The sequence below is a fragment of the Microchirus variegatus genome (assembly GCF_963457635.1).
Source record: "Microchirus variegatus genome assembly, chromosome: 17".
Classification (NCBI taxonomy): Eukaryota; Metazoa; Chordata; class Actinopteri; order Pleuronectiformes; family Soleidae; genus Microchirus; species Microchirus variegatus.
The window spans coordinates 14,162,572-14,232,646 of NC_139818.1; the positions used below are offsets into that span (position 1 = coordinate 14,162,572).

At 39.0% G+C, this 70,075-nt stretch overlaps 5 protein-coding genes across 5 annotated transcripts; 1 reads left to right on the forward strand and 4 right to left on the reverse strand.

Annotated features, from left to right (window-relative positions):
• Positions 1–14,354: 14,354 nt before the first annotated feature.
• LOC310939010 (cerebellar degeneration-related protein 2-like) lies at positions 14,355–22,261 on the forward strand (the record flags this gene model as incomplete). Its single annotated transcript, XM_083903677.1, has 7 exons — positions 14,355–14,439; positions 15,418–15,530; positions 17,734–17,882; positions 17,975–18,136; positions 20,428–20,647; positions 21,389–21,981; positions 22,078–22,261. The coding sequence occupies 7 exons, from the start codon at positions 14,355–14,357 to the stop codon at positions 22,259–22,261; spliced, it is 1,506 nt and encodes a 501-aa protein (XP_083759803.1).
• Positions 22,262–24,893: 2,632 nt separating this feature from the next.
• Positions 24,894–35,588, reverse strand: polr3e (polymerase (RNA) III (DNA directed) polypeptide E). Its single transcript, XM_083903538.1, has 21 exons — positions 35,470–35,588; positions 34,621–34,735; positions 33,716–33,766; positions 33,148–33,225; positions 32,945–33,060; positions 32,510–32,592; positions 32,239–32,346; positions 32,094–32,143; positions 31,878–31,997; positions 31,252–31,337; positions 31,060–31,104; positions 30,861–30,952; positions 30,601–30,721; positions 30,278–30,359; positions 30,097–30,156; positions 29,537–29,694; positions 29,311–29,372; positions 28,776–29,218; positions 27,207–27,284; positions 26,416–26,538; positions 24,894–25,891 (listed from the first exon to the last, which is right to left on the reverse strand). The coding sequence occupies exons 2-21, from the start codon at positions 34,657–34,659 to the stop codon at positions 25,835–25,837; spliced, it is 2,052 nt and encodes a 683-aa protein (XP_083759664.1). The 5' UTR covers positions 34,660–34,735; positions 35,470–35,588; the 3' UTR covers positions 24,894–25,834.
• Positions 35,589–38,248: 2,660 nt separating this feature from the next.
• Positions 38,249–50,510, reverse strand: eef2k (eukaryotic elongation factor 2 kinase). Its single transcript, XM_083904279.1, has 20 exons — positions 50,284–50,510; positions 49,489–49,759; positions 49,027–49,086; positions 47,558–47,658; positions 45,677–45,737; positions 45,551–45,588; positions 44,821–44,992; positions 44,113–44,262; positions 43,894–44,026; positions 43,630–43,757; positions 43,075–43,291; positions 42,919–42,983; positions 42,529–42,606; positions 42,145–42,201; positions 41,558–41,623; positions 40,973–41,104; positions 40,333–40,521; positions 40,120–40,244; positions 39,833–40,011; positions 38,249–39,090 (listed from the first exon to the last, which is right to left on the reverse strand). The coding sequence occupies exons 2-20, from the start codon at positions 49,741–49,743 to the stop codon at positions 38,978–38,980; spliced, it is 2,319 nt and encodes a 772-aa protein (XP_083760405.1). The 5' UTR covers positions 49,744–49,759; positions 50,284–50,510; the 3' UTR covers positions 38,249–38,977.
• Positions 50,511–51,959: 1,449 nt separating this feature from the next.
• Positions 51,960–56,751, reverse strand: LOC310939011 (uncharacterized protein; the record flags this gene model as incomplete). The annotated part of the gene is made up of 7 exons (XM_083903678.1): positions 51,960–52,337; positions 52,582–52,774; positions 52,871–53,008; positions 54,835–55,020; positions 55,103–55,191; positions 55,271–55,354; positions 56,454–56,751. 7 exons carry the CDS (start codon positions 56,749–56,751, stop codon positions 52,030–52,032), a joined length of 1,296 nt encoding a protein of 431 aa, XP_083759804.1. The 3' UTR covers positions 51,960–52,029.
• Positions 56,752–60,268: 3,517 nt separating this feature from the next.
• LOC310939012 (uncharacterized protein) lies at positions 60,269–63,474 on the reverse strand (the record flags this gene model as incomplete). Its single annotated transcript, XM_083903679.1, has 7 exons — positions 60,269–60,573; positions 60,658–60,850; positions 60,975–61,112; positions 61,917–62,099; positions 62,194–62,282; positions 62,362–62,445; positions 63,279–63,474. The coding sequence occupies 7 exons, from the start codon at positions 63,472–63,474 to the stop codon at positions 60,269–60,271; spliced, it is 1,188 nt and encodes a 395-aa protein (XP_083759805.1).
• Between the last annotated feature and the right edge of the window lie 6,601 nt (positions 63,475–70,075).

Below are 70,075 nucleotides of genomic sequence, written 5' to 3' on the forward strand. Positions count from 1 at the left end.
GACCAAAAAAACTTTTTCAAAAAAATTGTCAGATCTTGGACGACATAGTATAGTATGTCGTTTTTGTCCAATTTTGGACCAAATTTTTTTTCTCCAAAAATGGTCACATATTGGAGATATAGTATAGTATGACGTACTACATAGTATAGTATGACGTTTTTGTCAAGTTTTGGACCAAAAAAACGTTTTTCAAAAAAATTGTCAGATCTTGGACAACATAGTATAGTATGTTGTTTTTGTCCAATTTTGGACCAAATTTTTTTTCTCCAAAAATGGTCACATTTTGGAGATATAGTATAGTATGACGTACTACATAGTATAGTATGACGTTTTTGTCAAGTTTTGGACCAAAAAAACGTTTTTCAAAAAAATTGTCAGATCTTGGACGACATAGTATAGTATGTCGTTTTTGTCCAATTTTGGACCAAATCTTTTTTTCTCCAAAAATGGTCACATTTTGGAGATATAGTATAGTATGACATACTACATAGTATAGTATGACGTTTTTGTCAAGTTTTGGACCAAAAAAACGTTTTTCAAAAAAATTGTCAGATCTTGGACGACATAGTATAGTATGTCTTTTTGTCCAATTTTGGACCAAATCTTTTTTTCTCCAAAAATGGTCACATTTTGGAGATATAGTATAGTATGACATACTACATAGTATAGTATGACGTTTTTGTCAAGTTTTGGACCAAAAACACGTTTTTCAAAAAAATTGTCAGATCTTGGACGACATAGTATAGTATGTCGTTTTTGTCCAATTTTGGACCAAATTTTTTTTCTCCAAAAATGGTCACATATTGGAGATATAGTATAGTATGACGTACTACATAGTATAGTATGACGTTTTTGTCAAGTTTTGGACCAAAAAAACATTTTTCAAAAAAATTGTCAGATCTTGGATGACATAGTATAGTATGTCGTTTTTGTCCAATTTTGGACCAAATTTTTTTTTTTTCTCCAAAAATGGTCACATTTTGGAGATATAGTATAGTATGACGAACTACATAGTATAGTATGACGTTTTTGTCAAGTTTTGGACCAAAAAAACGTTTTTCAAAAAAATTGTCAGATCTTGGACGACATAGTATAGTATGTCTTTTTGTCCAATTTGGACCAAATCTTTTTTTCTCCAAAAATGGTCACATTTTGGAGATATAGTATAGTATGACATACTACATAGTATAGTATGACGTTTTTGTCAAGTTTTGGACCAAAAACACGTTTTCAAAAAAATTGTCAGATCTTGGACGACATAGTATAGTATGTCGTTTTTGTCCAATTTTGGACCAAATTTTTTTTCTCCAAAAATGGTCACATATTGGAGATATAGTATAGTATGACGTACTACATAGTATAGTATGACGTTTTTGTCAAGTTTTGGACCAAAAAAAACATTTTTCAAAAAATTGTCAGATCTTGGATGACATAGTATAGTATGTCGTTTTTGTCCAATTTTGGACCAAATTTTTTTCTCCAAAAATGGTCACATTTTGGAGATATAGTATAGTATGACGAACTACATAGTATAGTATGACGTTTTTGTCAAGTTTTGGACCAAAAAAACGTTTTTCAAAAAAATTGTCAGATCTTGGACGACATAGTATAGTATGTCGTTTTTGTCCAATTTTGGACCAAATTGTTTTTCTCCAAAAATGGTCACATTTTGAAGATATAGTATAGTATGACGTACTACATAGTATAGTATGACGTTTGTGTCAAGTTTTGGACCAAAAAGACGTTTTTCAAAAAAATTGTCAGATCTTGGACGACATAGTATAGTATGTCGTTTTTGTCAAATTTTGGATCAAAACTTTTTTTTTTCTCCAAAAATGGTCACATTTTGAAGATATAGTATAGTATGACGTACTACATAGTATAGTATGTCGTTTTTGTCAAATTTTAGACCAAATTTTTTTCTCCAAAAATTGTCACATTTTGGTGACATAGTATAGTATGACGAACTACATGGTATAGTATGACGTTTTTGTCAAGTTTTGGACCAAAAAAACGTTTTTCAAAAAAATTGTCTGATTTTGGACGACATAGTATAGTATGTCGTTTTTGTCAAATTTTGGACAAAAATGTTTTTCTCCAAAAATGGTCACATTTTGGAGACATAGTATAGTATGACGTTATACATTGTATAGTATAACGTTTTTGTCAAGTTTTGGACCAAAAAAACGTTTTTCAAAAAAATTGTCAGATCTTGGACGACATAGTATAGTATGTCGTTTTTGTCAAATTTTGGACCAAATTTTCTTTCTCCAAAAATGGTCACATTTTGGAGATATAGTATAGTATGACGTACTACATAGTATAGTATGACGTTTTTGTCAAGTTTTGGACCAGAAAAACGTTTTTCAAAAAAATTGTCAGATCTTGGACGACATAGTATAGTATGTCGTTTTTGTCCAATTTTGGACCAAAGTTTTTTTTCTCCAAAAATGGTCATATTTTGGAGATATAGTATAGTATGACGTACTACATAGTATAGTATGACGTTTTTGTCAAGTTTTGGACCAAAAAAACGTTTTTCAAAAAATTGTCAGATCTTGGACGACATAGTATAGTATGTCGTTTTTGTCCAATTTTGGACCAAATCTTTTTTTCTCCAAAAATGGTCACATTTTGGAGATATAGTATAGTATGACATACTACATAGTATAGTATGACGTTTTTGTCAAGTTTTGGACCAAAAAAACGTTTTTCAAAAAAATTGTCAGATCTTGGACGACATAGTATAGTATGTCGTTTTTGTCAAATTTTGGACCAAATTTTTTTTCTCCAAAAATGGTCACATTTTGGAGATATAGTATAGTATGACGTACTACATAGTATAGTATGACGTTTTTGTCAAGTTTTGGACCAAAAAAACGTTTTCAAAAAAATTGTCAGATCTTGGACGACATAGTATAGTATGTCGTTTTTGTCCAATTTTGGACCAAATCTTTTTTTCTCCAAAAATGGTCACATTTTGGAGATATAGTATAGTATGACATATTACATAGTATAGTATGACGTTTTTGTCAAGTTTTGGACCAAAAAAACGTTTTTCAAAAAATTGTCAGATCTTGGACGACATAGTATAGTATGTCGTTTTTGTCAAATTTTGGACCAAATTTTCTTTCTCCAAAAATGGTCACATTTTGGAGATATAGTATAGTATGACGTACTACATAGTATAGTATGACGTTTTTGTCAAGTTTTGGACCAAAAAACGTTTTTCAAAAAAATTGTCAGATCTTGGACAACATAGTATATATAGTATGTTGTTTTTGTCCAATTTTGGACCAAATCTTTTTTTCTGCAAAAATGGTCACATTTTGGAGATATAGTATAGTATGACGTACTACATAGTATAGTATGACGTTTTTGTCAAGTTTTGGACCAAAAAAACTTTTTCAAAAAAATTGTCAGATCTTGGACGACATAGTATAGTATGTCGTTTTTGTCAAATTTTGGACCAAATCTTTTATCTCCAAAAATTGTCACATTTTGAAGATATAGTATAGTATGACGTACTACATAGTATAGTATGACGTTTTTGTCAAGTTTTGGAGCAAAAAAACATTTTTCAAAAAAATTGTCAGATCTTGGATGACATAGTATAGTATGTCGTTTTTGTCCAATTTTGGACCAAATTTTTTTTCTCCAAAAATGGTCACATTTTGGAGATATAGTATAGTATGACGAACTACATAGTATAGTATGACGTTTTTGTCAAGTTTTGGACCAAAAAAACGTTTTTCAAAAAAATTGTCAGATCTTGGACGACATAGTATAGTATGTCGTTTTTGTCCAATTTTGGACCAAATTGTTTTTCTCCAAAAATGGTCACATTTTGAAGATATAGTATAGTATGACGTACTACATAGTATAGTATGACGTTTGTGTCAAGTTTTGGACCAAAAAAACGTTTTTCAAAAAAATTGTCAGATCTTGGACGACATAGTATAGTATGTCGTTTTTGTCAAATTTTGGATCAAAACTTTTTTTTTTCTCCAAAAATGGTCACATTTTGAAGATATAGTATAGTATGACGTACTACATAGTATAGTATGACGTTTTTGTCAAGTTTTGGACCAAAAAAACGTTTTTCAAAAAAATTGTCAGATTTTGGACGACATAGTATATAGTATGTCGTTTTTGTCCAATTTTGGACCAAAAGTTTTTCTCCAAAAATGGTCACATTTTGGTGACATAGTATAGTATGACGTACTACATAGTATAGTATAACGTTTTTGTCAAGTTTTGGACCAAAAAACGTTTTTCCAAAAAATTGTCAGATTTTGGACGACATAGTATAGTATGTCGTTTTTGTCAAATTTTAGACCAAATTTTTTTCTCCAAAAATTGTCACATTTTGGTGACATAGTATAGTATGACGAACTACATAGTATAGTATGACGTTTTTGTCAAGTTTTGGACCAAAAAAACGTTTTTCAAAAAAATTGTCAGATTTTGGACGACATAGTATATAGTATGTCGTTTTTGTCCAATTTTGGACCAAAAGTTTTTCTCCAAAAATGGTCACATTTTGGTGACATAGTATAGTATGACGTACTACATAGTATAGTATAACGTTTTTGTCAAGTTTTGGACCAAAAAACGTTTTTCCAAAAAATTGTCAGATTTTGGACGACATAGTATAGTATGTCGTTTTTGTCAAATTTTAGACCAAATTTTTTTCTCCAAAAATTGTCACATTTTGGTGACATAGTATAGTATGACGAACTACATAGTATAGTATGACGTTTTTGTCAAGTTTTGGACCAAAAAAACGTTTTTCAAAAAAATTGTCTGATTTTGGACGACATAGTATAGTATGTCGTTTTTGTCAAATTTTGGACAAAAATGTTTTTCTCCAAAAATGGTCACATTTTGGAGACATAGTATAGTATGACGTTATACATTGTATAGTATAACGTTTTTGTCAAGTTTTGGACCAAAAAAACGTTTTTCCAAAAAATTGTCTAATTTCGGACGACATAGTATAGTATGTCGTTTTGTCAAATTTTGGATCAAATTTTTTCTCAAAATATAGTCACATTTTGGTGACATAGTATACTATGACGTACTACATAGTATAGACTAACGTTTTTGTCCAGTTTTGGACCAAAAAAAACGTTTTTCCATAAAAATTTCAGATTTTGGACGACATAGTATAGTATGTGTTTTTGTCAAATTTTGGACCAAATCTTTTTTTCTCCAAAAATGGTCACATTTTGGAGATATAGTATAGTATGACATACTACATAGTATAGTATGACGTTTTTTGTCAAGTTTTGGACCAAAAAAACGTTTTTCAAAAAATTGTCAGATCTTGGTATAGTATGTATAGTATAGTATGTCGTTTTTGTCAAATTTTGGACCAAATTTTCTTTCTCCAAAAATGGTCACATTTTGGAGATATAGTATAGTATGACGTACTACATAGTATAGTATGACGTTTTTGTCAAGTTTTGGACCAGAAAAACGTTTTTCAAAAAAATTGTCAGATCTTGGACGACATAGTATAGTATGTCGTTTTTGTCCAATTTTGGACCAAATTTTTTTTCTCCAAAAATGGTCACATATTGGAGATATAGTATAGTATGACGTACTACATAGTATAGTATGACGTTTTTGTCAAGTTTTGGACCAAAAAAACGTTTTTCAAAAAAATTGTCAGATCTTGGACAACATAGTATAGTATGTTGTTTTTGTCCAATTTTGGACCAAATTTTTTTCTCCAAAAATGGTCACATTTTGGAGATATAGTATAGTATGACGTACTACATAGTATAGTATGACGTTTTTGTCAAGTTTTGGACCAAAAAAACGTTTTTCAAAAAAATTGTCAGATCTTGGACGACATAGTATAGTATGTCGTTTTTGTCCAATTTTGGACCAAATCTTTTTTTCTGCAAAAATGGTCACATTTTGGAGATATAGTATAGTATGACGTACTACATAGTATCGTATGACGTTTTTGTCAAGTTTTGGACCAAAAAAACTTTTTCAAAAAAATTGTCAGATCTTGGACGACATAGTATAGTATGTCGTTTTTGTCAAATTTTGGACCAAATTTTTTTTCTCCAAAAATTGTCACATTTTGAAGATATAGTATAGTATGACGTACTACATAGTATAGTATGACGTTTTTGTCAAGTTTTGGACCAAAAAAACATTTTTCAAAAAAATTGTCAGATCTTGGATGACATAGTATAGTATGTCGTTTTTGTCCAATTTTGGACCAAATTTTTTTTCTCCAAAAATGGTCACATTTTGGAGATATAGTATAGTATGACGAACTACATAGTATAGTATGACGTTTTTGTCAAGTTTTGGACCAAAAAAACGTTTTTCAAAAAAATTGTCAGATCTTGGACGACATAGTATAGTATGTCGTTTTTGTCCAATTTTGGACCAAATTGTTTTTCTCCAAAAATGGTCACATTTTGAAGATATAGTATAGTATGACGTACTACATAGTATAGTATGACGTTTTTGTCAAGTTTTGGACCAGAAAAACGTTTTTCAAAAAAATTGTCAGATCTTGGACGACATAGTATAGTATGTCGTTTTTGTCCAATTTTGGACCAAATTTTTTTTCTCCAAAAATGGTCACATATTGGAGATATAGTATAGTATGACGTACTACATAGTATAGTATGACGTTTTTGTCAAGTTTTGGACCAAAAAAACGTTTTTCAAAAAAATTGTCAGATCTTGGACAACATAGTATAGTATGTTGTTTTTGTCCAATTTTGGACCAAATTTTTTTCTCCAAAAATGGTCACATTTTGGAGATATAGTATAGTATGACGTACTACATAGTATAGTATGACGTTTTTGTCAAGTTTTGGACCAAAAAAACGTTTTTCAAAAAAATTGTCAGATCTTGGACGACATAGTATAGTATGTCGTTTTTGTCCAATTTTGGACCAAATCTTTTTTTCTGCAAAAATGGTCACATTTTGGAGATATAGTATAGTATGACGTACTACATAGTATCGTATGACGTTTTTGTCAAGTTTTGGACCAAAAAAACTTTTTCAAAAAAATTGTCAGATCTTGGACGACATAGTATAGTATGTCGTTTTTGTCAAATTTTGGACCAAATTTTTTTTCTCCAAAAATTGTCACATTTTGAAGATATAGTATAGTATGACGTACTACATAGTATAGTATGACGTTTTTGTCAAGTTTTGGACCAAAAAAACATTTTTCAAAAAAATTGTCAGATCTTGGATGACATAGTATAGTATGTCGTTTTTGTCCAATTTTGGACCAAATTTTTTTTCTCCAAAAATGGTCACATTTTGGAGATATAGTATAGTATGACGAACTACATAGTATAGTATGACGTTTTTGTCAAGTTTTGGACCAAAAAAACGTTTTTCAAAAAAATTGTCAGATCTTGGACGACATAGTATAGTATGTCGTTTTTGTCCAATTTTGGACCAAATTGTTTTTCTCCAAAAATGGTCACATTTTGAAGATATAGTATAGTATGACGTACTACATAGTATAGTATGACGTTTGTGTCAAGTTTTGGACCAAAAAAACGTTTTTCAAAAAAATTGTCGGATCTTGGACGACATAGTATAGTATGTCGTTTTTGTCAAATTTTGGATCAAAACTTTTTTTTTTCTCCAAAAATGGTCACATTTTGAAGATATAGTATAGTATGACGTACTACATAGTATAGTATGACGTTTTTGTCAAGTTTTGGACCAAAAAAACGTTTTTCAAAAAAATTGTCAGATTTTGGACGACATAGTATATAGTATGTCGTTTTTGTCCAATTTTGGACCAAAAGTTTTTCTCCAAAAATGGTCACATTTTGGTGACATAGTATAGTATGACGTACTACATAGTATAGTATAACGTTTTTGTCAAGTTTTGGACCAAAAAACGTTTTTCCAAAAAATTGTCAGATTTTGGACGACATAGTATAGTATGTCGTTTTTGTCAAATTTTAGACCAAATTTTTTTCTCCAAAAATTGTCACATTTTGGTGACATAGTATAGTATGACGAACTACATAGTATAGTATGACGTTTTTGTCAAGTTTTGGACCAAAAAAACGTTTTTCAAAAAATTGTCTGATTTTGGACGACATAGTATAGTATGTCGTTTTTGTCAAATTTTGGAGCAAAAAAACATTTTTCAAAAAAATTGTCAGATCTTGGATGACATAGTATAGTATGTCGTTTTTGTCCAATTTTGGACCAAATTTTTTTTCTCCAAAAATGGTCACATTTTGGAGATATAGTATAGTATGACGAACTACATAGTATAGTATGACGTTTTTGTCAAGTTTTGGACCAAAAAAACGTTTTTCAAAAAAATTGTCAGATCTTGGACGACATAGTATAGTATGTCGTTTTTGTCCAATTTTGGACCAAATTGTTTTTCTCCAAAAATGGTCACATTTTGAAGATATAGTATAGTATGACGTACTACATAGTATAGTATGACGTTTGTGTCAAGTTTTGGACCAAAAAAACGTTTTTCAAAAAAATTGTCAGATCTTGGACGACATAGTATAGTATGTCGTTTTTGTCAAATTTTGGATCAAAACTTTTTTTTTTTCTCCAAAAATGGTCACATTTTGAAGATATAGTATAGTATGACGTACTACATAGTATAGTATGACGTTTTTGTCAAGTTTTGGACCAAAAAAACGTTTTTCAAAAAAATTGTCAGATTTTGGACGACATAGTATATAGTATGTCGTTTTTGTCCAATTTTGGACCAAAAGTTTTTCTCCAAAAATGGTCACATTTTGGTGACATAGTATAGTATGACGTACTACATAGTATAGTATAACGTTTTTGTCAAGTTTTGGACCAAAAAACGTTTTTCCAAAAAATTGTCAGATTTTGGACGACATAGTATAGTATGTCGTTTTTGTCAAATTTTAGACCAAATTTTTTTCTCCAAAAATTGTCACATTTTGGTGACATAGTATAGTATGACGAACTACATAGTATAGTATGACGTTTTTGTCAAGTTTTGGACCAAAAAAACGTTTTTCAAAAAAATTGTCAGATTTTGGACGACATAGTATATAGTATGTGGTTTTTGTCCAATTTTGGACCAAAAGTTTTTCTCCAAAAATTGTCACATTTTGGTGACATAGTATAGTATGACGTACTACATAGTATAGTATAACGTTTTTGTCAAGTTTTGGACCAAAAAACGTTTTTCCAAAAAATTGTCAGATTTTGGACGACATAGTATAGTATGTCGTTTTTGTCAAATTTTAGACCAAATTTTTTTCTCCAAAAATTGTCACATTTTGGTGACATAGTATAGTATGACGAACTACATAGTATAGTATGACGTTTTTGTCAAGTTTTGGACCAAAAAAAACGTTTTTCAAAAAAATTGTCTGATTTTGGACGACATAGTATAGTATGTCGTTTTTGTCAAATTTTGGACAAAAATGTTTTTCTCCAAAAATGGTCACATTTTGGAGACATAGTATAGTATGACGTTATACATTGTATAGTATAACGTTTTTGTCAAGTTTTGGACCAAAAAAACGTTTTTCCAAAAAATTGTCTAATTTCGGACGACATAGTATAGTATGTCGTTTTTGTCAAATTTTGGATCAAATTTTTTCTCAAAATATAGTCACATTTTGGTGACATAGTATACTATGACGTACTACATAGTATAGACTAACGTTTTTGTCAAGTTTTGGACCAAAAAAACGTTTTTCCATAAAAATTTCAGATTTTGGACGACATAGTATAGTATGTGTTTTTGTCAAATTTTGGACCAAATCTTTTTTTCTCCAAAAATGGTCACATTTTGGAGATATAGTATAGTATGACATACTACATAGTATAGTATGACGTTTTTTGTCAAGTTTTGGACCAAAAAAACGTTTTTCAAAAAAATTGTCAGATCTTGGTATAGTATGTATAGTATAGTATGTCGTTTTTGTCAAATTTTGGACCAAATTTTCTTTCTCCAAAAATGGTCACATTTTGGAGATATAGTATAGTATGACGTACTACATAGTATAGTATGACGTTTTTGTCAAGTTTTGGACCAGAAAAACGTTTTTCAAAAAAATTGTCAGATCTTGGACGACATAGTATAGTATGTCGTTTTTGTCCAATTTTGGACCAAATTTTTTTTCTCCAAAAATGGTCACATATTGGAGATATAGTATAGTATGACGTACTACATAGTATAGTATGACGTTTTTGTCAAGTTTTGGACCAAAAAAAACGTTTTTCAAAAAAATTGTCAGATCTTGGACAACATAGTATAGTATGTTGTTTTTGTCCAATTTTGGACCAAATTTTTTTCTCCAAAAATGGTCACATTTTGGAGATATAGTATAGTATGACGTACTACATAGTATAGTATGACGTTTTTGTCAAGTTTTGGACCAAAAAAACGTTTTTCAAAAAAATTGTCAGATCTTGGACGACATAGTATAGTATGTCGTTTTTGTCCAATTTTGGACCAAATCTTTTTTTCTGCAAAAATGGTCACATTTTGGAGATATAGTATAGTATGACGTACTACATAGTATCGTATGACGTTTTTGTCAAGTTTTGGACCAAAAAAACTTTTTCAAAAAAATTGTCAGATCTTGGACGACATAGTATAGTATGTCGTTTTTGTCAAATTTTGGACCAAATTTTTTTTCTCCAAAAATTGTCACATTTTGAAGATATAGTATAGTATGACGTACTACATAGTATAGTATGACGTTTTTGTCAAGTTTTGGACCAAAAAAACATTTTTCAAAAAAATTGTCAGATCTTGGATGACATAGTATAGTATGTCGTTTTTGTCCAATTTTGGACCAAATTTTTTTTCTCCAAAAATGGTCACATTTTGGAGATATAGTATAGTATGACGAACTACATAGTATAGTATGACGTTTTTGTCAAGTTTTGGACCAAAAAAACGTTTTTCAAAAAAATTGTCAGATCTTGGACGACATAGTATAGTATGTCGTTTTTGTCCAATTTTGGACCAAATTGTTTTTCTCCAAAAATGGTCACATTTTGAAGATATAGTATAGTATGACGTACTACATAGTATAGTATGACGTTTGTGTCAAGTTTTGGACCAAAAAAACGTTTTTCAAAAAAATTGTCGGATCTTGGACGACATAGTATAGTATGTCGTTTTTGTCAAATTTTGGATCAAAACTTTTTTTTTTCTCCAAAAATGGTCACATTTTGAAGATATAGTATAGTATGACGTACTACATAGTATAGTATGACGTTTTTGTCAAGTTTTGGACCAAAAAAACGTTTTTCAAAAAAATTGTCAGATTTTGGACGACATAGTATATAGTATGTCGTTTTTGTCCAATTTTGGACCAAAAGTTTTTCTCCAAAAATGGTCACATTTTGGTGACATAGTATAGTATGACGTACTACATAGTATAGTATAACGTTTTTGTCAAGTTTTGGACCAAAAAACGTTTTTCCAAAAAATTGTCAGATTTTGGACGACATAGTATAGTATGTCGTTTTTGTCAAATTTTAGACCAAATTTTTTTCTCCAAAAATTGTCACATTTTGGTGACATAGTATAGTATGACGAACTACATAGTATAGTATGACGTTTTTGTCAAGTTTTGGACCAAAAAAACGTTTTTCAAAAAAATTGTCTGATTTTGGACGACATAGTATAGTATGTCGTTTTTGTCAAATTTTGGACAAAAATGTTTTTCTCCAAAAATGGTCACATTTTGGAGACATAGTATAGTATGACGTTATACATTGTATAGTATAACGTTTTTGTCAAGTTTTGGACCAAAAAAACGTTTTTCCAAAAAATTGTCTAATTTCGGACGACATAGTATAGTATGTCGTTTTTGTCAAATTTTGGACCAAATTTTTTCTCAAAATATAGTCACATTTTGGTGACATAGTATAGTATGACGTACTACATAGTATAGACCAGGGGTCACCAACCTTTTTGAGACAGAGAGCTACCTTAAGGGTAAAAAATAATATGGAGGGCTACCATATAATATTTTTTTGTTTGTTTACCATTTAAATGATTAATATTATGCATTCAACTGCATACACATTCATTCCAGTGCTTACTCCTAACGATTATCAGTTTGTATAAACAATATCAAAGATATTTGACTGAGCCATCATACGGATACATGCAAGTGAGGTGAAGTGAAGTGAGCCCGCGGGCACCGTATTGGCTGCCTGAGGGCTACCAGGTGCCCGCGGGCACCACGTTGGTGACCCCTGGTATAGACTAACGTTTTTGTCAAGTTTTGGACCAAAAAAACGTTTTTCCAAAAAAATTTCAGATTTTGGACGACATAGTATAGTATGTGTTTTTGTCAAATTTTGGACCAAATTTTTTTTCTCCAAAAACGGTCACATTTTGGAGACATAGTATAGTATGACGTACTACATAGTATAGTATGACGTTTTTGTCAAGTTTTGGACCAAAAAAACGTTTTTCCAAAAAATTGTCTGATTTCGGACGACATAGTATAGTATGTGGTTTTTGTCAAATTTTGGACCAAATTTTTTTTCTCAAAATATAGTCACATTTTGGTGACATAGTATAGTATGACGTACTACATGGTATAGACTAACGTTTTTGTCAAGTTTTGGACCAAAAAAACGTTTTTCCAAAAAATTGTCTGATTTCGGACGACATAGTATATATAGTATGTCGTTTTTGTCAAATTTTGGACCAAACTTTTTTTTCTCCAGAAATGGTCACATTTTGGAGACATGGTATAGTATGACGTATTACATAGTATAGTATAACGTTTTTGTCAAGTTTTGGACCAAAAAAACGTTTTTCCAAAAAAATTTCAGATTTTGGACGACATAGTATAGTATGTGTTTTTGTCAAATTTTGGACCAAATTTTTTTTCTCCAAAAACGGTCACATTTTGGAGACATAGTATAGTATGACGTACTACATAGTATAGTATGACGTTTTTGTCAAGTTTTGGACCAAAAAAACGTTTTTCCAAAAAATTGTCTGATTTCGGACGACATAGTATAGTATGTGGTTTTTGTCAAATTTTGGACCAAATTTTTTTTCTCAAAATATAGTCACATTTTGGTGACATAGTATAGTATGACGTACTACATGGTATAGACTAACGTTTTTGTCAAGTTTTGGACCAAAAAAACGTTTTTCCAAAAAATTGTCTGATTTCGGACGACATAGTATAGTATGTCGTTTTTGTCAAATTTTGGACCAAATTTTTTTTCTCCAGAAATGGTCACATTTTGGAGACATGGTATAGTATGACGTATTACATAGTATAGTATAACGTTTTTGTCAAGTTTTGGACCAAAAAAACGTTTTTCCAAAAAAATTTCAGATTTTGGACGACATAGTTTCGTATGTCGTTTTTGTCAAATTTTGGACCAAATTTTTTTCTCCAAAAATGGTCACATTTTGGTGACATAGTATAGTATGACGTACTACATGTCCAAAACTGGTCAAAATTGTTCAAAAATGTCATAGTATAGTCCAGTGTTTTTCAACCAGTGTGCCGTGGCACACTAGTGTGCCGTGGGAAATTATCCAATTTCACCTAATTGGTCTAAAAAGATTTTTTAAAACAAATAATTAATTATCTGCAAATAATATGGATATAAATATTCAAGACACTTTGATAAGAATGACTAAATTGTTAATATAGGCTACAGAGTAAATTTTTTTTTTAAATTTTGTTTGGTGGTGTGCCTCGTGATTTTTTCAATGAAAAAAGCCTGTATAGTATGTCGTTCCAAAAATGGTCAAAATTGGTCAAAAAGTCATAGTATGTCGTCCAAAAATGGTCAAAAACGTCATTGTATAGTAGGTCGTCCAAAAATGATCAAAATTGGTCAAAAATATCATCCTATTGTATGTCGTCCAAAATTTGACTAAAAAGTCATAGTATAGTATGTCGTCCAAAATTTGAATAATTTTTTTTGGACGCCATACTATACTACGGCTTTTTTTTTTTTGGCACATTTTGGATGACATATATATATATATATGTATGTACACACACGTATATATATGGTGCACCGAATCCCAATCTCACCTTGCGCACAAAAACGTATCGTATGGCCCCTGCGGAACCTCATGTCCCAGTAATCCACGATGACACAGGTCACAGACGCTGCTTTTATTTTGAAATCCACAGCCGGAAACGTCCCCCCCTGGTGGCAGCAGAGGATTGATCAGCAGTGATCTTTCTCTGACGATCACACACCGGTGCCGGGCTGCGGGCGTTCTCTCACTCAGAGGACGAGTCCGTGTCCGTGTGTGTCTGTGTCATGTTGAAACGCGCGTGAAAAGTGTGTGTTTGTGAGCGACGTGAGTGGCGCGCGAGGATGCTGACCGACATGATGATTGTGGAGGAGGAATTTGAGATCAAGGAGGAGGAACCGTGGTACGACAAGCAGGACCTGGAACACGGTACAGTAGTTCCTCTCAGTCTTTGTCTTCGAACAGGTCAACGTCAAGAACCGCGTTCGTTTTGTGTTCTCACAGTCTGACATAAAATAACACAACGTGCACAGGATTACTGTGTGAACACAGAGACACACGTTTAACACGTGACACAGTCGGCGCGATCTCACTGCTGCAGGTGCACAGAGGATAGTCAGTGTGATAATATGAAAAATAAATGGCTTATTATTATTATTATTATTTGTATAGTCAGGGTTGGTTTTCCACAGGCTGATGTGGCGCAAATGAAGGACCTTGACTCTGCAGAAAAGCACACACACATGTCAGCAGCAGCAGGGCGCTCACATATGCGGCAAAGTGAAGGGAGACAAAACCGCAAATCTCTGAATTAAATACCTTTACATTAAAGCTGATAAACAGAAATGTTCATTGTTTCCATGTTTTAGTCGAAGTACTAGTGCTTTCTGTTTTCCATTTCTTATAAACAGGTGTTTAGATGTGGACAAAATAAAGGTCAAATTAATAGGTACACTGTGTAATGTGTAAAATAAATAGATTAGAATCTAACACTTTCACCCAGGGAATTCACTCACTGACTGTGCATCATGCTTCACTGAGTATAATTATCATCATTATCATGTCAGTAATTTGATATAATTCCACAGTGCATCCTCAATTCATCCATATTTCTGCACATGGAACATTTACATGAATTCAAACATTTCCTTATTAATGAAATAAGAATGTTTTCCCTCCACTAAAACCAATGTGCTGACACTGCATTGTGATATATCTATCTATCTATCTATCTTGGAGCGATTATTTTCAGCTCCTCTACCTATGGCTCTGGGATCGTTTAAATATCCATGCCTTTCAGTTTATAAAGGTGGATCGACTCTGTGCCACAAAAGAATCTGCACGACAGCAAAGACTTCAGAAAAGCTTTTTGTACCACAAGGTCCCCATTTGTGTCTGTCCCTGCAGACCTGCAGCTGGCAGCCGAGCTCGGGAAGACTCTTCTGGAGAGGAACAGGGAGCTGGAGCAGGGGCTGCAGCACATGCACTCCACCAACCAGGAGCAGCTGCAGGAGATCGAGGTAACAGAGCCGTTGAGAACTCTTTTAGAAGAAATCTGTTTGAACACAGTCAGAAAATATGGGGGGAAAATGATCGTTGTTTCCCAAACCTCAACATTATGATCAAAGAAACCAGAAAATATCCACATTTAAGAAGTTGAAAAACAAACCTTGTTTTCATTATTTAAAAAAAATAATACTATACCTATTTTGTACACAAGACATTCATTTCTCATTCTATTCAGCATTAACCAGCAAAAGCTTTTATTGCATCAGATCGGCCTCGGTTTAAGACAAAAGAAAACTGCAGCATGCTGCTACACAACTGCATACTTTGCACCTTTAAAAAAAAAATCCACTATTTGTCACCAGAACTGCTGCAGTTCCATTTCCTGTCTGATCAGTGTTTTTATGAATCTCGAGCAGCAGTTACTGCAGAAATAAAATAATATTTGATGCATTCAATATGTTCAAAGTCGCTTTCATGAAGCCAGGTAGCTTTTAATAAGCAGTATATCATGTAGAAAATGGTTGAATATTATTAAAGTTTCATAGAAATGTAGGGAATACAGCTACACAAGGGACGATACCACGTTTTTGTCCATTGTGGCCACATCTATGCATTTTTAAAACACTCGCTCACGGTAAAACTATGTTTTGTCACAATAAAATACTCATCAGACCTTGAAGTTATGAGCTTGTACACGATGTCTGTACAACAAACACATATTTTTTTGACACTGTTTGCAGATGCATTGTTTTAAAAGTAGCCTAGGAGGGGACTGTGCTTACTATGAAAGACAATCCTGACGGCGTCCCCCTGACTGGTGTAGCGTGATAAATCAGCGAAAATCAAAATTACTCCAAAACAGGAGGATGAAAATCAAGGATGCACACCATCGGGCCATGCTCAACCCATATCCAAAATCTTAGGTGGATCTGACTAACGGCCCGTCAAAGTCATAATTCTCCAACTGTGTCACAAATATTGTTCTCTCAGCTTATCCAACCCCCAAACCATCACATCACAGCTAAATCCCTGACGATAACTCCTGTAATAACCTGAAACTTATCGTCCTCTGCAAGTCTTTTAACCTAAAAGTGAGAACCAGTCTCGCAAAGTGGCCACAACAATGGATTTGATCCAAAAATAAAACTGCAAAAGGACAAGCACAAACGGCAATGAAATGGCAGACGTTTTATTTACGCTTTAACAGATTCGTCGCATCCTGAGGGTTTCCGTTTTTCATTCCCTTGAGTAGGGTCAGTCTGTCGGTTGTGTGGCAGTAAATCTCGTTCTACATGTCGCCGCGGACACACGCGGTTAATCTCTTTAAACTTTAGACGTCACTGATTTGATTCAAGCTCCTCATGACCCGAGTGTAGCAGTAAGTGATCGTCTTCCCGTTACACACACACACACACACACACACACACACACACACACACACATACATGTGTCTGACTGTGTTGTGTTGGTCCTTTCGTTTTCAGAGAGCAGATTATATAAATCACTAAAGGTTCATGGTGTTCTGGCTGCAGCAGCTGATAAGATAACGCAACGAAGGATAGTTAAGTAATAAAACGATTTGGAAAAATGTATGATTGAATGACATAATGATAATAATCACAAGAAAGAGGATAACGATGTACGTTGGTTTTGTTTGCAATGAAAATCAACATTTTCTCCGCGCCACTACCTCATTGCTAGTGTTGAAAAAGAAAAGGAGGAAAATGTTAAAGGCAAAATCAAAAATACAATACATAATATACAGTATTTACACTATTTGTAAATGTACATCTATACATAATAAGTAAGTTTTTGTCCAAAGGATTTCGTTGTTATATGGAGCAAAGAAACCAGATAATATTCACATTTAAGAAGCTGAAAAATCAGAAAACTTGTTTTAATTCCTTAAAAACACTCAAAATAGTTGACTATTAATTAGTAATCGATGAATCGCGTAATTGTTTCAGCCCTAATCATAAAATACATTAATTAATTTAAACTATTATTAAGTTTTACCACAGTAGTAATTGTTCTTTATTTACTATTAAACATATTTCTCATTCTTTTTCCTCATTCCATTTCTGTTCCTTTTATTGTACTCCATCTTTTTTTTTTTGGATGACTTAATCTAAATGGAGTTTTCATATCAATCCTACTTCTATTAATATTAATAATGTTTTTTGGGTTTTTTTACCTGCTCTGTTCATCCTCCAGTACCTGATGAAGCAGGTGGACCTCCTCAGGCAGGTCAACGATCAGCACGCTAAGGTGTACGAGCAGCTGGACGTGTCGTCCAGAGAGCTGGAGCACGGCAACCACAAACTGCTCCTGGACAACAAGGCGGCTCAGCAGAAGATCCAGGGGTGAGACGACGTGTGGATGTGCTGCATCGTCTGTTCTGCAAAAACTCACCATAAGAGTCACGAGTGACACTCTGTGTGTGTGTTCTAACCAGGCTGAACGAGACGGTGGAGCTGCTGCAGACGCAGGTGGAGGAGCTGCAGCATCAGGTGGAGGAGCTGAAGCTGCGTCCTCGGCCTCCGCACAGGGAGAGGCGCTCGGCTCGCTGCGGCAGTCAGAGCGTGTCCTGTCTGAAAGAACTGCAAAACACACTCAGGTGAGGTGACACTAACTATCACTGTAGGGCTGAAGTGACCAGGCAGCAGAAGGACAATGTTCTTTTTCACATTTTAAGAGAATTATTAACCAATTATTGAGGAAATTCGTACTATTTTCATATTATATAAGCAATTTGACGACATCACCACGGATACACAGAGTTTATGTGGAAAACAATGGACTGAAGTCAGTCATACAAACGACTGCATGACGTCCAAGTGTTGCACAACAAAATAAAAATGTAACTTTGCTCGTCCTCCATTTAGCTTAATAGAAAATTCTGGTTAAATATTACACACCAGAATATAAACACAGACGTATACACTTAGTGTTGCAGTGTTTGTCAGAGTTCAACAGATTTATACAGGCTTGTAGTGTGAGTTCAACACACAGACTAGAAAACACACACAAAAATGTACACAATTCTAGTCAAATATTGCAGTATTTTAAGGTGTTTAATACCATATCTGTTCTTTGAAGAGCAGCGTTGACATGAAAGAGTTTCTGTGTTGTATTTTAGCCTCCGACCTCTAGTTGGCAGCAGGTTTTTGGCCATTTCACGCTCATGGGAGTTTTTCTTAAAACAGACTCTTCTAGGGGAGGAAATGGCAATTTATCGCCCTGATAATAGTATCCCCAATATTTTGCAAACACTGTAGGACTGAACGATTTTATAATTGCTATTGCGATATGATTCCCATATGAGAGGGAAAAGTCATTTTTACATAATTATTATCTAATTTTCATTTGAATAGCACATTTCAAATGATTGCTGTGTGATAGTTGTGCAGGTCTATTAAAATTAAAATGTAAATTGACACACATTTTGATCAACTTTGGATTAAATATTCTGCCCTAGTACACTGGGAAAATATACATTAGCAACACTTTTAACTGTCTATTTTGTTAAAGAAATATGACAAACATTTAGTGCTATTTAACTGAATATATTTGGTTTGGTTTATGGCGTTAATATCCTATCGATCTTACTATTTACATGGTTAGTGACAAATGTCATTGGACCCCTTTGAAAATGTATTATTTAAGTATTCCTCCACCTGGTAAAAATAAACACTGTGTGGTCAGTGATCTAAAAGTCTCTCAGTGAGTCCTTCTGGCTTCAGCTCTGCTCTCCATGTGTGCTAATCTTAAACTGACTGGCCGTCACAGTCTCAGTGTTTTCGTGCTGTGGGTCAGTCCACCTGAATCCCCAGGGGAGTTTAGTCTCTGTGCGGTGTAATCCCGTTAGGATGCGTCCATCGAAACATGCAGGTCATGCAGGTGGATGGAAATGTCTGTGATACATACATGACGCCGACCTCAGAGAGCACAGTGCGTTGGATCAGGTTGGAAGGAAATAGGTCAAAGTCTTAGGTGTGGGAGGAGGAGGAGGAGGAGGAGGAGGCACAAACTTGTGTCATTATCTCTTAAGTGGGGACTGATTCATCAGCTCTTTTCTAATCTGTGTTTCTACTGATAAGCTCTGGATTTGTTTTTTTCCCCCCTGCTACCTGTCTGCTGTTACATAACCTGTGCAGTGTTTTCTTTTTTTCTGTTGTGAGTTGTTGGTCCACCTTATTCTTACATTGTAGAACAACAAAACAGCTCCTTTCTTGTGTAACACGATAATCGTTACACTAGGGCAAATATAGATATGTGAATTAACAAATTAAAGCTCTCTAAAGTAAACCGTCCGTCAGTTTCACTCACCGTGTGTCACTACTTGATGGTCTCCTCATGGTGGCGCTGTTCAAATGAAAGAGGGAATCTTGGGTGGAGGTTACCTGGCAGAAGAAGAGGGAGTTTACGTTAAGCGATGCTCCATCCACGATACATAAACACAAATACATAGACTTTATGCAGTTCGCTCCGTCTAGCAATATTATCAGACCTGACTGAGGGAGTGTTTGTGTGTATACAGCAGCAGAGCAGGGTCAGGTGGGCACAGAAAAAGTGTGTATATCGTGATTAGGTTTTTTTTTTTTTTTTTCCTGGGTGGTTTAATGTGTTGTCAGTCATATTCTTACCCGTTTGTCCTGGTTTGCCTCGCTTTACTAGCACGGTGTGGTTCTTGCCTCAGTCTGTCTTGAATGTGTGCTGCACGGGAATGTCGCCGGGTGACACGAGATCTCAACGCTGCTACACAGAGAGACAGTGTGAAGTCATTCAACGGGCATTTGTTTGTATTTAAATGTTATGCTAAAACACTTTTAATCTATAATGAACCGTCCGTGAAAGTGTGGATGAACAACAGTACATGGTTTACAACGGGCCGTGTTTCTGGTCCAGGTACGACTACGATCCCGACGAGCTCTCCGGCGACCTCGAGTCCCGCGACGCGTCGTGGCACGAGGAGGAGCAGGCCTCGCTGAGGAAATCCCTCCACTCTCTCCAGACCCAGTTTGCCAGCGAGCGCGCTCGTCGGGAGGAGGCGGAGCGAGAGGCCGAGCTGCTCGCCAGGGAGAACGGCACCCTGGAGCAGCAGCTGTCAGGGATGGACAGATGTCGGGTATGACTGACAGATGTGTATCTCTGTTGTTCTTGTACAGTGCTCCGGTTTATTAGACCACCACTCAATGTAAGGTTTATGCCACAGCTGCTCTAATTGAACAGCATGGGTAATTATCAGTTTCGGTAATGTTTAATACACCAGTAAATATAACATATGTCATCCATGAATTTTCACATTTACTGTATTACAAAAAAAAAACAGAAAAAATATTAAAGTACATTATTATTATATTGATTAAGATGTCCAATTCTGTTATTTTCTTGCATTCCTGAACATGAACATTAGCATTAGTGGTTGAATGTTATGCTTGATTAATTTCTGACGCCTCACATGAGCTGAGTTGGCTCAAATGTGGGTATAAAACGGGGAATTTGGTTTATTTGACAAATAAATAACAATAAGATTTAATTAAATAAATACGTTTTACACAAGATTTTGAAAGATTTTTCAAATATTTCCGTTTTTTCGTTTTTATTACAGGTGGTATAGTCATTTTTTAAACACTGTACGTACATATGGGGAAGTAAGTTTGTGATTATTTTTTTTTAATTTAAGGTTGTTTTTTTGTTAAGGTTAATTTCTTTGTTGCCATGTTTACATAAAGATAAACAAATATGGGAGAAAATGCTAATTGAGAGCTTCTGAGTCTCAACTGCAGAACCACTGAGCATAAATGGTGGATTATTTAGTGTAAATGACCTCTGACACAAATCTAAATCACTGTCCTCTCTTCTTCAGGCCCGAGTGCTGGAGCTGGAGTCTGAGGCCGAAGAACTCCGTCATCTCTGGAAATCCCAGTCCTCCACGAAATCCTCCAACCACAACCTGCTTCCACACTCGCTGTTTCTCCTCCATCCAGATGAGGAGAGTGAAGGTGAAGCAGCTGCACAAAAGAAGCCCTCGGCACTGAAGCGCTGGGGCAGCGAGAAGCTGATGAAGGCGGCGCAGACGTCCGACTCCCCCGACAGGATCTACGACCACGAGTGCTCCTGCGTACGCCGCGCCGAGGTGGTCAAGTTCCGCGGCATCTCGCTGCTCAATGAAGTCGACGCGCAGTACAGCGCCTTGCAGGTGAAGTACGACGAGCTGCTGCGACGCTGCCAACTGGGCCTGCAGGAGGGAGAGCGGGACGCGCGTGAAGTGGTCCAGACGCCGTCCGTCACCAGCGCGTGTTCTGCTCTGACACAAGTGGAGGACTTTGACGAGGACTTCCACCAGCCAGAGTACAAGGAACTTTTTAGGGAAATTTTCTCCCGCATCCAGAAAACCAAAAAGGACCTGATGGAAAACAGAGGGGCAGCCTCAGCTGCTGCTGTGCTGCCTGTTTTGAAGTAGTTGCTCCAGAGAAAGACAAAAGGACTTGTCTTCCAGTTACAGAGAGACTCTTTGGAAAGACCTGTTCCGCAGTCAGGTCTACACCTGTCCAGGAATGATGTTCGAGTGATGCAGAAAAACCAGAACGAACACCACCAGCACACGTCTCAGATGTGGCTCTTTTGCACAGCAACACCAGTGCCTCACGCCGCCGTCGCTACTGTGCAATCGCTCTACCTCACTGTGCACAGGCCTATTTTCAAACAAGCTCCTGAGGAAGTCATTTCTGGGGGATAATCTCCATCTGTAACACTCCATGTTCTTATTAATGTAAATTCACAAAAACCCTCCTGGAAAAGATGCAGACTTCAGATGCTAATTACAGAGAATCAGGTGGTACGAAACCAGTTAAAGTGAAAAAATTGCTGGTCAGAATCAGAAAATCCCTTATTGTGAAGTAATGTAATAAACACTCAAGGAATTTTTGGGGAAGCATTCGAAGACACAATACAACATAAAGTCAACACAACTTAAATATTTAGATTAAGAGTTCAACTGCACATTTATAATATGTATAAACTGTATTTTTGTCTGATAAATTGCACCAGCACACAGATTTAAAACAAAGAAAAACAGCAAGTCTTCACATTTAAGAGGCCTACACTGATGACAATGAATTAGAACTTTCACAGCTTATTATTTTACCTATTTCCCTGTAATTAGACGGTGAATCTTTGAATCTTTACGTCTTTCCAGGACACATTTTTAGGAAGTGACAGAAGAGTAAGATGAAGTGCTACAGTTGAAGTTTCTCTGATGTGTTTGTCTAATGTGAACTTTTTAATTTATTTGTCTTCTTTGCATCTGTGTGGAACAAAAAAAATTCAGTTGTATTGGTGACCCCTGTAAAGACGATCAATGCAAAGATGATTGATATAATCTCTGATTGTTGTGTTAGTGAAGGAGCTGGTAATTTAAGGTGCTGGATTATATAAGAATCCTCTGGTAACTGTAACGACTTTCTCTGAAATTATACTTGATTACTGTTGAGTTAGGTTAGAGGACTGAGTGAATGTTATATATGAAGAAAGTCTTGAAGTAAAATGACTCTGTACTTGATGATGTAGCGGCCTCCTGATATATTCTGGGTTAATAGAAACTTGCAGCAGATGTGGTATTTTTGCTGCCGTGTCCCGTTTCGGCTTAAACACTGTGCACATTTATCCGTAGACGTCCTGTTGTTGAATCACACAATGTTGATGCACTTTAGAAATGCACAGATATTGCCGACGCTCTCTCTCTCGTAATGCAAAGTGTGATGCGCTACTACCTGAATCATTTGATGTGTATATGTGTGGACAAAAATGTGTTTGTTGTTGTTTTTTTGCCTGTTTCATGGTTGGACCTCATTGTTACTGTTATTGCTCTGAGCCATAAAACATGAAGCAAGATGAGACGCCAGCTTTGTTGTTGTTGTTGTTTCTTCTTGTGCGTCTGTTAATCTCATATCTCTCCGATTGATTTCAAACTTGACAGGTGTCTTGCTACGGACACGGGTAAGTGCGGTGCCAAGTTTGACGTTGTTTGGATATGTAATACAAAAGATATTGGCTTTCACTGCTCTACTGTAGCCACTCCCCCTTTCATTCACACAGCATTCTGAGTGAGACAAGGCGCCGTGAAGCTGAGGCAGACGATGAACGCAGTGCCCACAAACACACACTGTTCACCAGACTCCCCTCAGGGAGGCGTTACAGATCTCTCTGCACCTGAACCAGCAGGTTCAGAGGGAGCTTCTCTCCTGCAGCAAATCACCGTACTGAACTCTAGCTCTGCATCCCAGTGACAACCAACCTACTGTTATGCAACCATGGAGATCAATTTTCCATATTTATTGTATGCCATTATGTCAGTATCAGTATCTGCTTTCTACCATACACAGATAATATGTCACTGAACTTTAGCTGTGCAACACTAACACTGAACACACCAAACCAACAAGTACTAAAAACACACACAAATACAGATTTTGCATGAGCAATGCACTAGTATGATGAAACGCCCATCAGCGTGTAATTTATAAAGATAGTAGTTTTGTGCCCTGGTGAGTCATCCATCCATCCATCCATCCATTATCTCCAAATGTGGGGGTCACACCCTGGACAGGTCATCAGTCCATCACAGGGGGCCACATAAGAGGCAAACAACCATCCACTCTCACACTTAATTCCCCACAGCTGCATGTTTTTGGACTGTGGGAGGAAACTGGAGAACCTGGAGAAAACCCAGGCACTCACGGGGAGAACATGCAAACTCCATGTAGAAAGACCCTTGTTCCGGCGACTACACCAACCATAAAGCTGAAAGGTAACACATGGCAAAATAATCAAATGTGTCAAAAAAAAAAAGACACTCAGTGTCATTTTTGAGTAAAATTGTGCTGAAATACAATTCATATTTTAAGTTTTCATAAGACTGTGTCAGTTAGCAGGATCAAATCTTTATACAGCAATCCAGACAGTACCGGTTTAAGTTCCTCGTTTCAAGTTCAAAATCTCCTCACCACTACAAAAACAAGAAAACAAAACAATCCATGTCACGTGATATTACATTTATTGAGCAAAGTAACAAAACCAATGGAGGAAAAAAAAAAAAATACTCCTCTTTGCTGATGCAGAAATTCCTTTATTTAGTCTGAAGCAAAACTTCACTCATACTTTTAAGTCTTGACATTTTCCCACTAAAACAGAAAACATCGTTTGTGTAATTTGTCCCATCAATTTGTCCTGAACGCCTCGAGGCAGAGGCACTTTAGATGGAGGCTCAAGATAGCAGCACATGGCGATACACCCGTGTATCCATAGCAACACCTCCCCCCCCCCCCGCCATCACCCAAACAACAGTACCATGACAACCATTCCTACTCGTTTTGTTTTTTTTTAGTTTGTACTGTGCGCCGATTCAGAGAGGATTCATAACATAACTTAATTCCAAATTGCATGATCAAAATCAGTTCACTCGCAAAAGGAAAAACCATCAGAAACTCTGCACATTCAAAGAAAAAGAAACCTCCACACCAACAAATTCACCTCCCTTTCTCTCCAACTTATTTAAATTAATAATACAGAAACGTGGGACGAGCCACATTCGATGTGGACAATGCATCAAGTCATTCCAGTTGAATAATGCAAGGATAAAGACACGAGGAACGTTTTGGACAGTTTTTTTTTCGTATTAGTTTCCCCGTTTGTTGACTCGTGTTCAATTAGCACATCACACTATCCGTCCTTACAGCTTGTTTGTCTTGAGGGTGACAAAGATTTAACGTAAAAGGAGTGAAAAGGTCTCAACCATTAATTACTTTGCTGAGTAAATACATGTTTGTTCTGGCAAAGTATAATTAAAATTAAATGACAGCACATGATTGCTTCCAGAGTAAACACCCCCTTGACCTGATAAAACGTTCAATTCAAAAATATTCACACATGAGGTCAAAAAGCCAAATACCTACTGATAAACCGTATATTTATCTTGCTTTTTCTTCATTCTTTTTTTTTAATATTCATAGTTTCCTCCCTCAGATTCTCCAGCTGTCGTTGTGAGTATGTGGCATTTCTTTCTGACGCGCTTCCATCAGATTGCTCACGTTTATGTCAGAAATGCTTCGGATGAAATGAGCAAAGCTTCGTGTTCTGAGCAGAGCAGGTGGGAAGACAACTCTGTCTTCCTCCGTCAGTGGCTCCGCCCTCGGAGCAGGGCGAGCTACGATTGGCTCTCGTCTCTCGCTGACTGCCCTCCCACTGGACACTCGGGAGAGGATTTGGCTGACGATGGACTGCAGGGGTGGGGGGGGGGGGCAGCATCTCAATGTCAAGACTGTATTGTTCCCTTGAGGTACCACATTCCTGCGTGGCTGATGCAGCAGTCCTGGAACAACAGAGGACAGGTTACATCAGTCCGAGAGGAAACAAGGTAAAGAAAACTGGGTATATGCAGGAATCCTGAAGCGAATTTCAACAGCTATTTAAGACATTTTCCAAGACCTTCTCCAAATATTTTACGACTTTTTCACCACAAGAACACATGTAACTTATAAAAGAGTTTTGGTTAGCAATTAAATCTATAGAGCACAACCATACAAAGGAACTCATAAGCTGAAAAGGAACAAAGCTCTAAATAATAAATTAAACCAAAGGCAAGGTTTATTAAAATAAACAACAAGTAAGATTCAAGTATCAAGGGGCGGGCATGGCCTGTGCATCGTTGTTTTTAACAAACACGTGGGGGGAAAATAAATGCATTCATGGATACTTTTTGCAGTCTCTATGGCCCTCGTGAAATCGCAATTAAGACTTTTTAAGGGCCTTAATCTTCCCCAAAATTGATTTATCAACTTATAATTTTAAGACCCAGCGGACACCCATGTGTTGTGCAATCGCCACCAGTCTCACCTTCAGCAGCCGGTCGACGTCTGCTTTGGGTGCGTCTCCAAACTCCTGTGTCAGTTTGGCTTGAATCATGCTCCTCCTGATGCGGTAGTTCTTCGCGAACAGGTCGAACAGCAGCCGACGGTTCTGCGGGAGGAAACGCACAAATGTATTCATTTAAAAACTTTATATATATGAAAGGGATGCACAATATAATTATCGGCACAATGTCGGTGTCTCGGCAAACACATTTAAGATCTACCGATATGACTAATGACAACAACAGTAGACTAAATAGGCTGCAACATCCTTGATTCCGATGCTAGCATCCTCTACAATTATTTTATTTTTTATGTTTATTTATTGAGCTCAATGAAGAAAATATATATCTACATCTGCTGTGACATGAGTAGGCAAAATATTCTAATTTCACTACAGAAGAGACTAAAATGCCTCTGTAAAGTCCAATATTGTGTATCCCTAATAAAAAATAAAATACAAGAGGGGTCAGAGGCACTGCAACTTCTAAAACTCAATTTGAATATCGCACTTTTGTTATAATTGCATGTGCCCATTGACATTTCAAACAACACATTTAAAGCACTAAAAATTTTGATTTTGCCGTCATGGGGATTTAAAGGTCACAGTGTTTATCGTTGCTTCTGCAACTGAAATTTCATAACGTTGAAAAACACTCTGCATACAGTTTTAGCAAACTGAAATGTGCCACCACATGTAGTGTTTCCACAGCAAATGTCTGCCTATGCGGTAAGAGAGGATGTTACGACATAGGCGACGATAAGGGGGAAGCTTACTTTGTCATAGTCCTCCCCAGTTTCCCACAAACCAAACACCTTCTGTTCATCGGCGGCCGCTGTGCACTGAGTAGGAAACTAAAGGGAAAAACAGAAAGAAACAGGTGTAAAAGATTGTTATCATTAATGCAACTGATCTATAATAAACAATAGTGAAGGCAGTTTCTCTAACTTCCATATCGGACATCTGTACAGACCAGTGTCTGTCCCTCCCACCACCTTCTTGCACTGTAGCTTCAGATCACTTGTGCAAGATCAATACTGCGCAAGTTTTTCAGGTCCTCAGTTCACACTTGAGCTGTGTATAACTACATCCTCTCTCTACATGGAAAAAAGCAAAGCAACATGCTAGTAATGGTTTTGAGGTTGTGTCTGAACTGGCCTAAATGTGTTTAGAATGAACATACCAACGCCAAACCTTGATTCAAGCCCATTTAGGAACTATAGCGATGTACAAGTTCTCTTAGATGTCACGCCATACTCCACACATGAGCCACCCACTCAGAACTGATCTATGAACCGTCGCACATTCAGACGACACAGTTTAGTGTGACGTAGAAGCTTCCCCTGACTCCAGATCTGCATGCATTTGCAAACAACCTCCCAGATTAACCCCCTGCTTCAGCAGTAATAAGCTTTGCTTTGAGCCTAATAATCTGTTGCACAATAAAGATGGCGGCCAGCCATTCTGTCCCCCGCCCATGGAGGTTGAAATCCTCTCCCCCCCAAGGATACAGAGGGGATAAGACCTAAAGCCAAGACAGGGGCGGTGCTGGCAGCAGGATGGTCGGCCTAATTAAAATAAACAAATAAACAAAAACAAGGGCGTGACATAGAACACCCAACTCCCTGGCCCTACAAGAAAACTCCACAACAAGAAAAACACAGTTGACAAATAGACCACATCCAACTGTAATAAGCCTGCAAACAGTCACCTCACTCCAAATCCAGACAGACGACTGCTTAAACACTCACACAAGTATCAGATGGCCATAGCAACTTGAGTGGAACCTGAGAAGCTCTCCGCTTCAGTGCCTCGGCTCCTTTACCTGCAGCAAAGTGCTCCAAAGTAGTACAACCATTAATGTCGTTATTCTGAAAACCGATATCTCCGTTTGAACCAACACTGAGAAAACCCCTTTACTCCCGTGTCGCATCTAATCGGTGACAAAAGGAGATGATAAACTGCGCCACATCTGAGCCACGCTGGTTTCTAAGTTCAAAGTAACTCCATGTATTAATAATTTATTTTCATATTTTTATAATGAGTACTTTTGATGTCTTTCCTTTGGACTGACACTTTTATGGACTCTGAGGAGAACAGATTACTTTTTTTAATCTTGATGAGCTTCAGTTCTACAGATATTTTGTGGTCCAATCTACTTTGTTTTTCCTCAAATTCTCCGACTGTAATGTAACAGTATACTTTTCAGCGACAAGAGTATATGCCTTCACCTCATCTGCTGAGGAAAACAAGATAGAGACAAAGACAGAAGAAAAGAGCATCTCGTCTTAAAGGCTCAGAGTGCATCCTTGTGTATCCTTGCTTTTTCCTGCCTTTATACTCACAGGCACCATTATCTGTTTGCAGTGGCAGAGAAGTATGGCGTCCTGTAGCACGTGGTCCGAGACAGAGTGGAAGACACTCCATCCTGCTGGCATGGAAGCCAGGTGGAGGTTAAAAAGCCTCTTTAACTCATTCAGCGTCAGTACAAAATGCTTTCTGAAAGTCTTAGTCACAAACTCCTGGAGCTCCGGGGACGGCATGTTGCCGTTAGTGTGATCGACTCCAGGGGAGGTGGCACTGGTGTATCCATTTACAGACCCGTTGGGTATGGAAGGAGAGGATGTGTCCATAGGCTCGACATCTTTATTGCCCGACGCGTCCTGTTCGACATGGCTGCCGTTTCCTGCCCTCCTGACATCCAGGTCCTTCTGTAGGGATGAGTGGTTCTCCTGCGCTCGCTCCTGGGCCTTCTTCAGACGCTGCTCTCCACTGACATGAATGAGCTCTGGAAAACAAACACCAGGGTTTTTAAAGTCTGTCGAGTAATTAAATTAATATTATGAGTTAGCAGCTATAAAAAAAAAAGGGAGTACACACCAGGCTGAGGGGAATTCTTTGGCATAAAGTCCTCTTTAGCAAAGTTGAAAACCTTTTCCAACCTTTAAAAAAAAAGAAAAGAGAAAAAATATTGGTACAAAATCATGTTGGCAAACAACTATCATCAAAGAAAAACATTTGATAACACTTCCATGTTTAACAATGATGCCCCGGTGAGATCACAAAGCTCCTATTTCCCCCTCCTGCTTCTCTGAGTGTAACCTACTTGCTCTGGATGCCAAGCCACAGCATGTGCTGCCTGTGGGCAATGTCTTGGTGTTTCTTAATGAAGTCTACATCAGTAGGCAACAGGAACTCCCATCCCCGGTTGATCCGAGGTGCAGCCACATGCTCCAGGAACTCCTTCACATCCTCTGGAGGAAGCTGCCGAGGGAAGAGGGAAGGAAGAATCAGTGCTGTTTACCTGAATGAAGTGAAACACCTGCTGCCTCAGGGGAGACAGAAAGCTATAATTAAGCTGCTCAACATCTGATAAACAATGAAAGACCCTGTGATGGCTCTAAGCAACATGCAGGCGGAGTCTGTTTATCGACCGTCACCAACAATTTTACTGCAAAACTGCAAAATAAACAAATCCACTTCCATATATTAATGTGACATTTTAATAGATAAATTATGACTCAATGCAAATGCCATAAAAACAACTACATGAAATGAGACTCAAAATGTGTATATTTTCCGAGATCTGTCCAAAAACACCTGAAACGAAAGTATCTGTCAAGAAAATGTACTTTCTTTCATCATTCAGGTCGTGTTGATCCTTACTTTGATGACTGCTGCAATCTCCTTCCTCATAACTGAACGCTCCAGGGTGAACCTCCACAGCTTCAGAGGCACAAAAAAGCACACAGAATGATCAGATCATTCTTTGTACTGTCAATTTAATTTGAGTATTGTTTATTTATCTATTTATTCATTTGAAAAAGAATAGGTGACCGCAGCTTACCACAAAGTCCCGGCCACGGCACAGCACTTCAGCAGGGACACCGCTGTGAGGACTGCAGGTGTTTTTAGGATACAAAACATCACTGAGGACAAAAAAAAATACAGAAAGATCACTCGGCTGCCAGGACAAAGTGTAAACAGAACTAATTTCCCATTATAGCCTACAACACTCTCCTATGTTGCACTAAGTGAAAGTTAAGATTCAATTTAATTAAATCAGTGTAAAGCTTTATGGTACATTTTGCCCTGAATCAGTGTGCACTGGACACAATGGACAAGTACACTTGTGTGGATTCTGTTTTAAAAACAGCTGCTTGGACTCACCTCTTCACAACCCAGTTTCCCTGAACCAGCAGTGCCACCTGCTGGATGCAGCGCAGCACTGAAGTTGAGTCGGTGCCAGAGGCAAGGAGACCCATGAGATTAGCGAACGGCATCACCTTGACTGGAAAAGAGAAAGCGTCAGAAGAAAGTTACTACAAGCCTGACCAAGAAGCTGGGGAAGAAAATGCTATTTAACATTGGTGTGGTATTCGTGCTCTTGCTCCCTCATCTGGTACAAACAAGAACAGTAAGAAACATACCATTCTTCATCAGAGTCTTGACTTGATCTCCCAATGGCAGAGTACGGAGCTGAGCCATGGAGAGCACATTACTGGGACCAACGGGCTTCACACTGACACACAGAAGAAGAAGATGATGATGATGTTAATGACATCATATCTTGAGCAGTGAAGAAATTTACAAACAATGATTTTTCCTCAAAGTGTGAGGGATGCATACACTTTTTCCTCTGCCAGTGGGGGCATCAGCATGGCCAGGTACTCCCTACAGAGGTAAAATAAGAATGAAACCATCAGGAATTTCAACATTTCACTGATGCGACATTATTGTATGCAATAAATATTCCTAACATGACAGGGAATGTGTGAAAAGAGTAATTCTCCCGATGTTGCTGAAATGTATTCTACTCACTTGGGAGTTTTGACCAACTCAGAGTTCTCAGAAGCGTCCACCGACTGACAGAAAAGATACTGTCGTTCATGCTCTGAGCGACCATCCTGAAATTACAAAATACAAAACTGATTTGAAAAACGCTTCATGGCGAGATCACCCGATGACATGCTGATTTGATTTTTTCTTATTTATTCATCTCAAACACAACACTGTCACAACACGACAGTATGTATCATTAAAACGAGCTTCGAGAAGGAGCAGGCCAAAGCATCGCGCCCCACTTTACAATATCATATAATTCCACAATTATATATGTATATATACTGTACTATGTATGCATACTGCATAAAACAATGTAAGTCATACAATAACTTACAACAAATTAACATCATATCATGATAACAATAATAAATAAGATATACATATACACACATGTATATACTCATATACGACATACTGAGAGGTGGCAATGCAGCACACTGCTGGATGACAACATATGCAGCACTAAAATGAGTCTAATTTACCATAACATGATGGCAAGGTGCATATATTTTGGTTTAAGTCAGTATCAGCTGATAGTAAAGGAATAATACATAGAAGGTAAGAAAAGAGGAAAATGTGGTATCATGAATTCATCTCCCTACCTTGACCCCATGATAGCGCAGGTGAACCCAGGGCTCCTCTGCCTGCTTCTTCTGGAGGAACTCATAGGAGTGGATCCTTCTCTGTCGGGCCTGCTCTGACTCAGGACGTGCAAACCTCACCTGGAACCAAAAACATGCAGATGACTTGTAAGTAATGGAATTCCATGGGCACATACAGTGATCCTGCATCTACATGTGTGGGGCACTAGTTCTCACCGTGATGGCCTTGGCCTCTTCCTCAGCTTCATCCTGAGAGGAGTCTCCACCTACGAGCACAAGTCTGTGGTCATTTCACAGTAATCATAAGAGCCCAGGCACTGCCGCCTCTCATTTACTTAATTATGTAGAACAAGTCACACACCTTCATTGGCTGCCTCCCTCTCCCTGGTTTTGTTGTCTGCCTTGTCCAGGTAAGAGAAGCTGGGTCTCATCTGGAGGATTCCAGTCAGGGGTGTGATGTGAAGCTCACCTATTGACATAAACAAAAACAATAAATAATAATCAGAAACCAATTCTTTGTTATTAATCACATAACGTAGTGGGTTGTGGAAGCATGTTCATGTGTTTTGTCGCCATGTGTTGTAGCAGAACTGAAGTTAAACCAAGTAAAACTCAAGGTTATTAGATCAGACCTTTGAGAAACACAGCAGCAGCATATCTGGAGGTGTTGGTGGTGGCTTGGATGGAAGAGAAAGATTGCTTGTCCATCATTTTCCTACAGAACAAAAGAAAACAAGTTAATTTTGACTGCAAAATAAATAACAAAAACTTTCAATTTGTCATTTTCTTTTTGAAAGTTAAAAAGGCTAAAACTAATAAATGACATGTTAGCTTAGATTAAAGACTGAAAAAACAGACAGCTGATGTGGCTTAGTTTGTCCATCAATGATGACACTGAGTGTTTCCAACTTTTAAACTGTGTTTACGTTGAGATGACTAGCTATGAGCAATAGCATTATATTCAATAAATATGTACATCACAAGTACTGACATTTTCATTCAAATAAACAGTCAAAAAGTGATTAAGTGAAGCGTAGGAATCTTAGCTGCAGTTTGCGCAGACGTACGTTGAAAAGGTGTTGGTTTCGTCAAAACCTGTGCCATCCACATTCAGAGCTATTTGCTCTCCCTTACTGCGACAGTAGTTTGGACTCATTGTGTTGACGCCCATTTCCAACTCCACCTGGATAGTGATTATTGCAAAAACATTTTGAATAAACATATTTGTCATCATATTTTATATTAATGGACGGAGAGGAGTCTTTTGTACCTTTTGCTGCTTGGGTTTGATCCTCGCTGACAAGTGGTTGACATCGTCATAGGTCATGGTTGATGGTCGGACAGGATACTGTGTCAGAAAAACAATGATTCACAACACTTAACACCTGAACATTATTTACCAACCACAGTGCAGATTAAAAGAGTCAACGTCAAATCAGACCCATGGTTATAAACCTGTGGTAGATGTACCACCAGCGGTACGTGAGCTTCCTCTGGTGGTACTTGTGAGGAAAATCAGAAACACTCTTCTACTGTATATACCAGGGTATGTGATCGGAGTAGGTAGGAAAAACAAATAACACATTTTTTTTTTTATAATAATGATAAGTGTCACCATATCTCAGCACCAATCACAAATACCAGTGCATGAAGTATGTGAGGAAGAGGAGGATGATGAGAGGGCAAATTATCTTACTGTAAATAAACCTGCCTCATGTGAAAAGTCTGTAGTGGACTTTGCTCGGCCTATTTACACCACTGTATTTTAATGTTGATGATAATGGTAGTTGGTATGAACAGTTTGAGCACAACTGAAGACACTGAAACCAAAAACGTACCTGGAAAAGATACAGCTTATCTGCAAGGCTTTTGGCAAGGTACACATCAATCTAAAAGAAAGCATAGATCAAATTATTAGACAGACTACACACACTGATGAGAGGAAGTTGTGGATATATATTATCTACCCAAGTGAAAAGTATTAAATCTGTTGTTTTGTTTTTGTTTTTTAATATATAAAGTTACTGGACATATTTAAGCTTTTCCAAAATGGTTCTGATACTGTTTGAATGAGACTGCCTTTGACAAGACTTCAAGCAATTCAATAATGTTGAATTGTTTTCTGTCACAAAAGGACAACTTGAAAATACTACTGCAACCAAGTGTACTTTTATGACTCATGGCCAAGTAATCAACAACCTGTTCAATGAACATTTATTTTGAGATTAAGTTATATAAAGTTTAATTTCCTGGTTCAAAGTCCAGTGCGTAATATTTAGGTGCAACTATTTACATTGAGCAGATATGAATTGTAAAATATGTATAGACTTTTTGTTAGTGTACAACCACCTGAATGTATAAATTGTTGTTTTGTTGATTGCCACAGAATTGAATCTTCCTTACATAGGCTGCCATGCTGCCGTATGATTTCAAGCAACAGTACTGCAGTTTATACGTGGTTTCCTACTACTGGGTCAAAGACATAATCTGTCCTTTGATCAAGAGTTACTCATACGGTGTAAGTAATGTATTAGCTGGTAATGTCAAGTTAGTCAAATAACACTGTGTTATATGTTTGTAGATGAACACTTGAGTAAAATACTGCATTACTATTGTTTGCTTTTCAATAGATTTTGGAGATTGACAGAACTACAGCACACAGGAAGCACCATCCTCTCAAACTCATATGCAGGAAAAATTCATTGAGTATTAGAACATGATAATGTCCAGTCCATATACACACCTCTTCTATAATGGGGTCATCATCATCCCCGCTGGCCATATTGATGTGAGCAGTGTGAGAAGAGGGGGAGGCGAAGAAACAGAGAGGGAGCGGCAGCAGATCTAAAAGACCCAACCTGGAATGGGAAAAACATCACATTGTGATGAATCATTGTGCAGGCAATCAGTCCCATCGATGTTGACAAGGCACTGCTAACAAAGTAAGTAGGTGACAAGATATAAGACACAACAATGTGGTTAAATGTAACAAGGTTACATCAAGTTCACCATTGTTTCAAGGTATTAGTCTCTTAAGTTTGATTGATTATGTAAGAATCAGTGGAATAAGAAGACAATAGTCATACAAGTGGTGCCACCACTGAGACAGATAGAACTCACATGATGTAACACAATGTAACACGTATGAAAGGTATCCACCTTAGTCTAATAATATTTAATTAACAGTTTCAATGTGTGAGACGTCACACAGCGATGTAGGCCTGCTGTAAAACGTATTCGTGTGTAATTTATCTGACAAAAAGCACTTGTTTCTGACCACATTGGCTTCCAAAGCTAGCTAGAAGCAAACCATACATCAACTTACCAGAGGCATGCGTTGTACAGTGGCTTAAAATGTCACTCTTTTACAAACACGTATATAAGAAACGAGTAAAGGAAATTAATAAAATGACGACATGCTGGAAAAATTCCCTTCCACGCTACAATCGTGTAAGCAACGAAGCTAGCTAACACTCAGTTAGCTACACAAGCAACTTAGCCTTGTATTAGCAATGTTAGCCAGTCAGTCATCAGGGCCTCATTTAACCGGTCTTTTCTCCACAACAGCACCGACATCGCGTTAAACTCTCACCTGCACACTTAACTCTACAGTTGTAGCTATGACATCTGGTGTGAAGACAGTCCAGAAACACGCTGCGTGTAGAAACCGTAGCCTGACGTCTAACTCAGGCTAACACAGTTGAGGTGTACTGGTCTCTATACCATGTTGACGCTGCCCCACACAGACACGTGGGGAGGAGCCCGGACCAAAGCTGGGGAGAGAAAAAGAGAAGAAAAAGAGGAAAAAATGGGGAAAAGGGGAAAATATCACCATCTCGTCAACATATAACGTATTTCCAGCTGTTTGAACACAATTTTGGAATTATTTATATTTTGAAGTGTTTTAGATTTGCTGCGGGGTTCGAACCGTCAACTGTGGAGGGCAGTCATACTGTAACTGGGCAATAAATCAAAATGCAATAAATCATCCAAATAACTGATTTGAAGATTTGTACTTTACAGAAATTCTTAGTTACAATCTGCATATGAAGATAATTGTGTTATTCTTTGATAAATGCAGAAAGTTTTCTTGTATTCCATGTTACTGTTATTTCATGTTGCGATCACATCATTAAAACACCCACTTGTTTGACTGATGGACAAAAAAAACAAAGACATATATTTTTAAAGATTTATTTAGAACAGACCACAAAAAGTGACACAAATATAACAAAAATAGAGTTTTCACACAACTATTTACAGTCAACATACTTAAATAAACGACATTGGGGCAACGACTAAACTAAACTTTACGATGAAATCAACTATTTACAATAAATATAGAGAGTAATACAAGTAAAATAAATAAAAAAGTGATCAACCATAAAAACAACAATTCACAGCAAAGACAACACACTAATACTCTGATAAAACTATTTCAAACTATTTACAATAACTACTACAACTATAAATACTATAACTAAATTTCTTCCTCATTTCCTGTGCCCTAGAGAGGTCCGTGGCAGAGTACATACAATAGGAAATTAGTTTGTGTACTTATACACACACAATTGAGTATTTAATTGACCAGAGTTACCTTGTAGATGTGGAAACGGCACATGCACGTCCGAGCTTGGCCAAACAAAGACATCTGTCCTAGTCTTTGCATAGGACATTTATCCATCTTGAAAATAACAGTTGCAAATAAAACACAGATGAAATGAATTTTTGTTTGTGTAGTTACAGAGGTTAATACAATATACTGTTCAGTGAATATACTGAATACTGTATACTCATACCATCTGATACAGCTCGAACCACTTTTTCTGCCTGGGCGGCTGGCCTGTTCCCTTCACCTACAGGCCAGGCCCCCAGTATGGGCAAACTTCCTCAGGCGTGACATGATTTTGTTCATGAATGAAAACAACATGAATACAGGAACATGAATACCAGACCATGAAAACCCAGCACTCCCATTGAAATACAGCTGAAGAAGCTGATTTGTGTCAGTGTGTATTCTTACAGTGTGTGGTGGAAAATGTCATGAATTAGAAAGTTAGTCCCCTCTTAATTTAGAAAATTTGAATAACCTGGTTGTTGTAATGGAATTAAGTTTATTTTCATGTTATCATTGCATATTAATGAAATAAAAGAACATACAAATATAGAAATGGAATATAAAAATGAAAAAAAAAAAGAAGACCATTAACCCTAACTCACGCACAGTGTAATTATGATTTTGTGAGAAAACTATCTATAAAACTAACTGTTAACTTGGTTTAGCACACAAAAATGTCAGAGTGGCCCCTACATTGACAACATTAACGTGAGCAAACGCCAAACAACACCATGACAGTCACATCATTGAACACAACGGCTGAAATTACTTCTCTTTGTAAACTTTTTATTATGTACAGTCGTGTAGTTAGCGTCTAAATACTCTCCGTGTTGTTTCGTGTCCGGCGTCACTCGGCTGTCCAACATTTCTCCGCCCTGATTGGTCGAATGTTGGAGCGGCGCTTCTGATTGGCCCTCGCAGTCCAACATTCAGCAATGTGGGACCAAGATGCACAGCGCCTCGACTGTGTACGTTTATCTCTTCTTTGTTTATTTACGCAGATTCAAAAGTCAGTTAAAATTACGCGTGCACTAAATGTTTATTGAGAAATGCTGTTACGATACTGCGGATATTGAATACTGACACAAAAGCTTTTTGGCAGCGGTGGGATTCGAACCCACGCCCCCGAAGAGACTGGAGCCTTAATCCAGCGCCTTAGACCGCTCGGCCACGCTACCTGAGTGCTGTAACGTTCGTGACGTCATTATGTACTACAAAGGATATTTTGAAATACAAAGGATACAAAGGATACAAAGGATAATCCTTTGTAATTAAAAATACAAAGGACAATCCTTTAAAAAATACAACGTTTTGCACCGATAGTTACAAAACCCTAACCAAAAAACTCAAATTACATATATCAATTGACTACATTTACTGATAATTCCAGTTTAACCCATCATTTACTTTCAGGGTTTTTCAATGCTGAGTTGGCTATTCGTCTATGTAGATTATATATGCAAAATGAACACCACTCTAAAACTGCTTCAATGTGTGGTAGATGGTCATTTTAGTGTTACAATCATCTGGTCACATGCAGCTAAATTTGACAGATGGTCTGAAAGAGCAGTAAGGGAAGCCATCTATGTCAAAACTGAGAAACCACCTCTCAACAAAGAAGTTCTATGACACCACTTATCTTCCACTTGCGATGCTGTTCTTTCATCTCTTCTCAGAGGACAGAAGATAGAGACATAGAGAAATAGACACACTCGGCAGGAGTACTCAACATCCCCAACTGCATTTTCTGGCAACATTTATTATTTGTTTGCTTTAGTTTCAAGAGCAAAAAAAGAAAGAAGAGCAGTGTTTTTAAACTTTTCATGTTGACAAAAATCACAATTTCACAATATGTGAATATCATGAGGTTACTGACTAGTTTTTGGGCCATTTAAGTGGTACCAGTTTTTTATACTTTTTAATACGATACATTTCCAAGAAATGTTTGAAAATTTAAAACATGTTCATTTTGGGTTATTGATACACATTCTCAAGTAAAAGGCTCAAACAATTCACCAATTGAGTTTTTGTCTCAGGAAGAATGCATGACAATGTTTTCCAATAAAAAGCCATTCAAACTTTATTTTACAGTTTTAGACTCCAAACATATTGACATAATATTAATCCGGTTTAAGTGTGTAAATGTTTGGAGCAAAGTAAAAAATTGTGTCTGTTCAGCCTTTTTTTTTTTGACACAACATTCACTTAACCAGACAGACATTTAAAAAAAATGAAAACAGGCATCTGAATGACTGGCTTCAGAGAGAAGTGGGACAGATTTATAAGCCTGGACACACGCGCACACACACACACCCGCAAACACATCTTAGATTACTAATAGGAAAAGAAAATCTTTAAGATTTTATAATTGAAAAGTATGTAAACTGTAACTTATCCTGGTTGTATCCTGAATATGAACGTGGCTATTAGTCACACATGAACTCATCTAGCACTTTCATATGATGTAAATGCATATGCGGAATCACTCCTCCTCCATCAGCGCCCAGGCTTCTTCAGCTTTCATGTAGTACTGGTTAGCCAACCTGCCCTTCATGGCTGCCATGGCAGCTTCTGCTGCTTCAGTAAACAAATCACCTGCAGGGAGGGAGGGAGGATGTCAGAAAAAGCACAGTATGATAAACCATCAATCATTGAAAGTGTAACTGTAGCCAGCTCAGTTTCATGTCATGTCCCACTGCATATCAAAGTCCACAGAAAGTATCTACAGTAAACAGAGAAGCTGCACAGGAGCATACAGTATTTAGATAAGTTGGAAAAACTCTGAACATAATATAAAACAAAGGCTGAAACATGGCTTATTCAAGGGTTCGGATTGATGCCGTCAATCAAGGGTTGAAAATAGAATCCCCTGCATCTATATGTCCTTATTTCAAGCATAAATACTGTCGTTTTGCAAAAAATAAACAGATTAATAGCAGGGGACATCTGTAGTGGAAATTCTCTGCTGCAGTTGAAGAATGAAATAGAGAACTTCTGCTGGCTGACAAGGTTTTATTTTCTTTGCTAGGAAAAGGTCAATCTTCACAGGAGTGATCCCAGCTGCAGAAAGACCCAGAGCATAGTGGGCCCTCCACATTCCTCCAATAGATAAAGAGTCTGCCTTTCCAGGCTGTGTTTTCACATCTCTTTGTCTACTGTAGGTATCGGGGAGCTGACTCCATGCGGATGTTGTACGAAGTTCAGGCTCAACACCCTAATTACACAATATACAAAAACCTGGTAATCTGTGTTAGGGAAACGCTCTAGCTGTGAGACAAAGAACTTGAATTTGCCATTACACTCCGAGAGTGACCATGAAGCCAGTGTGGTGTCACACCTGCTCTCTGTGGATCTGCTTTGAGGTCGAAGCCTCCCTCTTGGTACATCTCTGCCCGTCTGGCCAGCAGCAGGTAACCGGGCTCATCCTGTGTCCCATCAAACTCTCCACCCTCATCATAGTCCGTCATTGTCACTGCACTATCATACCAGTGAATCGCTTCCTCCCAATTCTGCTTTCTGTTTAAAGGTAAAAATCAGACATACAAATTAAATAATATGATATTACAAAAATCATCCCCCCCCTCATCCCAGGGGGCAGCATAAACTTCAGTGACATTTACTGACCTGTCAGGAGGCAGATTAACCCCTGTATCATAGGATTTGGCCACAATAATCATAGAAGATCTGTCACCAGCCTCAGCAGCCTGCAGGAGATACTTGAATCCTTTCATTTTGTTCCCCGAATTATCCTGCCAACAACAAAAAAACAATTATTCAATACAAAACCACATTCAAATCAGATGAAGAATACATTTCTCAGGACATCATGCACAGTACCTCCAGGTCCATGTCTGACAATATGTGATGAGGCAGCTGCATGCAGCACAGTCCTAAGGCAATAATAGCCTCCAGCTCTCCACACTGGGCAGCTCTCTCCAGGTGGAACATGGCCGAGTCCTGGTCCCACTGTTCGTCCTTCTCACAGAAACGACCCCCCTCGTGGTAGCGCACCATGGCCAGGTGAACCTGCACAGGAGGAAGGAGAGACCAATACTGTGTTTAACACGTGAAACAGTGTGCTGATGCAGCTGGAGGTGGAGTTTCACAGGATGAGTTAAGAGTCTTAAAATGCAACCTGGCAATTGTGTTCTCTTTAGGAGGGATTATTGAGATTATCATTATGTAACAAATGCATGTCTAATATTATAAAACCAATTCAACTAACACATAAAAAATTAACCTTTGTCTCTGCATTAACAATTGTATCCAAATCTATTATTTGCATATTCTTTACTAGCCTTCATAGCCAGGATTGAAGCTTGTTTTGTTGACAATGGTTTTTTAGGGTTCTTTTTTGTGTCTGTGCTTGAACACTGCATAACTCTGGGTAGAAATGCTACATCTTATTCCTGTATTTTCAGGAAATCTGGCAACCACGCTGCCGCAAAGCTTTCACTTTTGAGCAACATTATCTTACCTTCCCAAGAATCGACTGGCCGATCTTCTTCTGCAGCATAGAACTGATCCGCTCGACCTCGGTGGCCACACATGATGGTCGGTGGACGTGAGCGCGAGACGAGTGGTAGAAGCTCCACTTCTCTTCTGTCAGCTGAAGAAGCAGACACGTAGAGAATGCAATTGTTTGCTCCTTTTCTTTGTTCAGAAAATGCATTATATGACGATGGGAAATCAAGTGCAAGTTGAAATATCACTCTCCAGCCTCAGAGATGAAGCCATCCACATAAGCTGCAGATCAGAGTATACCACTGTTGACTTGTCAGTCAGTCAGTGAATGCAGAATTATGATAACACATACACACAGGAACACACACACACACACGTGAGGTTATTCACAAAATGGCAAAGATGATGAAACAGAGGTAGATGGTGTTCCGGTTCCAAATGTCAGCTTTTATTTCTATGTATTTTCCTTTTTGCATTTTGTTCAGAAAACCACATAAAGAATCTAAATCTAAACATTAAACTCATGCTTCATAGGTTTTGAGCAGAGAAGGTGCTTGAGAGCAATAGGTTTACTACAAGCCTCCATGCAAGTAATCACCAATTCATTGTCAGGAGTGTTTGAATATAGGTTTGCAGAGACTCTTGGAGGAGCAACCACCCTCCCCTAGTGAGGGAAGAAACAAAGCAGGAGGAGGATGTTTAGAGGAAAGTGTGATGAGGTTAGAAAAAAGGAAGGATGAGAAAAGTTAAGAGACTATGGCAAGCCGTTTTAACATTTAACAGCTATGAACATGTATTACAGATATCTGTAATGCAATTCTTCCTAGTCAAAAAGAACATTTCAGATATCCACAATTACATTCTGGATATCTGCAATAGAATTCTTACTAGGAGAAACTCCCATTTCAGATATCTTCAATCCAATTGTTACTAGTCATAATAACTTTACGGTAATTGTAATGAAACCGCGCTGAGGTGACGTCATTTGTCCGAGGAAGAATGACATTGTGGATAGGAAGAATGTCATTGTGGATAGGAAGAATTTCATTGTGGATAGGAAGAATGTCATTGTGGATAGGAAGAATTGAATTACACATATCTGTAATACATCTAGTCAAGCTATTACATGTTAAAAACGGCTTGCCATAAGAGACTATGTTTTAGACGATAACGATGTTCATTTACCCGTCTCACACTGTCGTCGTCTGACTCGGAATAATGTCTGTGGTGTCGATGATGGGCCTATGGAATGATACAACATGCATTACAAAAGCTACGGTCAGAAAAGCAAGAAAGAGAAATTGTTAACAGACTTAACAGCCCCCTCAAAAGACTGAAGGACAAAATGTGAGTGTAAATTATACAGCAAGAAAATACTTGTATATCAGTGTTAAAAGTACGTCAAACATCTCTACAAAAAAACATAATTTAAATCACCTACATACTGTATATTATGGCCTATTCTGTAGAGAAAACTATTTGTTGATCATTATTTTAACTGATGTTTGGGGTGTATGAACTGTGTTTATTCATAATAAACTGTCTAAAGAGTCAAACAAGGATGTTTACCCCATCTACGTGGTCATTTGGATCGCCTTCACTCCTCCTCTCACTGGGGTATCCACTGTCACCGCCGCTCTCAGATTCCTACAGACAGAAAAAAAATAAAATGAGTGCAGCAACTGGAGAGCGGTCCAGTCCAACTGCATACAAAATGGGCCATAAAGTATGTATGTATGCATGTTAAAATATGTTAAAAATTGATAATTAAGGTGTCAACAGATCCTTTTCAGCTTCTCTTACATGAATTGTACATACTTTATTTTTAAACCATCACCATATGAGGATTACAAAAGAATTGGGACTTGAAAACTGCACATATTTTGGTTAAAGGAGAAGATTTGTCAAAAGTCTAAAGCAGTGTCAGTTTGAATTTATATCCAGTGAGCTGCAACTTACCCTGTGTTCACCAAAGTTGTTGCCGTTGAGTCTTTCATTCTCATTCATCCCAGTAAAAGACAAACCTGTTAAAACAGAGAGACAAGACTATTGAGAACCACAAAACCCCGCTATTATTCATGAGCAGTTCTGTGGTAATGAGTTCGCCACCCGCACCGATTTGGGACCTGCCCACAGATCCAGGTGCGGCGAACGGGGAAGCGAGGTACAGTGGCGAGCAGGGGACGGAGTCCACGTCGCTCATGCTCTCGTCCGCAGATGAAGTCTCAGAGAGGCGAGTTAACAGCGGAGGCGCTCTGCTCGTCGACAACGTGCGGACACGGGGAGAACCACAAGGCTCCTCACAACCCCTCAGCACCGTCTCGGCTGACCTCTGAAATCAAAAAGCAGGAAGCTTTTTTGAGGAAACGGTCTACAGCGGGACAAAAAAGAATATACATATAAGCATTATCGTTTTAATAATCTTGTTATAGTAATAACATGTTATTGCTTGTGCTGCCATCAGTTCACATGGTCTTAGCCAATATACATACAGATATATGTTTTTGTTTTTTGAACCATGAAGAAAGGGTGTTTTCCCTAATAACCACAAAATGAACCATATCACAAACTGAAAAGTAAAAAGTAATATTTACTGATAAATATAATTATGCTTATTCAACGCAAACTGGTTGATGCTTAATTCGATATAACAAAAAAAACAAAATTTACAAGCAGTTTGTTGGTGCAGTCCAGCTCTGATGTCTCTGCAGGTGAGATGTCAAAGGGCATCAGGCCCATACTCTTACAGATCTTGTTACACAGGTGTGAGTGGAAGAACAGTGCCATGCCTCGCACACCTGGAACACGGATACAGTGTGAGCATGATGTTATTAACTAATTAATTTACTTCTACTAAATATGTCAAATGTCTTGTCAAATTATGTTTACATGTATTTGAATCATTCTTGACAAATGTGACGGATCGAAACAAACCTAGATTTCCATCGCCAAAGTCAGTCCCCTTCTCTGTGTGAATCTGAGGGTCAGTGTAGAGATCTCCCACACCCTGGATGTCCACCACGATGAGCTGGTGCCCTGACCGCTCAAAGGTGAAATGACTGAAAGCCTGGTGAGCACAACATGAAATGCATGTATTAAGATTTTTAAGTGCAGATGAACGCGTTTCAAGATAAGAAGTGAGACACCACTCACCTGCGGGGTAAGTCTGATGTTGTCGTCCCTAACGAAGCCAGAGTTGGAGTTGTATTTGATGTACTTGCCCTCGATGTAATGTTCCAGGTGGAAGAGAGGTTTACCGGGTCTGTCCGTCATCTCCACCACACACATCTGCATGATGTCCACCTGAGGTTTACGGAGAGATAAAGAACAGACTCTCACTTTGTGTTTAGCACAGTTTTATGTTACTTTTTATGACTTTGACTAGACATGCAGGAATAACAGTTACAGCAGTGACAAAAAAAATCTACGTTGTAAATAAATCTAAAATACACAACCCTTTCCTTCATGAGGGGTATGTTGTGTACTATACTATGAACTATATACTTAACACTGGTTCCCTGGGTGAAAAAAACACTGAGGCTGGTTTTTCTCTTTTTTTGAGGTTATTGTACCGAGGCAAATATCAATATTTTAATTAACAGATTAAGGCGCTCTGAAGTAAACAGTCCCTGCCAGTTTCACTCCCCAGCCATCGTCTCCTAGCGGAAGCACTGCTCAAGTGAATTATGGAAGTTTACAGCAGGATAATGGTGAAGAAAGCTACGTTAAGAGATGCCCCATCCACGTGCAATACATAGATTTTATGCACTTTGTTCTCTATGTTGTGAATAAATAGAGAAATCCTGCACTTTTAAACTAAATAGTCAGAATACTAACACAATCAATGTGTTTGTCTTGTACCTGTTTTGGTGGCCGGTGTCGGTTGTATTCCTCTCCCCAGAGTTTGGCCTCCATCTGCAGCCTAACGTCTTCAAAGTAAACATCTCTGCTCACTGAGTCCATGTATTGCTTTGCAACATAGTTGGATGCTGATTTCCAGTTGCTGCTGTGTGAGAAATTAGACAATTTCTTCCTGGAGAAAAAATAAAAGTAGTTACTTTAACGTTAATACATTTCATGTTATCAGGAGGGAGTGACATTTGTCACGTTCATCCTGCTGGAAAAAGCACATTTCAGATGCAGACATTTCATCATGTCAAGGGCCTGACGTGTTTGAGCTTGTCGGGGCTGTTGACAGATGCCCCTCTTGAACAGTTCCCACATAACTGAGGACTAAACATCAACAATAACACTATTATTCCTGTTCTCAATGCTGCAATGCTATGCAGAAACCAAAACACTGAATGAGTGGAGTGAACCACTTTGCACAACATGTGGTTTTACTAAACAATACACATCCAGGAAGTCATTACTGTGAATAAAAAATATTAAAACAATAAAGCATTTACAGAGCTGGCTCAGTGTGATGTTCTCAATGTTATCTCTGGCTTACAGGCCAGAATGAAAGAGCCACATATTCCTCTACTCTTTGTTTACAATGAGAACACGATGTCCACTGTCACCAGAACACAATCAGGGCAATGACCACTGAATGATAACTGATGAGCACAGGAGAAGTGTTTACACTTACGTTCTGAAGCACTCCCTCATCGCTCCTTTCCCAAACGGCTGTGAGAAAGCAGAGGAGACAAATTAGACGGGCAAGGCACTCTTTTATTCATGTGTGTTTTAAATATTGGTAAGCAGGAAGTAATACCTGAGAAGCCATCTTGATGTGGACCTGGTCTTGAGCCCACTCGCCTGTGATGGCATTGTACCTGTGCATTCAAATTCAAGTCAGTGGTCTCAAACTCTTGGCCGCTGGATCAATTGTATGTGGCCCGATACTTAAATGTTAGTTTTTGCGATATCATTTTAATTTTTAATACGCCCACCCTGGCTGAACAGGTGTTGTTCCCCACACAGTTGGACTTTTTCTTCACTTGACCGCCACCTACTTACTAAATTACTATCAATCTATCTATTAAGCAAGTTGTGTCTGTGTGTCTGTCTGTCATATTTATTTTGCATTAGCATGCTACTACTTTGCGTCTAACTTGGCGAAACCTGTATCCAAAGGTAAGCTAGCGAGGCTATGATTAGCATTAGTGTAGAACATTATAATACTAACACTGTTCAACCTCATATGGCAGGACTCAATTTATAAAATTTTCGATACAGCTAGCTACGCAAATGCTAATTGAAACGAAAAAAAAATTGCGTTGAGCCTAATGGGTTTGCACAGTGTAGTATAATATTTTGTTCTATTGTCAGTTATCAGTTCTTGTGATAAAAAAATTTTTTTAGGCATGTGCCAAAGAAAAAGGTTAAAGCAACTGGCCATAAAATCCTCCTAATATGTCACAGAGATTCAGGAATGATGTTCATATAACAAACTGAACTCACCAACAACAATACAGGCAAAATATTTGCATCAAAAAAAATATTTTGCAGACTGCAAATCATGTGTATGTTTTGAAATCATGTTTTGGCATTTGCCACCTACTGCTGTCTACCAATCATTGCAGTCAGTATAGTCTCAGCTGCTGAGCAACCACGGGTTGCCAGTTACGTCAGAAAACAAAACCTAAAAGACCTCTGTATTTTGAATTTGTATGTAGTAACAGTTTTTGGCCACATTCATACATATGGCACCTTTAAATATGCTGTCAGGAAAGAACTAGTGGTGATAAAATCTACTTGTTGTGGGTGTGTACTGGGTCAGTGTGTCGGTAGAGTGCGTCTCCTGGGTTAATGATTCATGCCTTAACTGTAGCTGCAGCTGTTAAAGTCTTCAGAGCTGAAGCCAAAGTGCCATTAAACTAGAAGCAGATCTACATACACAGTTCTTTGTTTACACCTTTAAATGCTCTTCTGCGCCTACGTCTTCACCGTTTTCTGCCAACAGTGATTTAAGTCTGAGAACATGGGGTACTACGACTGTCATTCAATACAGTACGGGTACATACTACAGGGGGCATTAGAGAAGGAAAGAGGAGTGGGGTTTCATGGGGGTAAAATTAGCGCATGGGAAAAAAACAACATCTCCTGACAATCCTTCCTTTCTCTGCAGTCCCAACACCGTGTGTTATGTAACAGGCTCAAAACCCACACACACAAAAGAAAAGGATTTTTTTTCCCTCCTGTTTTGTTTTGTTAACCAAAACCATCCCGTTGTGTGTCACTGTCATAATTCAGAGTCAAAGTGACGTGTGTTGGAGATATGGGCCAGCTGTGAAGCTAGTGTAGGACAATATCTCCATATTAAAAACATGCCAACGTGATAAAGTGTAACTTCACACACAGTGAAGGGCCATTTATTTCTCTCTCTAAACAAGGCTAAAAAGGAGAGTGAACACAGGACTCACATTTGATAGCCAAAAATGTGGTCATAAAAGCTAAACTAGCTCCGACTCAGCTGAGTGAGTGGATTAATGTTTTCCATGTTGGTCATATTAATATCATTAGAAACCAATATACACAATTGTCTAAAACATTATAACAAAAGGAGTGAAGACTTGACACAAATGCAAAAAAAAAATCCTTCTTTGGGGTCTTAGATATCTTGATATCCACAGCCACACAAAGTGATTCCTACCTGTAACGAACGCAAGGCTCGGTCAGGATTTCCTCCAGGTGAAACTGTGCCCAGGGGTCAGGCATGGCTTTAGCCTTTGCAACTGCATGTTTCCACGCATCCTGTTAAGGTAAGGAAACATGTATAAACAGTAATAGTGGCAGAATGTGTTCTTATGCATAAATGCACAGAAAAACTGGATTTCCAAACTGGTTTGCCAGAATAAACGAAGATCAAGAGGAGAAGCTGTCCAAACGGGAATCTGTGAAAACTCTATTTTAGGGATGCACGATATTATCGGCACGTTATCATCATCAAAATACCAGGATCTGCTGATAAGAATAATGACAACAGTCGGCCAAATAAGCTGCTACTTCCTTGACTTCTATACGAGCACCCTCTGCAACTAATATGTTTTACGTTTATTGATTTTTGTCAACAAATAAAACTACTTGTCAGTAAATCTAAATCTACTGTGTCATGAGTAAGAAGAGTTTTCGGCCCAAGGCAAGCACTCCGAATGTCAGCATATCGGATATCAGCAAAAGGTCCAATATCGTGCATCCCTACTATAGTTCTGTGCACAACACAGTCATTTTCATCCTCGAATTGCAGATACTGTGCTCGCTGACAGAGCAAATTATAATCCCACTGTTTCCACATTGAACAGCTTCCCCTCATTCTTTAGCTGCATCAAAGCTGATGCAAATGCGAGGATGACACTTGCAGATCAGGAAGAAAAGAAAGAGAAGGAAAAGGAATCAGTGCAAAGTAAAAAGGAGATTGACCAACATGGCAATGGATTACAGGCAGCACCAACAGGCTGGTAAACACGTGAGTATATTCATATGATCACCATGGCATTACTTTACTGTCCATCAGCACTTATGCTGTATTCTCAATAAAACCCATGAATCAAGTCTTACTACTCAATCTGCTCCAGTAACGCGACACACCCTACAATGTACAGTGCTGCACGTCTCCCTCGTGTCCTGATCCCTAAGCAGCAGGCACACATGATTATTTTTAGAGACCAGGATTCACATGAGAAGAAATATGAAGGGTCATGTTTTTTAACAAATAGGATCTAATGTCCAGTTGTGGGACGGAGCTGGCGATGCATCTTACGTCAGACCTCACCTTAAATTACAAAGTCTAAAAGTGTCATGAGAAACCTTATGGCCTGGATTAAATAGTGAAGCTCGGTATGGTAGTGAAATACACTTCCTTCTGAGTTTTGTACAACAACATTGTGACTGGTCAGAAAAGAAACACACTCTGAAAGAAAGGAGGATGCATCAATAAGGATGTCAACAGCAGTAATGGGAAGGGAGGGAAAGGGAAGATTACGATGCAAAAAATAAAAAGACATTCCAGTTCAGTAATGGAAAAAGGAAAGTAAGTTTTAGAGTGCAGCGGCGAGAAGGGAGGTGTAGATGGTCACTGGTGAAGAGGGAGAGTAGAAAGATAAAATTTAATCTGTAACGTACCCGTGCACTTTCAGATAAAACCTTGTACGAGCGAGGCTCTGCCACTGCCTCTGTTTCGTTCTATGTAGAGGAGTGAGGAAAACAGCTTTAGATGCTTTACACAACAACAACAGCAAAGAGAAAAATGAAAAGGGCATTCATTCTTGCTGACGGCTGGTACACAGTGGCTCTGATACAGACACTCCCCGCTGTTCAAATACAACATGCTCACATGAAGACGTGAGAACAGTCCTGTCAGAGAGTGTCGCTGACCAGATTTCCACTGTAGTAAACACACGTTCCCATACACACAAGCCACAGCATGTTGGTTTGAGTGAGCAGGCACACACTTCCTTATAAGGCGAAGAGGTGTACTCACAATTGCAGAACTGGCTACAACACAGTAAACACATTTGAATGAATACTTTCTACCGAGTGTCAGTAAACAATCACCCACCTTCGCCTCACTGTGTAACAACTCACCTGATATTGGAAATGGCTCTTGGGAAGAGAGTTTGACAGCTGCTTTGTGTACACCTGCTTCCTCAAGTAGTGACAGATTTCTTTGACAGAGTCGTCCAGTATGGGGCAGATGATGTGGTCATCATCGTCCTCATCGTCACTGGCGTTGGCATCGCTCATGGAGGACGACCGCTGGCTTGGGGTATGGCGTTGGACAGGGGGTCTCTTGGCACTGTTGCCCACCTCCTCCATACTGAACATCATATCGTCGTCCATGATGGCTGCTGTTTTCCTGAGGAGACAATTGTGGAGTTATTAGGGAATGGCAGCCATGATAGGACAGGAACACAACAAGCATGCAGCATGGTTGCACAACAGTTGCACAAAACTGTGTGTGTGCATCTGCAAAAACGTAAGGGAAAACATGCAATCTTGGAAGCTGCATCACATACTACACACGATCAGTTAAAGTAGCAATGGTATTGATTTTAGCATCACCATGTTAAAGCCAAGTACAGCGTTGCACCTGCAGTTATTGTTATTCTGCATCTGAAGGATCATCGGTCAGTTTAGCTACAGTTTAGCTTGTGTTTGTACACTTTTGTCTCGAGTGGAGCAGAGGAATTGAAACACCAACCAAAATACATTTCGTTTCTGGGCTCCTGCTTCCACAATGTGCTCAGGTAGAAAATACGAGGGGCAGTCGTGAGTGTGGCAAAAGTATGTATTTACTCCTAGTGCAGCATTAGCATGCTGCAAAACGACTTCCCATAAAGTATTAGCAAGCCCTTGTAGCCTCTCCTGGCAGGGACTCACCTTTTAACACTTCAGCTTGGAAAGAATGTGCGCAGTCACACAGGGTATTGTTCCGTGTCTTAGTTTCAGTAAATATATTTGTGTTAGTGTTGCATTCAGTGTGTTTTAAGGCTCCTCCTCCCGGGTCAACAACACCAAAACACACCAGAAGGTCGGTCCTGGTTCTCCAACGTATCCCGCAGGTCCGAGGACGTGACTGGCAACCGAATGCAGTTTTCGAGACAGTCCACCACAGCGACTGTAGCTCGCTGCACGTAGCACGTTCCATCATGTACTCTTACAGCCACGCCCCTCGCCTCCTTGCTGCATTCGATACCGTCGGAAATACGACGTGTCATTTGTGTGTAACTCTACTACACGTACTACCTTTTAAGCTCTCTCAAGTGGTCTGGAAACAGTCGACTGTTCTCATACAAACACTGGCTTAAATGGTCGAGACAAAAACCCAATAAAATTATCCAAACACAATTTCGTTATAAAAAAAACAAAGAAAAATAAAACATCCGTGAAATTACGGAGGTATCGTGAAAGCAGCACAGGCGAAATACCCAACACCTCTACGCCCAAAGTATCAGAATTCTGAACATAAATACTCGTTACATGTCAGGTGAGAATAAAGTCAGAAATTCTGAGAATAAAGTCAGAATTCTGAGAATAAAGTCAGAAATTCTGAGAATAAAGTCAGAATTCTGAGATTAAAGTCTGACTTTAAAGTCAGAATTCTGAGATTAAAGTCAGAATTCTGAGATTAAAGTCAGAATTCTGAGAAGAAAGTCAGAATTTTGATATTAAAGTCAGAATTCTGAGTTTAAAGTCAGAATTCTGAGATTAAAGTCAGAATGCTGGGAATAAAGTCAGAATTTTGAGATTAAAGTCAGAATTCTGACTTTTTTTCTCCGTGGCCCTAATCCTCTTCCGTACAGGTATAATGCGTCATATATTTATTATAATTGTGTGAAGTAGGTTCACTAAAATGGGTTCGATAGTCATTGGTAGATAGTGAAACTTTAGAGCAAACAAGCAGCAGCAAAACTGTATGTCCGTGTTTTTGTGCAACTGTTGGCATTTTGCTCGGATTTTAGGGCCACGTCTTATATGTCTGGTCTGTTTTAGGTATACATACTTGACGTTGACCCTCCATTGCTCGGCATGTATTAGTGGTCTTTGTTAGCTTCAGATAACTGTCATAGTGACTATATGTTTTCTACCTCGTTCTGATGTACTCTATGCGGTAGCGTGGCCGAGTGGTCTAAGGCGCTGGATTTAGGCTCCAGTCATTTCGATGGCGTGGGTTCGAATCCCACCGCTGCCAGAATTGTTTTTTTTCCTTTCCCCGTTTCGATATTTTGTAAAACACGTTCAGTATTTCGAATTCAAAATGAGTACAAATATGTCAAAGCTTTTAAATTACACACCAAACAACAAAGGACATCCGCCTTCTACCTCCTAAAACAACTACGCCATCGTGTGGCTGAACAGGCAAAGCAAGAATTTGAAAGTGAACACGGTTGTCAACTGTAACCACAGCCATGATTATTTCAAACTAGATGACACCATAATAAAACAACTGTGACAAGAGACAGTGATTCATCAAATTTAATGCAAAGGAATTAGAAACACATATAAATAGAGATATAGTATTGCTCCTCATGATACAAAGTGATTTATACAGTGTGTGTGTCGTGTTAATCTGTGATAAAGTTCTATGATCAGTTCTCATAATTATCCTTCACACCTAAACAAACATCAGGCTTCCCTGGGTTTTGCTTTCAAGTGCTGAGAAGCAACAAATTGCATTTTCTGTATGGCCAGCTGGGTGTCTTCAGGTGATATCCCAAGATGCCACACGGCCCTCACTGAATTTGCAAAATGAGGATACATGAGCACTTTAATCCCCTGTCCCAGTGCGGCCTCCTCTCCCTCGCACACCTGTCCCATGAGGGCACAGAACTCGGGGGGACTCCAAGCGTGCTCCTTTAGATAGAATCGCAGGATGTTTGTCTCCACAGCAGATTTGTCTACAGCAAATAGATCAGGGTCACAGTCGAGCAGAGCTGGGGAGAAGAAATCGAGAAGCTATCAGCAGCAGCCCCAAGAATGTGAACCTGCAAACAGGCATCTTTTTAATATCACAAGTTAGAGCTTCCATTTGAACATACTGTGCACCCTCTGTGAATATTTAATATATTCTTACCTTCAGGTTGACTGGTAAACCAGAAGTCCACATTTTATATATGTTCTATAGCAGCAGCCGGTTAATGATTACATTTTCACAGACAAAATTACGAGCTTCTTCACCTTCAGCAAAGGTTTTCGCGTTGCGATGATCCTCCTCCAGTCGTCCCACGTTATCCAGTAAAGCCACTTTTCCGGCTGCTGCGAGTACACCAGCCTGCCGCATCCCCCCACCCAGGGCTTTACGACACCGCAGCGCTCTGGCTATGAAGTCCCGGGGTCCGGCTAATACAGTGCCGACAGGGGCTCCCAGACCCTGTTGCACACCAGAATGTGAAATCATCTTTTAATCCGTCTTTAACCTCTTAGTCTACTCTCGTGGGTCTTTTGTCTTTTGTTTTTTCGTTCCCACCTTAGAGAGGCACACACTGACAGAGTGTGTGTGCTGCAGTATGGTGGATGGAGGCACCCCCTGGGCCACAGCAGCGTTCATCACCCTGGCTCCATCCATGTGAACGGACAGACCGTATCTATCTGCTAAAGCACGCACCTTGGAGACGGAGACAGATCATCCAATCTGATAAGGTACGTCTTACCTTATCTTACATACTGTAGAACCTTCTAGCAGTTGTTCAGCGTGTGCAGTGCGAATTCAAAGTGCAATTGTCATCAAAGCTTTGCTGACCAAAGTGCTTCTTGTAGCTAATCCTTTATTTGTTTGTCATCATCTGTAAATGATCATCAGAACCCGTATGCTTTGCCAGTTTACAACCTATTAAGCAGTGTATTAAGTTGTGTTTAGAATAAAACCCCTTAAAGACACTCGAGTTGTCCGCCATACTTGTTCTGGTCACCCTTTCCAGAGGGTAGTTTATTGAGCTGTAAGAAGTAGCCGGTAAAAATCTGGACAGTTGTAAACCGTTGTTGGAATCGTTGTCGAAGGACACGGTGCCGAGCGGAGAACCCCCGTCGTTGAAGAACAGCCCCCCACAGTATGTAGCTACCTACATACCTACATATTGGACATTACAACCGACTACTCATGTTGAGTGACCTACCTTTTGAACGAGCTGAGCCAGCCGTGCCGTTTGAGTCAATAGCGCTGGACCTCTTCAGGTCCTATGTCGTCAGAGACACTGTGAAACGGAGAACAAAGATGATAGTCTGGAGTGTGGTGTTCAGCTGTATGGCCTCGAGAGCAGAGCACGCTGACGTTGTAGGAGATCTGTCAACAGAAGGACTCTTGGAAGCGTACCAGCGCTTCACGGCTCTCAGAGGCCGCCCAAGAAAGCTCTGGTCAGATCAAGAAGTCAATAAGTTCGAGAAACGGTGGAGCCAGCTGGCGGGCCCGAGCCTTTTCGTCCGGCGGAAGTGGCACACACTTACTAGAAATATTGCAGCTGGAGACTTGGTGTGGTTGGCTGACCAAAACGCATTGAGTGGGCCAGTTCAGGCTGGGTCGAGTCATAGAAGTATGTCCCGATGCGAAAGGCGTAGTACTAGACGCAAAAGGGAGAACCTGCCAAAGTTGTCCAGCGTCTGGCGGGCATAGCAAGAGAGGCCGGGGGGTGGAAAACTGTCCCTTCGCCATTCTTTTTTAACGGCTGCTTCTTACAGCTCAATAAACTACCCTCTGGAAACAGCAACCAGAACAAGTATGGCCGACACCTCGAGTGTCTTTTAGAGGTTTTATTCTACACACAACTTAATACACTACTTAAAAGGTTGTATACCGACAAAGCATACGGGTTCTGATGTTCATTTACAGATGACGACAAACAAATAAAGGATTAGCTACTGTATATACAAGAAGCACTTTGGTCATCAAAGCTTTGATGACGACGGCTTTGATGACAATCGCACTTTGATTTTGCACTGCACACGCTGAACAACTGCTAGAAAGTTCTACACCTCCCACTTGGCTTCCTGGTTCTCAGCACCAAAAACACATTTAAACGGATTATTGTCTGATATTTGTGCAGATCTGTAAGAAACAAACAGGTTCTCTTCAGTCTGTAGAGTAAGATATGTATAGATCAATAGAATAATGAATGTAAAATTATATTCTGACACACATTTTGCCAGAAAATGTCCTAATCAGTGACAAATACATGTCCACACACACACATGGAATCTGGTTTCCCCTGGAGGACATTACATTGACTTACATTCATTTCCTGGAGACTTACTCTAATAACCATAACTACTACTGACCTAACCCTAACCCTGACCTCATCCTAACCATACAACACTTAAAATATAATAATACACATTATGGGGACTTGCTTTGGTCCCCATAAGAAAGACAAATCCTCATAATGTGACTGTGTAAACAGATTTAGGTCCCCACAACATGAGTAATACACACAAACACACCTCCTGCAGGAAGGTCAGAGGCAGCACACGTCCTCCCTGTATGTTCTGTGTGTTCTCCACACAGATAAGGCGAGAGCGTGGGTAGTGAGCATCAGGGTAACCGTGACGAATCTTTGATTCCAGCTGCTCCAAGTCAAATGTTCCATCAGGGCGGGTGGTCACCGTGGTGGCGTGGACACCAGCCAGCTGAGACAACACAAAAACACATACACCCTAATAAGGAACTGAGCTGCACATGTGTTTTTGACTGCTGTGACACAGCACTCACCTGTGCGCTTCCTCCTTGTTCATAGATGTGCAAGTGGGACACATCGCCCACAATCATCTCGTCGCCGCGCTCCCGGCAGTGCACCATCACTGCGCGGAGAGCGAGCACATCATTCAATGAGGACCATTCTGAGGACACGACGATACGTTCAGTGAAAGCTCAGCTCACCTGCAATCAGGTTGCTCATGGTTCCTGTGGGGACAAACAGCGCCGCCTCCATCCCAAACATATCAGCTGCAATTTTTTGTAGATCTGCAGGGGGAAAAGGCAAATACAGTGTGATCTTTCTGTCTATTTTCTGTTGTTTGTTAATTTTTTCACCAAGGAAGTTGTGTTTTTGTCCACAATGTCTGCAGATTGATGTTTTGTGCAGTTGCAGAAATGATTAGATTTAGGTGGTTATCCATGTACAGATCTCCATTCAGGGTTTTTTCTGTTGAGAGATAGTGTAGTGAATCTTATATTGGGAATCTGAGTGTGTGAGGTATTATTATTATTATTATTATTATATGCCATCCTCTGTATCTCAGCGTAAAATACCTAAAACACTGTCAAATTTCACCAGTAGAGAAGCAGCTGTGCATGCACTTTGTGTACTAGTTGCATCAATTTATTCTCTGCTGTTTTGTAAAGCTGACAGGGTGTGAAGAGGTCAGAGGTCAATTTTTACATTTTAAAGGTGCATTATGTAATAAATCCAAAGCAACTGGCCATAAAATCCTCCTAATATGTCACAGAGACTCAGGAATAATGTTCATATAACATATTGTACTAACCAACAACAACAGTACAGACAAAATACTTGAATTCAAAAAAATATTTTGCAAACCATGTTTATGTTTTGTATTCATGTTTGGCATGTGGCTCCACCTACCGCCATCTACCAATCATTGCAGTCAGAAGAGTCTCAGCTACCGAGCAACCACGGGTTGCCAGTTACGTCAGGAAACGAAACATTAAAGACGTCAGTATTTTTGGCCACGTTCTTACATATGGCACCTTTAAGTTAAATAAATAAAACTGACTTCTCTATCTGGATAATTACAATGAGAATTTTGCTTCAACAGTTGCAAAAGCACAATTGTGCCACAGTACAACTTCCTTATGTCCTTATGTTAGTCCACTGCTAAATAAACTGCAAACTATGTTGTTTCTTTGTGTAAAATGGACACAAAACAATATCTAAAGAAAAAGAAAATTAACATTTGCATGAATTAAGTGTTCAAACCTTCAAAGGAATCAAAGTGTGTTTTGGTTCAGTCTGATGAAAGCATGTAAAATGAGTCATAGTCCTGCATAAATCAAAGGCATATGTAAAAAATAAAAAAATAAATCATTGTTTATCACTTACCGTTAACGGTAGGGTCTTCTCCCATTACGTCGTCACCGACCTCGGCCTCCATCATGGCCCGGCGCATCGTAAGCCCGGGCTTGGTCACCGTGTCACTGCGGAGGTCCACCAACCGGACATGTGACGCCTCTGTCGGCTCGGGACACCGGGGCTTCGCGGTGTTGTAGTAGCCCCGCGCGGAGCTCCGTCCGCCCGCAGCTGCATGACGCCGAGGTTCACAGGAAGCGACGATACGAGTTTTATTCGCAGTGTTTAACAACGAAGACACAACTCTGGAGGAGATGGCTTTTACAGACATGATGTTACTCTCGTGTGTTTATCGCCTTCATTGCTGGTGTAGTTTTTTTGCCTTGAACCTTGGATCCCAGTTTTTCAGCCGCCAGGACAGTTAATGGATTACCTATCAGCGTGTGCGCATAACACTGTGGACCTCAAGGGGGCGCTGCTATATCAATAAACGTCACGAACAACAGCGTGTGAAAACTGCAGGATCAATTCAATTCTACTCCAGTAATGAATTACATTTACTCGTGTCGCTGTCATTGAGTGGGTGTTTTGTTCACTGTGTACTTTGTAATTTTACTTTTATGAAAGTATTTTTTTTTTTTGGTAAGTACCATACTTCACTGCACTGTACTGAAATGTTCTACTCAAGTAAAAGTACCATTATTTTTGACAACATTTTTTCTTAAGTACAAGTAAAAGTACTGGTCTAAAAATTTACTAAATTTAAAGTAAAAAAAAAAAAAAAAAAAAGTAGCTTGTTTAAAAGTTACTTAGTTACTTAAATAACAAGGTTGGGGTAAGGGGACACACATCTTGAACATGAGTTGTTTTTAATTAACCTTACAATTTAAAGTGCTGACAAAATGAAATATGTAAACACATAATGTATCAGTCAGAATGGGTCAAAGGTCACAAATGCTGCTTCACACAAATCTCCTTAATAAGCTCCAAATTCACCTGTCCTCATTCACTGCCAAAGCAACGTGTGATACTCAAGGATGTGATTTCAAATGTAGTGAACTTTTTTGTACACAAAAAATCTACTCTACTGTAATTCATTACTTCCCACCTTTGGAAACAACAATTATAACAACAGCAGCAGCAACATGAAGTAATCAACTCTAGAGCCGTTCATAGCAGGCCATGAGTAAACCTACTAAAACTTGACGACACTCTTAGAAATAAGGGTTCCAAAAGGGTCTTTCTACAAGGGCTGAGGTTCTACCTGGAACCATTTGCTTTCCGAAAAACGCCTCACCACTTTTTCAAGGGTTCTTTGTAACAATAATGCTTCCAGGAACCATTTTGATCCAGAGAACCCTTTAACACCCCTTTCCTGAATAAAGAGTTTTTATTGGTGGAACCCTCCAAAAGGGTTCTCCTATGAGAACAAGCCGAAGAACCTTATATGGTTCTACTTGGCACTTTTATTTCTAAGAGTGTAGTTGGCTAATAATGTCACTAATAGGGATGGGGGGACAAATCGATTCACATATGAATCGCGATTCTAATCATCCACGATTCTGAATCGATTCATAAACTTCAAAAATCGATTTTTGAAAAAAAAAAAAAATCACCCGTTATTTTTATTTTTTTTGTAACTTCTGGGAGAAAAGGGCAGCTTCAAGATTTTTTGTACAGTAAGTTCATTTGTTTTGAATGAATAAATGTTAACTCTTGACTTACGTTTGCCTTTGTGTGATCACATTATCACATTATCGTATACAAACTGTATTGTTTTAAAGTAATTTGCCTTAACACACTATGCATTGTATCAATTTTTGAATCGAGAATTGTTTGAATTGAGAATCGTATGAATCGAATCGGATGAATCGAGAATCGATTTTGAATCGAATCGTGACCCTAAGAATCGGAATCGATTCGTGAGCCACACAAAGATTCACATCCCTAGTCACTAACTAATGTTAACGTCATCAGCTGCACACAATCTGCCCCTTTTATTTTTGTGAAAACCTATGGACAGTTGTGTAAATACACCCATGAGGAGACTCTTCCAAATTTGACTATTTAAGAAGACACAAAACCAGTGGATCGAGACCATTAACTCCTCGAGGATGTAGGCTTATTTTCCCACGGCTTTCTATTTATATGGAGTTCTTTATGCGACCAGTGAGGTTTCAATGGACTTTCGTGTCCTGCTTTGTCTTCAGACAGGACCTCATTTTAAAATACAGTCAGTGCTTGAAATGAAGAGAAATTCTATCTACTATCTATTGTTTAAGGTAATCAAAAGGCAGTGAGTAACTTTTTCTGCTAGTTCTGTGCTTCATATAATTCAATGTATAGAACATGATATTATTGATTTGCCATCATCTTACTGGCCTGCCCTTTGTTGAAGACTTTTGAATTTCTCAAATGAAACGTATCGAGCACTCCTAAATTCTAAAAAGTGTGAACACATTTCTCCTCTTTTGCAGCTCAGGTGTACATGTGCTGGACTGATACCTGTTCAACAACTTACACATATAATTATAATGTTCTTCACACTTTGTGCAAAGTTATCACTAAGTTGATCATGAATTAGCTTTTTTAAATAAAGTCTTCACGTGATGTCTTGTTCCCTGTCCCAATAATGTTTTTGTAAAAAGAAAAAGAAATATCATAAACACGTCTTTTGAGGCAGGATGTTTTCCAGAATCAGTCAGAATTGCAGCTATAAAACAAACCTAAGTACTGATGTCTTAATAGGCCCATATCATATCTTCAATTTTCTCAAAAGGTTGTTTTTGGCCAGGCTCCCAATGCCCAGAGGAAAAGGACATTTTAGAAAAGTCAGTTTATCACATTGATTTCTTTACACACATCATCTGGGTGTTTAAGATTGACTCCACTGCAGGTTAACATACTTTATTTACACCCCAAGAACAAGGTATTCGACCAGTAAGTCAGTGGTGGAGCAGAACAACATTGGTTAAGTTTTAAGTTTAAAAATGCAGTGTTGCCGGGACAACTTTAAAAAGTATGCGTATTTCAATCTCGGGGGGTTACATTATGGAACAGTCTAACTAACAGCTGAATTAAAGCAGAGTAAAAACCAATCGTTAGAAGAATATATAAAATACTACTTTTAAATAAATATAAGGATGAAGAACAGCACTTCTGCATGTAAAAGTGTTTTCATTAATGTAAAATAAAAAACTATCTATCTATAGAATCATAACTTGTATTTCTCAGCACAAAACATCATACATTTAATATCCAGATTGAATCATTGAATATATGCACAAGTTAACAGATATTGGTGTGAATGTGGATTTTAACATTGCTTGAAACTAAATGTGGCAAAAAATGCATACAAACCTCATATGTTCATGTTGGGTCTATAATGAAGGGGAAAGCGAGCAAATAAAAATATGAAAAGACAAACAAAACAAACTAACAAAACACAACCCACCATATGTTGTTGCCCACTCCCTTCTCACTCGCAAAAGTCTTAAAACACTAATAAATTAAAACACTAAGCACAAATAGATCATCATTAACCAGTGAAACTACATTACTCAACACTACACAATATGTTAGTCTGATTTACTTCCTTAACTGACTACCAATAAAAACACCTCACACTCCTCCGCAAAAAACCATTTCTGCAATTTGTCGGATGTTGTTTTTCAGGTGTGCTAGTCTCGTGAAGCAGCCAGGTATGTGGCCTGACTGTCGCCTTTGGTACGACTTATTTATGTGTATTTATGATTAATGTTGTATATTATACAGATTGGTGCTGTGCATGCACAGTGCAGGCACCAGTGCAACTTCCCAAATAAATTGTAATGCATATGCGTTCATCTTTATTTTGTGACCCTGAGTTTTTTCTGCAAGTGCTGGGAAACAACAAATTGTATCTTCTGGATGGCAAGCTGGGTGTCTTCAGGTGATACATCCAGGTGCCACACAGCTCTCACCGAGTTTCCAAAATAGGGTGACGTGAGAACTTTAATTCCTTGTCCAAGCGCAGCCTCCTCTCCCTCACAAACATCACGCAAGAGATCACAGAACTCCTGCGGACTCCAGATATTCTCCTTTATACTAAAACGCACAATGTTTGTCCCCCTGGACTCCACAGAGAATAGATCAGGGTAACAGTCGACCATAGCTGGTTGAAAGGAAATTGTCAAAAGTTACACGCAAGAACCAGTTAATGATTAGAATTGTACAAAGAAAATGACAAGCTGCTCACCTTGAGCAAAGGTTTTTGCATTGCGATGATCCTGCTCTAGTTTTCCTACATTATCCACTAAAGCCACTCTTGCAGCTGCTTGTAGCATACGAGTCTTCCACATTGCTCCACCCAGAGCTCTTTGGCACCGTTTTGCCTTGGCTATGAAGTCTCGGGATCCTGCTAGTATGGCACCCACAGGGGCTCCCAGACCCTGTTAAAAAGAAACCATCATAAAACCATCATAAATCTTCAAGATCTTCATCAATTGTGTGTGTGTCGATCATTCTCTAAACGAGTTACTTAGTATAGTGTGTCTTTTTGTTTTTAGTTCCCACCTTGGAGAGGCACAAAGTGACAGAGTCTGTGTACTGCAGTATGGTGGATGGAGGCACCCCCTGGGCCACAGCAGCGTTCAACAGCCTGGCTCCATCCATGTAAACAGACATGCCGTATTTATCCGCTAAAGCACGGACCTTGGAGACAGAGGAAGACCATCCAAAGATGATTAAACCTGTAAGAGTTGCTGAATACCCATCTCTGTTTTAAAATGGCTATATGTAAAGTCACAGGAATGACCAGGATATATCGTCAGAGATTAAGGAAATGTGTGTAAAATGAAATACTGCTGATAAAAACAATCAGTTTTGTAACAATTGTAATATTTTTAGCTGTAAACTGTGTTTCTCTGTCTTTGATTATGTTTTGGTTTGGTCATAATGTAATTCCTCCACACCTTAAACGGTATTTTCTTTGGAAAAACAACTCCCAGAGTGGGAAAATCTCAAAATCGCCGGCCTCGCGAATACTTTTTTTTTAACATGGCAAATAAAAAGAGTGTTTTCGTTATGCGTCGTTTCCGTGTGGATGTGACCTTGGAAAGCCTCAGTACCTCTCTCAAAAATGGCTAGGCGAGAGAGGAAGAAATAACAGCTATGTATAGTTAAAATATACATAGCTGAAAGTGGAAAGGCAGTCAAGGACCGGCTTGTGTGGATTTAATGTACACAATGCTGTTAAAGCCCGTTAACTGTCACCTTGCTGCTCATTCTCTCATCATGTGATAATTCTCCGCTGCCGCTCTAAAGCGAACACACTCGCACTTTTAATCTCCAACTTCTTTTTTGTGATTGTTTTCCATTAATAAATTCCATAGGAGTTTTTCAGCATAACGAAGTGATCACACAAGGACAGTCTTTTCAAAATAGAACACAAACTCCATGTAGAAGGTTCACACAGGGAGGAAAAACATCAAACCACACACACACACACACACACACCTCCTGCAGGAAGGTCAGAGGCAGCACACTTCCTCCACGTATGTTGTGCGTGTTCTCCAGACAGATGACGCGAGACCGGCAGAAGCTGAGACCACCGTAACCACGGATCCTTGATTCCACCTCCTCCAAGTCAAATGTCCCATCAGCGAGGGTGGACACCGTGGTGTTGTGGACACCGGCCAGCTGAGACAACACAAACATACATACACCCTGAGCTCTTACACGTGACTGATCACAGTAGAAAGGGCACAGGTGTTTACTGCTGTGATACACTCACCTGTGCACTTGCTCCTTGTTCATAGATGTGCGTATGGGACAAATCGCCCACAATCATCTCGTCGCCCCGCTCCGGGCAGTGCACCATCACTGCGAGAAGAGCGGGCACATCATTTAATGAGGACCATTCTGAGGACACGGCGATGCATTTAGTGAAAGCTCAGCTCACCTGCAATCAGGTTACCCATGGATCCCGATGGGAGAAACAGCGCCGCCTCCATCCCAAACATATCAGCTGCAATTTGCTGTAGCTCTGCAGAAAAAAAAAGACACATTTGATGTATTCATTTGATCATTTGTACAAAAAAAAACCCTGCCCCAAAGGCGGAGAGGGACGCCCGGTGGAGGACGTGACAGTAGACACACCTGAGACAAGTCATGCATCCACACACACACACACTTGCATGCTAGCCCTTTAACCTGCACTGATGAAACTGGCCATTCAGTGAAATATTGTTTTTTGCTGTACTTTGAAAAAACAACTGATCGGAACCTTTCACTGTGTCTGCTTATATGTGTGTGTGTGTGTGTGAACGGAGAGTGAAAAAAGAATGTGTGTCTCAAAACATCATGTTCTCCACTGTTTCTGTTCAACTATTGAATGACACTGTTTGTGTCTCAAAACAACACTGACTTTATGTCACTTGCAAACTTGTAATTGTCAGGAAGCGCAAAATGAATCTGCTTGACCTTTTTTCCCACACTGCAGTGTACGCTGTGGACCAATATCAATATTTATTTGTCACTACATCCTGTGTGTATTAGCTCTAGCTGCTTTGCATAGTAACGGCGAGCCCATACAATAAAATGTCCTCAAGAGAATTTCAATATTGACAAAGCAATTTCAACTTTGTGTCTGAAACTTTTCAAATGATACACCTGGGGCCCGTCCGTTAGTGTAGAGTCCAAAAACAAAAATACAATATAAGAATTAGGTAAATTGGACAATCCCTGCGATGGACTGGCGATCTGTCCAGAGTGTACCTTGAGAGCCTATCGCCCTATGATTGGCACAGCACCCCCTCCTCACGTGGAGGATAAAGCGCTAGAAGATGGATGGATGGACTATCACGCTTCAGCTCTTACCATTTTCGTCTGTACCGGATCCAAGCGGCAACCTGACACTGGGGTCGTCATTCACCAAGAAATCTTTGTCCCAGGCCTCCATCATGGCCTGGCACATCGCGACCCCAGGCTTGGACACCACATCGGTGCGGAGGTCCACCACCCGAACACGTGACGCCTGTGCCGGCCCAGGGGGACTGTTGTAGTAGCGCCGCATGGAGCTCCGTGCCTGCACAGCTGCTGTCGCTGCATCTAGTTTCCTAACAGAGAGTTCCCCGTTTAACAACTTAAACGCAATTCCCTTAAAAAGTTCATTTGATCAAATTAAAAAAAACATTCATTTTGGCAATTAGTTGTGGGTCAACTTGTCAGAGGACACTATAGATATAATGTGCTCTGATGTATTGCTCTCCACAACAAGTTGGTCAATCAATATGAATATAGGGAAACAATGGTAATAATAATAATATATTTTCTGAAGCTGAATTGAACTGTAGAGTGAATGTCTGTATTAAATGACAAAATATAACAGCAATTTAAAGGGGCAACAAACTATTTCCTTGTCCGTGGAACTCGGTCAATAAGGATGAAGGTATTGTTACACACTTGTTAAAACACAATAAGCGCCCCTTTCTATAGATGCTCTGTGAATTCTTCCGACTAACACATTTGTAAACTGAGTTGCAGACTTACCCGTTTTACCAGTCTTTGTTTTACCCTCCACCCCAGCTTTTAAGCTAATATTAGTTAAAGTAAGCCAATATGAATAAGCATCATGTTGTTTAGCTTTTTTAAAAATTTATTTAAACTTTATTTAACAAGGAAAATCCCGTTGAGATTAGGAACCTCTTTTTTTAAGGGAGTCCTGGCCAAGACGGGCAGCAGCAAATACGAAACACTCAACAGTTACAAATGTACACAGTTAAAACACAAGGATAAAACAAGAATTTACAACCACATTATGAACTACAAATACATTACACTATGCAATCAAATATCATGATTGTTGTATTCTCTTTTCATTATCATGACAATGAAAAGAGAATACAACACACTGATAACCGATTGATAACTCATCACCAGTAGTTAAATGTGAGTAAGAGTGCAAAGATGCTGTTCTTACCTGAGAGCAATTCGCAAACGATTCATTTCTTGAACGTTAGAATCTTCTTACAGCTAATTATTATCCGCCCAGAGATACGTCCTCAATATTTAGTGTTGTACTTAAAAGTGCTATGACTATTACTGCTCCATACAATACCCTCAACAACTCATTGGAAGACATTGGAAGGCCATCCTGACACCGACCACATATGACCTCAGAAGTGACACTCCCACTAACCCCTGGGGTCATAGGGTTTAAACATGTACCTGCTCCTCCCACAGGTGCCTCGGGCTTCTGGCAATATCGACAAGACGGAAACTATTCTGACTCGCTAGGCAGGTTTCAGCTTCAGCGGCAAGACCAGGTTTCCCTACCAGTGAGTGAGGAATGAAGAAGTTTATGGGTGAAACGTTTACAGATGTCTACACCCAGAGGCATTCCTAAACTCTGGAGGGCCCCAGGCAGAGCAGATGTTCACCATCCCTCCCCAACCGAATCACCTGCATAGCCCAAGCCATTTACGGTGACAACGCCCTAAAGCAAGAAACCTTTCTGGCGGCCCGCAATGAATTACAGTTGATAGTTTTAATCCAGGATTTAAATTATTACAAATGGGATTTCTTGCTGGGTTTTTTTCCCTTTTTTTTTTTCCTTTGGTGGCCCTCAGGCCAATGTTGGGTTCCTACATTGGCCCTCAGGTGTCAAAACTTTGAGAACCCCTGCCCTAAAAGGTGGAACAATGACTTGTCGACTCGACTTTGACTTTATGGAAAGATAAGTCGAGTCGATCTGCAAAGATGAGACGCTATGTTGACACTATCACTGACTAGAAACAGTGGTTCTAACTGTGCTTTTTTGCAGCAAAAGCTGCCATAAAAAAACCTGTCCAAAGATCTCCTGACCTCCGGTTCAATTGAGCCAGTCTTTCCAGGCTCAAGGTGGAACTCAGGTAAGAAGGTTCTCATTACTGCCACTCGCAGGTCAGTCTAGGACATGGCTCATGTTGGTCAGTGTGCTTTGAGAGGTGAAACCTGCTCTCAACGATCCTCCCACCAGCCAGAAGAGGCCGCATAAAGGGGGTTTTAATGTAGCAGTGGTGAGCTGTGTATTAGAGGAGCGTATTGGAGTTTTTAGGTGCTTCATGGAGAGGCTCTCTGGGGTCCACTTGTTATTTATGTTTTTTTTCCCAGGGCCCCAGAAGTGCTGCTGCAGGATACTACTCATAAAGGGGCCCCATTAAGGAGATTTTGATGTAACGGTGGCCGCTTGTCCAACAAGAGAAGATGACTTTGACCTGGATGACTGAGAACCTTCACAGCAAAGCAAGAATATACTAAATAACCAAAACAGGAATTTCAGTGGGTGACATCACAACCATGTTGCCACTTTTTTCCTCTTTGTTTTTGGACAACATAGCAAATCTGCAACACTGATATTATGAGAAAATGGAATACAAAATCAAAAGTAAAAAGACACAGGATGACATAGGATCATGGTAATAACACAAACAAACAAACAAACATACACATAAATACCCATTACAACCTATATAACACTAATGCAAATTGCATATTTGTCACCGTTTTCTATAAGTTACTTACCTTTTGGACCTTTCTATTACTCTACTTTAACTTGATTCACCCTGCTATAGAGTCTCAGTCAATATTTGGAGGTAACGGCTTGATGGAATATATCTGTGGACTCAGGTTATGCAAGGGAGGTGTACTCATTACAACCCCCCCCCCCACACACACACACACACACACACACACACTTTCTTTCCTCTGACCTACAAATTTCAGTCGCACGGATACTGGTGTCTCGGCTGATTTTATTCACTTCATGAAGGTCCCGGCCTGTGTAACCACGACTGCAGTTACAGAGGCAACAGAGGTTTTTAATGAGCCATAACAAGTAGCTGGACAAGAGAGCCAATAAGAGCTGTGAACTGAGAGATAAAGATGCATCTGTAAACAAAGAAGCTCGTACCGAGCAGGAGATTTTCCGGGATCACTGTTAGCACTGCAATCTGTAACCTCACACTGCGTGTGTGTGTGTGCGCTGAGTACGTGCTCTGTGTACTTCGCTTCCAGCATTCCTTGCTGGTGTGCATGGATGGTGAGAGTGGTGTTTTGGAGAAAATATTGAATTAGAGAAAAAAGAGGCAGAGAGGGAGAAATGAAGGAGAGGGAGAAATATTGACTCCTTCTGGGAAGGAGCGAGACGGCAACGCCTTTCCAATAACCATAAACCCTCTGGGCTGAAAATAGATGGGGCCGAATGAATAAACGAATGTGTTCATCCCACATGAGCTCTTCTCTTTCACAGACGGAGGGGAATGGAGGTGACCCCGCCTCCCTCTCCTCTCTCGCTCCCTCTCCCTCTCTCTCTCCTCTTTCACTGAGGCCATCATTTCTTCACTATGACGAGAGATATTAACCGGAACAAAAACAGGTGTTTATGGGAAACCTTCCCTCAAATGAGGTTTTTCATACACACAAAGACACACACACACACACACACACACACACACACACACACACACACACACACACACACACACACACACACTTGCAGTGTTAAGGTGTTGACATCAGTGCCTGAGAAACATCTGTTTCACATTTCCCCCTACACCCCCATACCCACACCCATACCCCTCTATATGTAATTGACCATGTGCATACACACACACACACACACGCACGCATGCACGCACACACACACACACACACACACACACACACAAAATGACATAATGGATACCCTAACCTTAACATTCACAACTAAGTGCCTAACCCCATCCTTTCCCCTAACCCTCATCTAAACCCAATTCAAACCCTAACCCTAACACCAGGTCCTACTCCTGAGAAAGCCATCTGTAGGGGTGTCAGAATGTGATGACCAGGCAAAATATCCTCACTTTCACAAAATGTCCTCAATTCCTTAGGTATACAGTTTTTTTTGGTCCTCACAAAGAACCCATACAAACACACACACATTTGCTTTTCATAGTTCATAGTGAGGACCCTCATAGACATAATGCATTCCCTAGCCCCTAACCCAAATCCAATTCAAACCCTTACTCTAAAACCAGGTCTTAACCCTGAGAAAGGCATCTGTAGGGGTGTCAGAATTTGATGACCAGGCAAAATGTCCTCACTTTCCCAAAATGTCCTCCCTTCCTTAGTATATATGTCCTTTTGGTCCTCACAAAGAACCCATACAAACACACATACATGTGCATTTCATAGTGCATATGAGGACCCTCATAGACATAATGCATTCCCTAACCCCTAACCTAAACCCAATTCAAACCCTAACCCTAAAACCAGGTCTAAAGAAGTGAGGACCTGCCAAAATGTCCTCACTTTGTTTAGTTTATACAACTTTTGGTCCTCACAAGGCCATGTCATTTCATTCAAGTGATACTTAAAAACCATAACAACATCTCCAACATGGTATCCAACCATGCTAATGTACTGTAATGTACACTAAAGCAGACATTACATCAGTTTCAGAAGGATTTGGAACCCGGAACCTGGTAGCAAAGGAGTCACATTTACTGTTCCAGGTCATGTCAGTGGTGTTGGGTCACCATGTGGTCAGTCAGGTCAAGTTCTTCCTGTCCAAATTTGCAATTCCATGTCTTAATGGGCTTGGCATAAAACTGATGATCTCATTTGCAGGATAATCTGCCCTGTGTTTTCCATCACATAATCCACAATTGTGTGTTTAACTTCTTTTTTTAAATCTTTAATTTACAATATTATCTGAGACATTTAAGTACATAAATGGGAGTCAGCAAACATTTGTCATAATTTCACTGTACCTTTTCTTGGAAAATGACTGGACAGATTCATTAATTATCAAAATAGCTTTCCTTAGATCAATACATCAAGTCATTGTTTCAACTCTCCATTTGGAAATGTGGACATTCTGGTGTTGATATAGAAATCGCTGTCACTCTTGGAGGGAGCTGAACCCAAACTCAGAGCTAAAGCAGGTGAAAAGAGACGTCTCTATACTTTGGGTTACACAGGTTTGTTTTGATTGTATTTGCAAGGTTCCTCCAAACAAATGAAAAACCCAGACTGCATCGCTTCTTCTTTTTTTTTTTTTTTCTCACAGAACTCGCCGTGAACAGTTTTCTTTGGAATTTCTACTAAATAAATAGTCCAGAAGAAAAACTCTTGACAGCAAAGTCTGTGAATTATAGAAGCCTAAGCGGAAAATTGCTTCTGGGAAGACACAAAGGAGTTTAAAATGCTCTGAGTGCGCAGAGAAAATTGTATTCATTTATATTGTTGATCGCCTGCACATAAATTGTCTGCATGAATTGATAGTGGTGCATAAATAGACGGCTAACTCTTTCAATATGGGCGAGCTGTCGCTTTGAGCATCACGGTGATGCAGTTAACCAGACCATCAAGACTTGCCCACTGTTGTAATTAACTGCAACCGCTATCGCCCGTGTGTGCTCATTCATCTCATTCTTCATTCATCCACTCACTGACTTCTCATTTCTCATTCTGTTCATTCTGCTGTAATTATATAGCGTGACCAGCCTGTGTAAATTCACTTCCGAGAACACTGGCACCTTTTTCCCCCCACACTCTCTCTCTTCTTCTTTTTTTTTTTTTTTTTTTTTTTAAACTCCCTCTGTTCCCTTAATTTATCAAACCTTCAATTCACTCCTCACAGATCCCTGGTGATCCTGTCACCTCTTGACCCTCTTTTCACTCCTTCTCCTCCTCCTCTTCATCCTCCTTTCCCACATTTACCCCCTCTCCCCCCCTCTCTCTCTCTTTCTCCTCTCTCTCTGGGAAGTCATGTGACTTCTCTGAAGCTGGGCCCTATAAACCAGCAGCACTTGGGGGGTTCAGTGTCTGCGCAGCTCTCTGATTGGCTCTTGCATTCGGATTCTGTTCACTGCACACGCGCACACACACACACACACACACACACACACACACACACACACACACACACACAGTGGACCCCCTGTTTTCTTCTTTCAGGAACAAATATATTCCTTCACATTATAAAAAAAAGCACAGAGAAGAGGTTCAAGTGTGTGTGTGTGTGTGTGTGTGGGCCGCAAGAGTATTGAAATGAAGTAGTGTTTAAGAGTTGACATTGGTAGGATGTTCTCTGAGGTAAAGTCCCTTGAATATGCTCACAAAAAGTCTGCTGTTAAAGCTGCAGTGTGCAACTTTTGGTGACGATATAACTCGGCCTCTCGTTGGTGTTTTGTAAACAGAAACAAGCTACTGCCGCTTTTCCACTACTCAGGGCTATTCGGCTAACATTTCCAGAGGGCCAGCTTTTCTGAAGGCTGTCCAGCCAGTGGGCCGGTCAACCCCTGTACTACTATGTCATGTTGCATGTACAGTAAACGGATACAAATAGATCCAAAATGTTCTAAGTTATTTAGCACTTGTTTATTGAAATGGCTTTGTGCAAAAAAAGGTAAGTTACAAAACCATCAACATTCAGACATGCGTATAATGCTTACCTACAAAATTAGAGGTAACAATATAGACAACGTTAAGGTGCAATGGCCACAAAATGCTATTTTTGCAGAAATATAAGTAACAGTACCAATAATATTCAGGTACAACTGCTACAGTTGGCTCTTAGTTGAAAAAAACAAAACAAAGTTACAGTACCAACAAGCCACAGGTACTGCTACATTTGGCTCATAGTGCAAAAT

Bases quoted from the DNA above. Each gene is read 5' to 3' on its own strand.
- polr3e (XM_083903538.1), bottom strand. From the start codon at position 34,659: ATGGCCAGCGGGGATGATGATGACCCCATTATAGAAGAG. The intron at 32,593-32,944 runs GTACGTCTGCGC...TTTGTTCTGTAG, and splicing joins GAAACCAACACCTTTTCAAC to GAAAATGATGGACAAGCAAT. The intron at 30,953-31,059 runs GTATGCATCCCT...TCTGTGTGTCAG, and splicing joins CCACTGGCAGAGGAAAAAGT to TGTGAAGCCCGTTGGTCCCA.
- eef2k (XM_083904279.1), bottom strand. From the start codon at position 49,743: ATGGACGACGATATGATGTTCAGTATGGAGGAGGTGGGCAACAGTGCC. The intron at 47,659-49,026 runs GTACGTTACAGA...TTACCTTAACAG, and splicing joins TTTTATCTGAAAGTGCACGG to GATGCGTGGAAACATGCAGT. The intron at 41,105-41,557 runs GTGATTACTTGC...CTGCTTCTTCAG, and splicing joins ACACTCCTGACAATGAATTG to CTGACAGAAGAGAAGTGGAG.